Raw genomic sequence first — 72089 nt, forward strand, 5'->3', positions numbered from 1 at the left:
ATAATATGATATTACCATTTCATAAATGAATAAATGGGGGTATAGTCCCTCGATGTCAAAACTAGCTCATAATTAGATTTAAACTCAATTAACTTGTTTCAAAGTGCTTGGTGAATGACTCCTTCTTGAAGATTTATGCCTTGGCCTTCTTCTACTTTGACACATTTGAGAAATGCATGATGCTAGCATGTAATGCCTTTGTTCTCTTGATCTGAGTACAACAACAAGACCACCCTTCCTGAAACAGCCATCACTGCTGAGCTGATACCAGACTAGACAGGTTGACTTGAATTGGAGAAGGAAAAAATAAAATGAATAAAGTAAAAGCTTATATCTGTGGAAAGTCATATGCACAAAAATATGTAAAAGATGGAAGAAGGAAAGGGGATGGAGGGGATGGAAAAGGGGAAAAGGAGAAAGATAGTCAAAGGAAGTGGAAGGGAAAAGAGAGAAAAAAAATGAACCAACTTAGCATTAAATGATACATCATTTTTACATGTCTCATTAACTTCTTCACCCAAGGACTAGCACAACACTCCTTGGTTTGACTCTGTGATCCTCTGGCCATAGAAGGCTGTGTCTTCACTTTTTCGTGTGTGTGTGTGTGTGTGTGTGTGTGTGTGTGTGTGTGTGTGTGAAAGAGAGAGAGAGAGAGAGAGAGAGAGAGAGAGAGAGAGAGAGAGAGAGAGATGTGCATGTTTCCATGTGTAGGGGCACACATGTATGTCCAGGTACGCATGCGTCTGTGTGGAGGCCCAATGTTGATGTGAGATGGCTTCCTTGATCACTCTCCAAATAATATATTGAGGCAGAGACTCTCATTTGAACCCCAAACTCACCCACTCGGCTAGTCTAGCTAGTTAGCTTCCTCTGGGGCTCTTGTCTTGGCCTTTCCTGTGTCTGGGGTTACATGTGGGCCACCATGTCCACCATGCTTCTACTTGGAGGCTAAACTCTAATCCTCGGATCCTTGTGATTGCAGCAAGTACTTCACAGACTAAGCCATCAACTTGGACTCTCTCTTCACCTACTGTAGCACTTACATTGCTCTCTATGGAGTAGAGTTTATTAACTATGTTGAAAGTAATTGAATAGTTTTCTCAGAATTCTAAAAATATTTAGCAAAATGGGAAGTCTTTTGAATCTTTCTCTCTGCTTTGGAGTTTTACTTTGGTTTAGGAAAGTCATTACCTTATAAACACATCATCTCCCTGTGTGTATGAGATTTGTACCTTTGACAAAGGTCAAAAGAGCTACTTCGGAGTAGAATGTCTCTTATCCTATACACAGCACTCAGTGAGATGTCTCTGTAAACATCTTCTGTGTCTGTCTGTGATTATGGAGGTGCCACCAGAAGCAAACTGTGAAATCAGCAAACTGTAGGTTTAAATTCTAAGGGTGTTCTCCATCGGTTCAGTAGTTTGCTCACACCATTGCTATAAGCAAAAAAAAGAATAGTTTTTTTTTTAATTTTTTAAAGACTTTTTGTGTGCGTGCGTGCGTGCGTGCGTGTGTGTGTGTGTGTGTGTGTGTGTGTGTGTGTGTGTATTCTACATGTGTGATGAGGACTACAGAGGCTAGAAGTGAGCAGAAGATCCTCTAGGACTGAAATTACCAGATAGTTTTGGGATTCCCTGATGTGGGTGCTAGGAATAAACTAAGGTCCTCTGGAACCTTAAAGTAACTTAAGTAACTTAAAAGTAACAAGTACTTTTAAGCCCTGAGCCATCTCTCCAGCCCCTAGATTTTTTATTTATGTGTATATTTGTGTCTCTGTGTGTATGTATGTATGCCACAAGAGTGCAGGTGCCCAAAGAGGTCAGAAGAAGGTATTGGATCCCTTGGAGCTGGAATTACAAGTGGTTGTGATCTGCCCAACATGGGTGCTGGGAACTGAACTCAGGTCCTTTGGAGGAATAGCAAGTGATCTTAACCACTGAGCCATATGTCCTGCCATAACAAAGATTATTTATTATATTTCTCATGTATTCAAATTAACACTGAGCTTAAATCACCCTTTCCTCTCCTTGTTGTTTGGTTGGATTTTGGTTTTTATTTTGAGACAGGTCTCATGTCTCCCAGGCTGGCCTCAAAGCTCACTGTGTATCTATGAACAACCTTGAATTTGTGATTCTTGTATCTCAACTTCTGGAGTCCTGAGGTTGCACACGTAAGCCACACGTGTGGTTTTCTACAATGCTAGGGATTGAAATGGAAGGTTTCGTGCATGGTAGGCAAACCAACCAAGCTATAGCCCAGACCTTGATGGCTTCTGAGAACAATTCACACTGTACTGCTTTACCTACGGACTTGTGCTCTGAAGTATTTAATGTGTGATAGAAAACAGTAAACCTTGACCTCACTCAGGAAGTCTGGTGACAAGAAGTAAAGCAGATACTTAGAAAGAAGGAAAGAAACCTCTTCTGCCTCAAGATCTTATTAAGTAATTGATTTCATCTAAGTATAATGTTTCTAAAGTCCCAAATATTAATTAGACTTCTGGTCAGAAGGAGGTATTATTAACGTTTTTGTTTAAATGTTTGCTCTTTAAGCCATGGATTCTTGTATTTCTTCTTTTTGCTCTCTTTCTTCCTTTCCTTTTCTTTCATATATTCTCTCCATTATTTTTGGGGAAAATCATCTGAAATATTGTCTATCTTCCTATGCTAGAATATTAATTGCAAGAAAGCAGAGTTACAGGGCGTGGTGGCACATTCTTTTAATCCCAGCCTTTAGCAGGCAGATTTCTGTGACTTCATGGTCAATCTGGTCTCCATAGAAAATTTGAGGCCAGGGGCTGGAGAGATGACTCAGCAGTTAAGAGCACTGGCTGCTCTTCCAGAGGTCCTGAGTTCAATTCCCAGCTCCCTTATGGTGGCTCACAACCATCTATAGTGCGATCTGATGCCCTCTTCTGGCATAAAGGTGTACATGCAGATAGAGCATTCCTATACATAAAATAAATTAAGAAAAGAAAAGAAAATTCGAGGCCAACTAGAGAGATACATGGGGAGGCCCTGTCTTAAAAAACAAAAAAGAAACAACAAAAATAAATAAATAAATAAATAAATAAATAAATAAATAAATAAATAAATAAATAAACATATGGGAAAAAAACAGAATCGTTTGTAACAACTCAGATCCCTTTGTTCCGCGCCACCACCTTTGACCTGGATTCCCACACATGTGCACATACCACCCTTAAAAAATAATCTAATGCGGTGGTGGCACATGCCTTTAATCCCAGCACTCGGGAGGCAGAGCCAAGCAGATCTCTGTGAGTTCGAGGCCAGCCTGGTCTACAGAGTGAGATCCAGGAAAGGCGCAAAGCTACATAGAGAAACCCTGTCTCGAAAAACCAAAAATAATAATAATAATAATCATCATCATCATCATCATCTAATTGATTTCTTCTGCCTTCCCACTTAGGTCATTGTAGTCAAATGTGTAAGTGCATTTTCTATAACAATTCAAAGGGCTCTGGTCTGGTAAAATGCCGTTTGGCAACTAAGAGCCCTTCAGGGAGCCAGTTTCAAACCTTATTTACTTGTCACTGGATTTTTCTCGACCTTTTTTGTTCAATTGATCCTACGCACTTCATAATATCCCAAAGAACTGGTTGGGAGGCATTGAGGGGAAAAATGTGTGAGGGAGGCCAGTGAAATGGCTCAGCCATAGAGGTGCTTGCCGCCAAGCCTGATGACGTGAGTTCATTCTATCACAGGCCCCACATGCTGAACAGAGAGTCCATTCTTGCAAGCTCTCCTCTGACCTCCACCTGAATGCTGTGGCGAATGTGTGTCCCCGCCAACAACACACATACACAAAGATTAATTAATTAATTAATTAATTAACTACATCAAGATACTCTCCTAAGCTGTTGAAAGTTAAAACAAATATAAACATTCTTTTCACTACATTTTTCCATGAAAGATTTTCTACTAAGTTCACCTAAGGCCTAACCAAATGTGTGTGCCCATGCACTGGTCATGAAAATTCTAACTAGAAGAAAAGGATTGTCTGTCAACTAGAATAACAAAATTTCAAATTACTAAAAGGATACTGTGTTTTCTCCCCCAGTGTATGTTCTGAGAGTCCTACATCTGAAAATTGAAGACTTAGTTGACTCAAGGCCACCTTTAAAGAGAAAGAAAGAAACAAGGATAGTAAATAACATTGTATGTGTGTGTGGATGTACATACACACACAGTCTTGATTTCAGTTATTAGGAATGCATCTGAAGGACTATAAAGCAGAACATTGTGATGTCTGGAAGTTCTGACTAGAAGCTATGAACATTATTCCCACAAAGGACTGTTCTAATACTGCTTCTGGATCTTCCTGACGGCCCGCTGTTTCTCAACGACTGGTGTTAAGTGGATTGTTTTTCTTCCCTAAACAAAGAGCCCGAATGGCCTGTGCTTTGCTCTCTCTATTGTGCAGAAATCGACTGGACAAGCTGTGGGAAAGGCGTGTGGGTGTTGAATACAAAGAGGCAGCAGGTCCACGTGCGGTTAGTGGAAGAGAGAGGCTGTCTCCACACTCTGCATGGCATGGAACGAAATTGGGTTTTGTCCAAAATTAAAAAGCCGGACCTGCAGGTCCTTCAAGGAGAAAAGGATTTCCTGCAAAGGAGACATCGGGATTCTCTCCTTGCTTCTGCTGCCACTGTTTTTAGCCACTCTTCTCTAGATTCCCATGTCTTTGCCGCCGCTGTCAAATCCTGCCTTTTTGCCATGAATAGTTTGAAGAAGAGGGACGTTTATGATTTCCCAAGCTGATACAGTTATCTCATTTTCATAGGGTTTAAAGGTCCCTCTAGTTCTTCAAGAAACTTTAATAAGCATATAGAAACAGCCAGCTGGCTAATCCTGAGAATATCCCTTCTCCCTGTGCATGTCACAGAAAGATCCTGTGGTCAGGAAGTATAAAGCTTTCCATGCGCTGACCAGTTAGGATTATAGCCTCATATGGCCGAGTGTTCTCCTGCTGTCCTTTTTTGTGTATGTGTGTGTTAGCAATATCCAGCCATCCCTCTTAGGGGTGCTGAAGTCACCTTCACCCATCTCACCAGGGAGAACTCCAAGACTGGCTGTACTAATGAGGGAATCTGGAATTGAGACATTACATGCAAATCCATCAGTGTGATTAAACTGAACACCCACACTATGTGTGCTTGGTAGTTTCAAAGAGCCTGGCTGCTAAAATGACTTCATATTTTTATGCCTTTTGGCACCCTCATAAAACGACTGAAGGAAACAGAATTTCTCTTTCACGGCTGCAGACGAACTAAGGCAAATCTGTGTTGAGCAGCTATAAACTAATTTGAAGCATCTTAGGTTCACTGGTAAATCAACAGCTCTACAGAATATTTGTGAACATATAAAATATAGATTAATAAAATTGTGTACATGTGAAAAGGCAGATATAGGAAACAAAAACCAATTTAGTTGCAAATAAAGTAAAAGCTCATTAATTCTGACTCACTTAGACAAGAACTTCTGATCTTCCAAAGGTGTGGCTATAGTCTGGCTTTTCTATACCATTGCAGAAGACTTGCTGAACAAGTTATCAGTGTAAATGAAGAGTACAAGAAAAGGATGTAAACTTTAAGAAAACACATCACTTCTCATGCCCTCACACTTGAGAAGCACCCCATCACACACAGATATCTGAGGGTATACTTACAGAGTATTTTCATGTACAGATACTCTAAGAAACTCAAGTAGGGGTCCTTAGTTATTGAAATGCACTTTATACTTTGTACTTTAAAAAAGAAAGTTGCATCTTTTTCTAATACTCTGAAGTTTCATTTCTTCACAAATGAATGCATGTCTTTGTGTAGATAATACAGATTAATAAGATATTGAAATGTATATCATGCTACCATGTGTTAACATGTTCATCCTATGTTTGATATTCAAGGACTTTGAAAAAGCAATTTTTACATTTTTTAGTGATATGTATAGACATGTATTTACATCCAAAATATAAGTGCAGCAGCTTTGGACAGATTGTGGTAGCCCATGCCTTTAATCCCAGTTCTAGGGAGGCAGAGGCAAGTGGGTCTCTGAGCTCAAGGCTTGCCTGGTCTACAGAGCAAGTTCCAGGACAGCTAGGGCTACATAGAGAAACCCTGTCTTAAAAATACAACAACAACAAATAATAATAGGAAGAAGAGAAGGAGGAGGAGAAAGAGGAGGAGAAGGAGGAGGAGGAGGAGGAGGAAGGAGGAGGAGAAGAAGAAGAAGAAGAAGAAGAAGAAGAAGAAGAAGAAGAAGAAGAAGAAGAAGCAGCATGTCAGCTTAGAATTAAAAAAAAAAAGCTCTGCTACTACTTCACAAGTTGAAACAGGCTCAACCTTCAGATTTCCCCATCTATGAAATCAAGAGGAATACATTTATACTCATCTGGCATGTCATATTTGTTGTAAAAAATTAAAACCAGTTGATTTTGTAGGCTAATAAATGTTCTTTATTTTTTTAAGTGGAATTCCAATGCATTAGAATTATTTTCTCTTTGACTGATAATTATCCTTGGGAAGGAAATGTTGATGAAGCGTATCCAGGTACACATTTCAAGTTCATTATTAACTGAAAAAACGTACTGTGTCCTAGGAAACTAGAGTAAGTGAAATTGAAGAAACCTGTAAACACGTGTTCATTCTATTTACCATCTAGAGCACTGAGCTAGAAATGAAAACAATAACATATGCTAGAAATGTATAGACATATTATAGATTTCAGTGCTTTTGAGCTTTTATTTTTTAGCCACTAAGTAAAGTTTAAATAAAAATTTCACATCATGGCAGTGGCACATTCCTTTAATACCAGCACTCTGGAGGCAGAGGCAGGCAGATTTCTGTGAATTTGAGGACAGTCTGGTCTCCACAGAGAGTTCCAGGGCAGCCAACATGATGATGAGGCCCTATATCAACAACAACAACAAAATTCATCAAAGTTCAAGGTTTAGGAAACGTGGAATATCAAAATGCCCAAACTACACCTACAAACCCAGAAGGCAGTTACAATCTATCATGGTGGCAAAAAGATTGGAGGCACTCAATAGGAGTTCTATTTTGATGTCTTTTTTTGTTTGTTTTCTTTTGTTTTTTTGTTTTTTGTTTTCCAAGACAGGGTTTCTCTGTGTACCTTTGATGCCTTTCCTGGAACTCACTCTGTAAACCAGGCTGGCCTTGAACTCACAGAGATCCGCCTGCCTCTGCCTTCCCAGTGCTGGGATTGAATGCATGATGCCTTTTCTTGGGCTATCAGATAATCCTGACTAAAACCGCAAATACCGAGCCAGGTGGTGGTGGTGTGGTAGTGGTTGCACGATGGTTGTAGTGGTGGTGGTGCACGCCATTAATCCCAGCACTAAGGGGGTAGAGGCAGGATAGTGAGAGGTTAGCATGGTCTACAGAGCTAGTTCCAGGACACCAGGGCTACACAGAGAAACCTTCTCAAGAAAGCAAAAAAGAAAGGAAAGAAGGAAGGAAGGAAGGAAGGAAGGAAGGAAGGAAGGAAGGAAGGAAGGAAGGACTGCAAATACTGGATAGTAAAATACTTGTTTAGTAGTGTATGTCTCTGTTCCAGACTTTAGTGACTTCAAGAAATTGAAACAGATCAACTCTATTAAATAAACAAGTAATGAATCTATGCTATCTTTCATATAAACTAAGACATAATCTTTGTAATTCAAGTTTATAATGTGAAATGGTCATAGAGACAAACTTGTGTAGAATTCTAGAAACAGTGGGGTACATGGGTGTTAGAGAATAAAAGACTCTCAGAACATAGTGTTATTTTTGCTGTCTTAGTTGTTGAGGGGAATCACCTGAGAATTTTTTGAAGCAGTACTTGGGTCTCAGATCAATTAAGTCACAGGACAGGACCTGAACATTAGTATTTTTCAAAAGTCTCCCTAGGGGATTCTAATGTGTAGACAATGTTCAGATACTATAGGCAGAAAAGTTAAATAAATAACAACACCAGGAGGTAAAGAAGCTGGAAAAGAAATTTTTCTCAGATGAAACGATATTTACACAGAATCTATTTGCCCTTTGGAATCACTGAGACCTGAAAAGGTGCTCATTTTTTTTTCCTGCCAAGTTTTCCAAAGAGTGTCCCTTCTCCGAAGACTATGAGAAGCGGCTCTTTCCAACCTTGGAAGCTCTAAATTCCAAGAACTTCAAGTGGCATTCGAGACTCTTAGGAGTCTAGATCACACTGCACTTGGGGAAAAGATCGCATAGTTCAATCTGAAGCAAGGCTGAAAGTAAAGGAAGTCTCGGGCTTTGTGGTTCTCAAGCGAATGAGCTGCAGGACACTAGCTAATCTTCTGCAACTTGGGAATCCTTCTCATAGTCATACTCAGGAGTGCGGAGTATCAGGAGGGCTCATATGATCGAGAACTCAAGGTTGAAGTTTCTACCATATTCACAGTGTTATCATATCCTTACTTTTATTTGTAATAATAACTAAATAATAAAAATAAATTAAATAACCTATCACATTCGGGTGGGCAACAGTAGCGTTTTCATCTTATTATCCTGACCCTTCCAACCTCCACCAGGATGGAGAAATAGTTTTCATCCTCTTCTTCATAACACCCAAAATTGTGATGTTGATACTCTTGCTTTTTATCCTACAATGATTTTTGAGGTCAGCATTTTTAAAGTTTCATCATTTAAAAGTACTGAAATATGTGTAAAAGAATGACACATCCATCTAAACTATAATCCAAGCCTAAGGTCTGCTGTAGAGGAAGGAACTGTTCAGAACCAGTGACAATTAACACTGAATGTCAGCTAGACAGGATGTCGAATCAACTACGAGAGGAGTATCTGGGCATATCTCTAAGGGAATACCTGGGTTAATGATGTGGGAAGACCACATTAGTAGAGGGCTGAGGTCCTAACTAGATAAAAAGAAGAAAGCAAAATAAGTATTCACATCCCGACTGTGAATGCAATGTGACCAGCTGTCTTGAGTTCCCATCACTATGAGGTCCCCATCATGATGGAACTGAGAGTCACATCCTTCCTATGTTAAGTTATTTTTGTCAGTATTTTACACATCAAGGATACAAATAACTAATACAGAACCAAACTCTAATTGCAGTCCGGCCAGTGTAGTGGGCAGCTGTTCCAACTTTGACCTGGGAGTACTACCCCCATTGAGGCTTCGGTAACTGTCACGGCAGCTTTCTTGGTTCCTAGATCCTGGACACTGGAGGTAGATTGAGCAGAGTTTTCCAGAAAACACCACTGGACTGCACTACACCTTTCCCAGATCCTATAAACTATCCCTTTACTTGTAAGTTACCCCACAAAATAAACCTCCCTTTTAACTATGTGGAGTTGCCTTAATACTTCCACCAATATGTCAGGAGTAATGTGCATCCTTTCCCCATGTATATGTAAAACTAAGATGTCAGGCTGGCCTGTTGGTGGTGGCGCATGCCTTTAATCCAAGTGCTCTGGCAGATCTTTTGAGTTCAAGGTCAGCCTGGCTTACAAAGGGAATTCCAGGACAGCCAGGGTTACACAGAGAAACCATGTCTCAAAAAAAACAAACAAAAACAAAAACAAAACAAAAAGGTCAGACCAGTTAATATTAAGTAAATGCTTTCCATGGTAATCTTAAAGCCAAAATGTTAACAATAGTTCCAGATGCATTCAAAGCAAATAAGTGAACACCCTAGGCTAAGAAGTTGAGCATCTCCTTAGCATTTCCAAACTTTTGTTTATAAATACCAACATTTATCTTCACTTCAAATGGGGCTAGGTGCTAAAGTTCATGTGTGTGTCCTGCTGGGTTTGATTATCACCACAAAAAAAAAAAAAAGTAAATAAAAGGTATTTGAAGTTTGATCTGACTGCACTTCCCCTTTAGAAGGGCCTTTTATGTATCTATCTAACTTACCTTAGAAGTGACACCATTAACCTAGATACATTATGCTGAATCCTGGAAGATTATCGATATTTGACTTTGGACTTTTTAGTCCCCAGAAACTTTCTCCTACACTGCTATGGCTCATCTGAAAAATAAGAAAATAGTTACAGTTCATGTGTATTATTCTTCTTCCTGGATAAGCTACATGTGTATAAAAAGAACATGCTGCTAGGCAGTGGAAGGCCAAACAAAAGACATTGCTTACATTGCTGTTTTAGATTCGATTCTATACTCAAGTTTAATCAGTGGATTTAAAAAGACACCCAGATGAACAACAAGGAAAGTTCAACCTTAAAGACCACATAATTTCGAACTCCCCCTGAATGTGCCTCACAAGCATATTCAACCACACATCTGCAGGTTAGCCAAAGTCCAAGGGGATTCCGGCCCACACTTAACCTATGTAAACTCAGAAAAGGTACCACCGGGGGACTGTACACAGCTTCCTCCTTCCATGTATTTTCCCATAAGCCCTTCTCTAAGATTAATGAGATTTCAACAATTATCTCTGTCTTCCTAAATCCTTGTTATGTTCTTGGTATGACCAGATACCTTTGGCCCCAAAGAATTTTCAGGAAATTGAAAAGCAATATATAGCTTTTGATTGGCATTGTGAATTATTTTATTAAGCCAACCCAGGATATGGATGATGGCAGGTCCAAAAGAGAGTTAAAAATCATCCTCATCTTCCCCACAGCTGAAAGGGGCCACAGAGGACCTAACTGATTATAAGGTTAGAAATTATGTTTTCAAGTTCCCATCTGGAGGCATGTTTGTTTCTTGCTGTGAAGTTTGTTCCTGAGTTCTTCAATGGCCTGTTTTGAAAGGGTGCCATTGAAACAAATGCCTCCGTCTTAAGGATTTAAAAAAAAAAAATAATTGAAAACAATGTAGGGCTATAAATGTCTGTGCCCACAGCCAAGATAAAAAATGCAAAGTCTGGGCCACCTTGCCTTTAATTTTCTAACTGCTGTTTTGTAAGGCTGTGTCATGCTTCTCAGTTCAAACACGCTTTGGCTCTTTATTATTCATGGGCCTTTTTCTCAGTCAGTGGTGTTGAATAATAAAACAGCCCAGGATCAAATGGGCCAATTCTCCACGCCTGACACCAACTGCTACTGTTCACTGGGCTCTGCCAAGCGTTGCCTCTGATAATGAGTGGGATTTGGTTAAACAGTAAATTAATGAATAATGAAATATCCAGGTTGATCAGTTAGAGAGCACGCTTGCTTTGCCCTGGGCTAAACGCTTGGGGCAGAAATTACTCTCAAACGGCACTTGCCTGGCTGCTGGTCTGGATAACTATTTTACAGCCTATTGCTTGACAGAATGCTGGGGAGGGGGTAGTCAATGGGGAAGAGGAAAGGAAGGACAGAGTTATTAACAGAGATGGGGGAGGGAAGAGGAAGAATAACCTAGTTATCACCTTGTAGGCTTCTAAACTTCGTGTGTAAGAACAAAGTCACAAATATGATCTGGGGAAGCCAGAAGTCCAAAATTCCCAACACATGTTTAACATCAAGAGGAAATGATGAGTGAAAACAGCCTTCTTTGTGTGCTTATGCACATATGTGATTAGAAGTAGAACCATTCAACTATTCAACTGCAAATTCTTGTTTTTGTGTACACACTAGAGTGCTGACTGGCAGAGCAACCATCCAGGATCCAGGTGATAGGAAAAAAGGTACCACAATGCTCTGCTTCTTGGACACACCCACTTCACAAATTAAGTTGGCTTTTCTAAATCTCCTTCTTTAGGAAAGATGTCTCATTGCAACTGAGAGTCTAGAGATTTATAAAGACAGAGGTAAGTCTCAGCTACACCCATGAGTTTTGAACTATTAAGCAGTGGCGTGCTTGCCTAACGAAGCAGCTTGTTGTTGGCTCCATGAAGATCAGACTTGTGCCCTTTACAAGAAACAAGCTTTGAATCATCAAAAGATCACAGCTGAGTCCCATAAGGACAACGTGTCCTGAGAAAATGTAGGGCTTTTTCACTCTCAACATTTGTTTTGGACATAAATTTCTCTAATTGGTTATCTCTGGAATATCTCCTTCTTTCAGATCTCTGACCCTTTTCAGTTGGTCAAGATTAGTGGACTTTTTAGTTTTACATACTGAAGAGTTAAATACATTTCAATAAATCCATTAGCATGTAGTGGATGCTTATCTATTGTCCAGGTAGTTAGCATTGGTTTGGTTTGGGTTTGTGTTGACAGAGAAGAAAGAGATGTGTATATCACAAAGTTGTTGAGAAAGTGAGAACATCTTTGAGTGTTGATTGAGCAGCCCTCACAAGTGGAAGTTGGAAGAACCAACCAGGAAAGGGGTAGATGGTGTCTTCCTTCCCTGGTGTAAAAGTGACAAATGAATGTTGTTTAAAATAAATAAATGATCCACCAACTAATAAAAACAAGGAAAGGAGCAGCTTGTAGTTTCAGCAGATAACGACCTTCATTCCATTCCTGGGGCTGTGAAGGGGAAGGCTCAGTGGGTGATACTCCTCCAGATTCAGACTGCGGAGCAGTGGTATCCACAGGCATTTAACCTCTGCACCAGCACCCAACCCCCTTCCAAGAAAAAACAATATGCTCTAATTGTCTTTATTACTTTCAGACACTGGCCGCCGAACACAGATGTTCAGTATTGAGAATTCAAGGAAGGTCACAAGGTCACAAGGACCCTGATCAGTTTGATCCTTCTTTGGATCATGTAGCCCCATTGTCTTGACTGGCCCCTATCATTGAAAATGAAAAGAATATTTAGATAGACCAGAAAAGCCCATGACTCACCCAGTGAGCCCATTTTTGTTGGATGGGCTCATGCCTGTGGCTCCTTATCCTGCATCCCTAAAAACAGTGCAAGTATAAGGGGGTGGGGGGACTACCAGCAAAGTCAGTCTTGTATCTGCTTCAGACCTTCAAAGTTCCCTGTCTTTAGGAATCCATAGCCACAAGAATTCTATCCAGAAAGGAAGAGAGTTAAAGTATACGAAATTTAAACATGAAGTAGGCAGAGGCAGGTGGATCCCTCTGAGTTCCAGGCCAGCCTGGTCTACAGAGTGAGTTTCAGGACAGTCAAGGCTAAACAGAGAAAAACCTTGTCTCAAAAACTCAAAAAGAATAAATAAAAAAAGGAAAAGATTGAAGGGAGAGAGGGAGGGAGGGAGGAAGGAAGGAAGGAAGGAAGGAAGGAAGGAAGGAAGGAAGGAAGGAAGGAAGGAAAAAAATTTAAAAGGCAAAACAAAAACCAGAGCTTTAACACATGGCACTGTCAGGACAAAGAAAACTCACTTGGGTAAACACTGCTTTGTTGTGCCCACTCCGTGTTTACTCTGGATCTGCAGTTTCAAGACTGAGCTCATGTGTAGCATGTAGTTGCAGCCGAAAACAGCCTGCTCTCCAAGGCATGTCTCTCATCTGGTCACCTGGCACAACCATTTATCAGGGATAAAGTTTGTACTGAGTCCATTCTAGTCAGAGCTTGATACTCTGGTCTCCAAGTGAGGTCAGTCACAAAACGTTTCTGTATTTCTTTGATGAGGATCAGCTAAAGGAGGGTTGAAGTTAGGTTGTTTTTAAGCTTGTTTTCTTTGAGATGGCTAGGGTTCTCCCAATCCCGCCCCAGCTCCCAGACACATTAATTACACTTCTACCTGCAAAAAAAAGGGGCAATTTGCAAGTTTTTTTAAATCCATTGCTGTATATTCCATTTGCTTAGAAATTCTATTACAGTTTGCATTATGCGCACCTGAATAGCCATCAGCCCTTTCATTCACTGAGGTGGTAATTGAGGGTTAGGATGTCAGATTCCGGGAGTAGTGGGGGGGGGGGGGCGGGGTAGGGGGCTGAACCTCCAGGCTGGCAGGGCCTGATCACACCATCCAGTCTCTGTAGTAGACCCGTTGGGGAGCGTTTCCACCCTGGGAGAGTATTAGGATTCTCTCTTCAGTCCCAAAGAACACCGTGTCCCCACATCTCTGTACCCTACTGCTCACATGCCAGCTTGTTTTCGCCCAGATCACTTGGGACATTTGTCTGCTCAAGTGGAAAAAATTTGAAATACCACCACCACCACCACCACCACCACCACCACCACCACCACCACCACCTCCACCACATATTCTACACTTGTATGCCATGGCTATTTCCCCCTCCTTCTTAATCAACTGGCTAGTGAGCACGACTTAGCTAATGACATCTGACAACCACATCCTTGAAGTGTTTCCTAATATCTGAGAGCAGGCGCGCCTGGGACGTTAACTGGTAGGCCTGGGCAGGTCACGCTTTGGTAAGGCCATCAGCCATTATGTGGCTTTTCTAACATTTAAAGAGCATTTTTATGCAGAGGCCTTTCTGGGCAGCAGGTGTGACTGTTCCCTCCCACGACCTCCCCAAGCCTCTCGCTAGAGTGGCTCCAGACTGTGGCTGTAAGCCCTTCGGAGAGAATAAGCAGGAACCAATAGTCTCTCTGAACAAGTAGGTGATCTGCCTGGGACCAGCGTCAAATGCATTAAAGTTCTGTGACAAAACCACTCCCTCAATCTGTGCAGAAGAAACTTTGCGGGGAAGAAAACAAGGAAAAGAAAGGAAGTAGGGTGCTGCCCACGCTGCAGCAGCTCGCAGCAACGCCAGCGCCTATTGATGCCCAGGGCGCACAGGAGAAACCCTGGCAGAGGGACCCTGCCAGCCTGGCTGTGGCTGCTGGGGATCCGCCCTGGAGCGCTGCGGCGTCCGTGCGAGTGCGCGTGCGTGGGCGTCTGCGTCTGCGCATGCGCGCTCCTGACACCCTGGCTGACATCCCGGAGTGTTCGCAGCTGCCCCGCTGCGAGCGCCCAGTGCGCTGGCTCCACGCAGGCTGGGGCGTGCACACGCGGTGCACGCGCCTGCAGACGCTTCCTGAGACTCGCCACTTCTTCGGTACCGAGTCTCTAAATTGCAGTTCTCAGTGGCGTGCAGGAAACCCCGGGGGAAACGGCCAATGGGGCTGCACCAACCTGTGACCTTGGGGAGAGCCAGAGAGAGACCCAGGCTAAAAAAGTGGACTCCTGAAAGACATTTGACGGATCTCGTCTTGAGCGAGCCCTTCAGGTTATTTATGAGGCCTGATTTCAAAGTAGTGGCTGCCAGGGACGTGAAAAAAAGAGCTCACCCCAAGCTATGAGAGGAAATACAGTCGCAAGAATGCTGTTTATGACGATATAAATCAACATGAGGCTTGTGATGGGGAATATGGAGAGGGCTAGTTTGGAATAGGAACAAGGAAACAAAGTCACGGAGGAAGAATGAATTTCCCCCTCCCGGTTCTACCCTCCTCCGAGCCTGCACCTAACGCACTGAGGGATGGAGAGAGGAGAGGGAAGAGAGTACACACACCATTCTGGGTGGGGTCGGCGAGAGTCTTCCCTGAGTTTACAGGGGGATCATTAAAGGGCCAGGAAATACATGTAAATAAACAACTTGGAAGATTTATGGGAAAGACTTCAATTTTATAGGACCGTATTTATAGAGCTCCGCTGGCTCGGTTATAAATAGATTAATGGGAAGCTAAAATTAATGGACTTGTGAGCTGCACGTTTAATTTCTGAGTCTTCAACATGACAGCCAGCCATTGCCCAAAAAGGCAGCTAGGGAGTCTGGGAGCTGTATGGGCTTTCTGGAAAGAAGAGGACCCACAAGGGCTATCAACCGGCCTGGTGGTTTTACGGAGGGACTCAGCATCAGTTGTTTTCAAATAAAAAAAAGGAAAAGCATCTCGATTTTCTAAACTTCTACCTTAAGCTTCTCCCTTAATCAGGACCTTAAGCCGGTGGTGGGTTTCCGGGTGGGGATGGGAGTTTTGTGGCTGCTCTGATGAGCTCCAGGCAGAGGGGAGAGGCAGTGACTCACTCCACCTCTGGTGCCACTTAAGATTCACTTGCAGTGTTGGTCAAAGTTGTAAGAGCTCTACCTACAGCTCTTTTCCTTACTTCCTCTATGGTCTTGGACCACAGTGATGGTTTCATCTTCCAACCGCCCATCTGCCTCCCTCCCTCCCTCTCTCCCTCCTTCCCTCCTTCCCTCCCTTCCTCCATGTCTTTCTCCACAGTTATGGCCTCTATAGATCTGGAGTTTTGCTTATAAAGGTCATTGACTTCTTACCAAAAAGTGATTGGAGAGTCATGATGGTCCAGAGTTTACCTGTGCGATAATAAATTAGTTGTCTGTTTATCCGGGGCTGGTGTTCACCTGCTGTAGGAAAACTTGTCATAGGGTATGAAAATTGCCCACAACTCTCTTTATATAAGCCCAGTGCTAGCCAACCCCACCCTCTGTACAGCAAATGAAAAGGAAATTTAGTGTTAACACAACTGACCAGGAAATTAAGGCACAGTCACAAGTGTTTTTTTTTTTCCAATCTTTATAGATCACACACACTCATAATGACACTTCCTGTAGCATTCCTGTTTTGTTTTGCTTTGTTCTCATCCTTACTTCTTCCCTCTTCCCTTCTCCTTTTATTTCTTTTTTAGTCCATTGTTTACAGTTGTAGCCATGAAAACCCTCCTCCCTTTAAATTAATAAATACTACAAGAATTAGAAAGCCTATTGTACCATCTATTCTGTTTTTCTCTACAGGGAAATCCAAACGTACAAGACTGGTTCAAAAACTGGAAAACTTAACGAAAGGCATACTAGTTATTATTGAAACACCAACTATCTGTTAAACACTCTTATGTAATCTGAGCTCAGGATGGACCATTTCTGGATGTATGCATTGGCTGCTGTTTCTGCTTTTATGGTTAAGTTAGACAATAACAGTGTAGGAAAGGACAGATAAAGCCTGCGATGTCAAAGAGGCAGTGACTTGTGCAAACTGTAGAATATCTCGAATGACTTTGCTTTCCTGGCCTCCAGGAACATACCCCCCACCTTGGGACAAAATACAGATTGAGATGTTTAGTCGCTGAAGCTTATGGGGCTAAGCCAAAGTCCATTAACCCACGTGAGAAAAGCTGGCTGCTTCCAGGCAGCCTCAGAACCCAAGATAAGAAACAGCCTCCTAAGCCATGTACAACTCGAAGTCTTCGAAGCCAAGCGAGCTTTTTCATCATTTATTTGCAGAAGCTCTTATACTGATAAAGTGAGGAAGGGCTGCTATCCTGAAATTGACCACTCAACCCCTTTAGAGCCCAGGTCTCCAAGTGCAGGAGCCAGCACCCAGTTTTACAGTGTGCATCAGCACCCCCTGGGAACATCTAGCCCATTCAGCTTCCCACTGCAGCATCTTTGGCCTGGACTCACAATCTTTTAGAGACCCAGAGAGTAAATATAACACTCCTTCTCTTTTAAGGGTAAAATAAACAATAAGATGTAGTTAACATGAACTTTTATTACAAATATGATTGGGACTAGTATCCATTTGGAAATTTAAAAGTAAAGCACCTCCTACTGGAAACAAAAGTGTTCATTTTTTTCTGATAAGCATAATTTATTGTATTTCTGTTGTAACAAAAACACTGTATGTACTTCAGTGGGGGAGGACAACAGGAAGAAAGCTTTTTGCTCTATCTCTTTTCTGTCTGTAGAATGAAACAATATCCATGTTTAAGAAACTGAAGATGAGAACACAACAAAAACACAACAATCTTTTTATTTATGTAAATCAGATTAACACTGGACAATAAACCAATTTCTACCCAATACCATAACAGCTTGTCTATAAAGAACAGAAAAATTCAGATAGGAGTCTACCTAGGGTCAAGCGGTTTTTCTTTTTAACCACCCATTCACAGAGGTATAGATTCACAGATAAATAATCCCAAACTACTTGTTCATCATATTTACACATTCCCATTAAATTAAGCATAAATAAATATATACAAACTTAACACGGATACCCTCCAGAGTGCTCTCAAGAAGAGGCCGTTGGTATTTCTTGACTGGGTGGTAAAAATAATGTTAGTGAATTAGAGACCAACTCAAAAGGGGAATCAATTTTGACATTTAAAGAAGAAATGGTGTTCACTCCGTTTTTTTTTTCCTTAAAAAAAAATGAATGAATTTCAATACTTCTCTTTTCTTTCACCAATAATTTAATATACTTCAGCAAAAGAGGGAAACGCTGTGGAAGCTCTTGAGGCAGTGTTGAATGGTTTAAGGTCATCATTTCCTTTCCACATAAAGTATTGCAAGGACAGGATATCAAATGACTCAACTCTAACTAGGGATGAGTCTTTTACCCAAGGAAGAAGTATGTAGATAAGTTAGGGGTTTGGGGTTTTCCATTCGACCAAAGTTTTCATAGGGTATGAAATAATTGCTTAAGAGAAAGTGGTTTCCTTGGCCAATGAAAACAAACATGGGATCTTTGAAAGCCTCTTGGGCTCTTTATATGGGGGGGAGGGGGGGAGAAAGCTAGGGGTGAGGAGGTAGAGTAGATGGAAGAAAATGCAAGATACGTCGCGGTAAGAGAGAGAAGAAAAGTATTTCCTAGTTGGGGTGGAAGTTAACCGGTCCCTGGAGATGGAATCCTCACCTGGAAACAAACTCCATGAAACAGAGAATGCAAGTAGGAGAAGGCAGGATTCGCTAAGCAGGGCCTGGAAGAATCTCCAGGGAACTCCGCTGCAGGCTCCCTCTACAGTCTTTAGCTATTTTGGTTTGGAACCCCAGGACTTAGTAGGGCATAAAACTTACAGAGTGCAGGGGAGAGGAGGGCACTGCAAGTCACCTGTTTGGTTTGAAAACAAGACTCAAAGGGTCTGGTCTTAAACGTTTTCCTTGACTTAAAAGGCCAACTCTTGTGTTAATCCTACTGTTTATTGATTTATAAGCCCAAGGAAACCAAATCTTTTAATAACTCAATTACCAGATAAACGGAGCTGGCTTGGCTAAGGAAAGCAAGGGGTTGGAGGTCCGGTGTGAAAAAAAATGAAGAAAGGAAAAAGCAGAAACTGAGGACTCACCCCCGGAGGCGAGGTGGGGTTAGTGGGGAGGGCCAGCCGAGTTTATCTAGCTGCACCTTCCCGCTCTGCTCACACGGAGAGCTGGGCGCCTAAGAGAGCCTACCTTATTTCATGCCTACACTTCAAGAGAGTGAGGGTAGAGACAATTTCCTTCCTGGCAGAAAGAACACGTGGAAGTTTCAAATTCCATGGACTTTTCCAGGCCACAATGTCTCTGACTGCTAGCGGCCAAAGGACTTTACAGAGCTCTGGGACCCCTCCCCCCAAGCAGCCAGTGGGGCACCGCCCCTTTACCTACTCGGGAACTGGCCTTTCTCGGTGGCCTTAGCCCTTAGGGTGAGACCCAGAGCAGGAAGGGCCCGCGCGGCTCGCGACCCCAGCAGCTGCTGATTCTATGTCCTCAACACCACTGGGCTCCAGTGGCCCCCATGTTCCCAGGACCTGCACAGTAAGAGCAAGGCGCATCCATCGCGTCTCTCGATGTCACACGCGTGGGGCGCGTTGCCCTGCAAGGAAAGGAGACGATGTTTTTCAGTGTGTTTTCTGCTGGCCTTGTGCAATCAGAATTCAACTAATGCAAGCGTCAGGCCCTCGGACAAAAGGGGCGGGTTTCTAAACCGAGGAAAGGTGCGAGTCTATAGTTCACGCAACGTCTGTTTTCTGCCCTTTGTACTCGTTTCAGCTTGGCTAGGGCTGTGTCCTGAAAACCCACAGGCCTCAGAAGCAGCTAGAGCTAGGAGATGGGATGTTGCCTGACCTCAATTGTTGCTTACAACCTCCAGTGACCTAAAACTCACTGTGAGATTTCCCTTTCCCTCAAATAAAACCCTCCAAGCAAAGCCCTCAGAGGGTCCCTAAAGCTTTAACACCCTTCCCTTGCTTTAAGGTGGACTAGAGAAAGATGGGGAAACTGAGGGTCCAGATCATTTAGGGTGGGGAGAGCTATCTGTAAACCACAGAAAACATCTGAATTTTTATCCCAATGGATTTTGCAAAGATTCCACCTGGGTTGTTGAAAAGAAACAAGTGTACCCACACTACATGAGTCTACTTATCTCATCAACCAAATACTCAGAGGATCTCACAGTTCTTGCTAAAGGTGCAGGGCTCTTAATTCATGGTAATGCTAAGATAGAGTATGAGTAAAAAGTTGGGGTGAGAGAAGTGAGATACATTAAATGTACGGAACCTCATCCACTGGGAATATTCCCAATATATCCAGACAGAAATTCAAATCTGAAATACAAGCCCTTTCACTTTGCTTGGTGGTGGTGGTGGTGGTGGTGGTGGTGGTGGTGGTGGTGGTGGTGTGTGGGTGTGTGTTAACCATTTTGTGCCAAAATAAGTCTATGTTTAAGAGGGGAAACTGCTTCATTCATAAAGCTGTCTTCCCCAATTACAACGGCAAGGCTGCTTCTTTCTCCATTAGAACAACAATCCCCAAAGAGCCCAAGAAAATGCAATTCATTTTTCAGTGAGGACAACACTATTAGAATATAGGTTCCCAAGAAGCCTTACTCCCTTAAAAGGCATTTTACAGTGCCCCACCCCTGCGGAAATCCCCATGTTGAGGTGCAAGAACATTCAAAGCTGTCCCCCCCACCCACCCCCATACTGGCCACTTCCTAAATGATTCCCTTTGAGCTTCTTTAAAGAAGTGAACCTGCTGAATTCTGACACACAGGCTTTGACTTTAAAGGAATCGGATTTTTTTTTCTCAGTACCTTATAGATTGTGTAGGAAGCCCAAGTCTTCTTTGAAGAAGCTCATAAACCATGCGGGTAAAGCTTTGGGAAACAGAAGAAAATGAAATGGTACATACCCCTCCGAAGGAATTACATACTAATCAAAGTATTCGTGTTTTGTTTTCTTTCTTTTTTTTTTAAACTATACTTCTAGTTGACACAAGTATAACGAATATAATATTCTCTGTGAACAGGTGCTGGCAAGTCTGGGAACTAGTAACATTTTCTGAAAGGAACCATGATGAATCAACTTATCGGCCTGGGTTTCCTCTGCCGCGGGAACCTCGGCTCTCAAGACCAGATCAAACGCTAGAGCCTCTCCTCACCCCCTTCCCCCTCCACGCCTCCCTAATTAAACACACCGTGGGGAGTTGGGCACCGGGGAGTTGGGAACAAGGCGAGGTCTGGACACCAAAGGGACAAACGCAACGCCAATGAACTAATCACACTGGGGATCACCCGGCAGATTCCCGGAACCGTGTGAGGAGGGGGGAAAGGGAAGCAGCGGAGAGAAGGGTGAGGAGAAATGGAGCGCGCGGACTGCGAGAGTTTCCTTTAAAAAAAAAATTAAATTTAAAAGTTCGTGCGTCTCAGTCAACCAGCTCTCAAAGCATTGACACCAACGTTTCTCCAATTTTCTTCCAATAAGTTAGCGTGTTCTCATGTTTCGTCTCATGTTTATTTTCCAAAAGGGGGTTTCATAGTTTTCTTTTATTATCTGTATTACTAAGCTCGAAAGAACCGAAGTGGAAAATCCGGACGGTTGTCTCCATGTGTATCTTGAAATAGACACCGAGAGCCGGTTTGTTGCTCCGTTGTATGCCTCAGTTTATTTTTTTAAAAGTTATTTAGCTTTCTTTTTTTAAATTTTGATTGTATGTGTATTCTACCTAATATAATTCTTCCAAAGCCAATCCAATATGTTAAAGCTAAAATTATTTTTTTTCTGTTTTCCTTTTGTATTTAAAACATTTTCCTTCTCTTTAATTTTTTTTTTTTTTTCATTTCCTGTGTTTCTCCTCCTTGTCGCCAGTTTTACTACCTGGGCCTTCCCCAGACGTGTGCCTGTTAGTGGTGTTGTTCAAGAACATCTTGTCCATGCCTTTGAGCGCCTCGGTGAGATAGTTCTGCAGGGCCGTGAGCGCAGCGCAAATGGCCGGGGCGCCGAAGCCGTGCGTGATGAGACTGAAATGCGTGAGGCAGCTTTGGATGCCGGGCTCCAGGATGGGGCTGGGCCGGCTGTTGCCGATCGGGGTCCTGTCCTGCGCCAGCAGATCCGTAAATTCTTTACAAAGTTGCCTGTGGATGGTGAGGGAGGAAGAGAAAAGCGCCCTCAGAGTCCTGGTCACTCGCCTTGGAACCCAGACAAACTCACACAAGCCCAGAGGCGTTGGGTCTCTGGACAGCGATGCTAACTTAGGCGATTCTGCTGTGTCTTCCCCTCGAGCGCTCCCTCACCCAGCAGCTGGGTCTGGAAGGGACTTAGCGAGAGGAATGCACCCTCTCCACCCTCACGCCTTTCACTTTCCCTCTTCCTTCCCTGACCACCTGTATTCTGCTTTAGGACATTCACTAGGCATTTTGGTTTTTGATTTTGAATAGCCAGTAATTTTTAGCTGTTTCTTTAATTATTTCCCCTTCTCGCCTTCCCTACCTCTCTCTCTCTCTCTCTCTCTCTCTCTCTCTCTCTCTCTCTCTCTCTCTCTCTCTCATACACACACACACACACACACACACACACACACATACACACACAATCTGAAAGATTTAAACCCCTCAGCCACAAGCCTGTCCCTGGCACAGAAGCAGATTGCTAGAGCCTTGAATGGCCCAGGGCAAAAACCTGTTTATTCTAGGAAAGAATGCTGATTCCATTCAAAGCAAAACCCGTTTACCTGCAGCATTTTGGAAGAGAAATATCTCTTCCTTTCTTTAAAAAAAAAAAAAAGCCTCCCTTTTTGCAAATGTGAACTACTAAAAATCTTTGTATAACAGGATTGTTGTCAATATAAAAAGATTTCTGCATAGTTTAAATAAAACTTAAAGGTAGATGGTTAAAACACTGGGGAGGATAGATTTTATTTGTTGAAGGTTTTTATTTCCTCGAGGCACCTACAATTTAGAGAAATCTCCTAGCCTTAGGAATCCTGTGTGTCTAACTATGGATTGAGCTTATTTGAGAAATTTTTAATATAGGAAATTAACGGGAGGGGCTTAGCCCTGAAGGTCAAATGGCTTGGCTCTGCTGGCAAGCTGAGGCATGGCATCCCAGAGGCCACAGACTTTCTCAGATTGGCACGCTTCTCCAAACCACCTGCCTTCACCCACCCTGTGGTTCTGTGGGATTTCAAGAGAAGCATACTGGACTAAGATGGGTGAGAAATGGCTGAAAGAAGAGATAGCAACTAACACCTGGCATAACTCTCAGGTAAACCGGGTAGATTTCTGGGTTTGAAAGACCCTTAGGGCACCCCTCCCCAGGGTGCTGCTGCGTTGCCCAGGGCTAGTAATAACCCTACTAGGGAATCTCTTTTCCACCCACTGACAGCAACTGAAAGATTGGCATTCCTAAGGCCGGTGGATGCAGAGCCCTGGTGGACAGACCCTGCCTACCCTCTCAGGTCTCCATTCATAATATATCCATACATCCCCACAGTAAGTGACTATGCTCACCCAATGGCCTCAGGGAGGTTCACATGCGCACTCCAGGCTCTGACTCACCTCCCGTTCCATCTGTTCCAGACACAAGTATAGTGGGAAAGCCCCCAAGGTGATTCTGATACCCTAGGCTAAAAAGCAGTGGCCTTAAAAGTCCTAAGGCTTCCTTGGGGCCGGTGGTGTCAAATCACCCTTTTAGGAAACAAGGGGGTTTTGTGGATCTTTTTACCTGCTTTAGGCAAGTTAGGTTTTTGTTGTTGTTGTTGTTGTTGTTTTTCCCTGAAGCTCCCTGTTTCGTTTAGAAAATACAACTGGTCCTTACTATCAGATCCCAGAGCAAGAGGGTAAGAGTGTAACTCACCAACAAAAATAATTCATATCGCTAGATGGTACATTAGCGGAAATCCTTCTAAAACGAGGCTGGATGCCAGGTTTTGATCGTTGGGAAAGATGATTAAAGTCTTTCCTTAAGTTTGTACTCATTTCCAAAGTGCCAAAAAAGGAAATTTTGTAGTGCAGAGAACAAATGTTTTAAGAGTCAAGCATTTAAAATCTACACAGCCCAAACCAGGCTCTGTAAGCAATTAAACTTCTGGGACATTAATATTTTTTGACCCTGCGGAAAGGGGCAATCAAATTCCAATCACGTCTCAAAAACATCTGGACAAATTTGAGCAAATGATTTTTCAGCCTTCCATATATTTCTTTAAATTATGCTGTCAGCGGAGCAAACCGCGTCCTGGAACACTAAATAAATGAGCGCTGCTGTTTAGGCCGCGCCTGCGAGAGAGAAACGTCCTGATGCACGCAGCGCCGCCCACTGCAGGCCTGAGCTGGTCATAAAACACCAACAATATGACCCTGAAGCCAAAGACAGGAGTAAATCAAATAAATAGAAAACCCACTGTAAATGTTCAAATGAGCTCTAGACCTAAATTTAGCGGGAGATTTACTGTTTTCCCCTCTGGAGTTGTAGTAAATTTTACAAGTCCGTGGAAGATGACAAACAGCAACGTTGGAAATGGAGTAATTAGAGCTGTGGGTAGAGATGGGCACACGTGGGTGACATATAGACACCCTGAGCGAACACACATGACTGTCCTCCTGATGGCAAGGGAGACCACTGCAAAGCCCAGACAGAAATAGTCACCTGGGGGTCTGGGGAGGGATGTGGGGAAAAATCTACCAGACACCCCAGAACTGTAGAGAAAAACTGTTAAAAGCCTGCGTTCTCTCTGTAAACCGAGAAGGGGACTGGGACAGCGGCCCTCAGGTCTACGTCATCACCACACTCACAGCCTTGAGAAGCCAGCTAGCTTCACGGCCTGCTTTGCTGTTGCATTCGACAAGGGACTTGGAACCCACACCAGAGAAGCGGCACAGCTCCAGTTTGCTAAGTGGAGTTGGTTCAGGGCGGAAGTCCCCGATCAGGGCCCAGGGTCTTTGGGAACTCACTTGGTGGCCAGCAGCATATTCTTTCTGGAATGCAGGTCACTGGGGTCCGTGTGCTGTCTGTTCAAATACTCAGACACGGCTTTAGCAGGAAACTCTGTTTCGCAAATATACCCAAAATCCCGAGCTAAGTGAACAGCTTCCCCTGTAAGCAGAGCAACAGAGAATCAACACCCAGGTAAGGGACACCTGAGGCCAGATAAGGACCAGACTCAAACCTGAGACAGATACCCAAAGTAAAGATGAATTTCATAATTAAAGAGAACAGGACAAGCCTTACTCAGCCAGCATCTACCCTAAGCCAGGCTCTAGACAGACAAGGGACACAAACACTTTCCAAGGGATGCAGAGCATCCTGCAAAACACTCACTTTGGCTTAAGGAGAAAGTGGCCATAGATTCAAGAGCCACCTTCTAAGTGAATCTAGACATTTGGTGGGATATGCTGGCCAGACTCCTCACTTCTATTTAAAGTACCAGTTATACCTGCTTGAAATAAAATTTAAAAGTGGCACCATCTTCCTATAATTCTATTAGGCAAACAGTCTCATGCATAAACAAATCCACATGTGTAAATGTTGTTGAATATTGATAACTACATGTAACATGAATATGAAAAGAGTATTTCTATTCGGCAGCAAAATAATTGTTCCTGCTTTCAGGTTTTTCTCTTTCAGAGCTTTCTGTCATTATCCTACTTAAAGATGTTCTACTGCACAAATCTGTAACTGCAGACACCAGGACACACTAGGCATTCCTGAGCTTAGGAGGAAGATCCTTCTGAATAAAGCATTATTACCTTTTAAAGCACAGCCTTGGGGGGCTGAGGAAAGATCACAAACAGGGAAAAAGAAGGATGTTGAATTATCTCACAGATACATTATTTTGACTTGGGAATGTGACTTGCTTTTAATGATATCATAATAACATAAAACTTAAAGCACAGTGCTTACAAGGATTCATAATACTTGTAAAAAACTGCCCACCAAATATTGTCATTTTGGTGTTATTTCCAGTTTCTTCCCTTCTCTACGAAAATCTCGGTCTCGTGATAAGATTCCCTTGACTGTTTTGAAAATGAGTATTGTGATATTAATGACTCCCTAAAAGCAGAACAGAATGTCCACAGGCAAAGAAGAGTCAACCACTAACAAGTGGGATTTGGAAATGTGGTGATTTAAGGCCTCAGGTGGGTGAGTTTGAGCCAAAAAACTTTGCCTTAAAGATGATAAAATGCAGGGCAAGCAACTCTTTGATATCTTTATGGCCATCATTTAGACAACATGAGATGCTGTCTTTCAAGGACCAATTCCCTACAAGAGTCATAATATCACATCTATTAAAATATGGAAGAGAAACAAACAAAAACAGGACACAGGAAGATTCCAGAGAAAATTCTCCACCATCTTCCAGGTGTACCACCTGGCTGTGTTTCCTCTTGGCCCCTCCCTACACATTCAACTGCAGACACTCTTCTTCTAGACCACATAGATAATCTCAATTATTACAGGCCATGGATTTCAACTGAAAACCCAAACTGACAAGCAAATTAGAAGTTTCTTAGTAAAATTATGGCCATTTAATTCACCACCAATGAATTTGCCTTGAAGATTCAACTTGCCTCTCCATACTTTTTCATAAGCCCCCCTCACCCATGGTTTTCTCTTAAGCATCGCTGGACTTACTAAGGTATCAATAATTCATTAAGTCCCACGAGGTAGGAGACAGAACTCTGAGACAGTCACGAGTTTTAAAAATAACTGTTAAGACTCATGAACACTAGATGTTTTCTTATGCCTTTTGAATTTTATTACAATTATTGGGGGATAAGTGTGTAGAGGTGGGAAGAAAACCAGGACAGACCTCTCCTACCATCTTGTGGGACCTGGAGGTGGATGTCAGGTGGTCAGGCTTGGAAGCAAGTGCTTTTACCCTCACCAGCCCCACCTGCTTTTCCCTAGTAACCCTTCTGCAGCTTGCACAGAAGGTATCCCAGGAGATCAAGCAGAGGATGCTCCAGCCACTGTGGCCAGGGAAGTGACCCCCCCTCCTCTGAGTTGGGAGATTGGGCCTGACTCCTGTTTGGAGCCTAGAAACATTTAGATACCTTGTTTTGGCTCCCTTGCAACTGCAAGCTCCCTCTAAGTAAAAAGACCTCTGTTCTTCTCTCCTGCAGTCCCTTGACATCCAACTCATGAGGGTACAACCATCCCAATGATTTCCAGTTAATCATGAAGCATGTAAAATGTCAGCCTCCAGCTGACAGTTAAGCTCAGCTACTTCGGGAAATGGCCACAAGTCTTGCTTACCTTCCACCAGGGAGGTGAGTAACGTGACATTTGCTGCTTTGCGCCTGCCCGCGGGTAAATTCAAACCGATTTTTTCTAGCCTTTCTCTCAAGGATCTCCCCCCATTTTTCGATTTGGCTCTGCAATTGCAAGAATTAACATTCTGATTAACCTCAGAGTGTTGCTGAAACAAAGTTTAGACTTAGCAATCTAGAGCCCAGTGGAGCTTGAAGAGGTTTTAACTTGAGGTTAGCACTCCAGCACCCCTTCCTTTCAGTTATTTGCTGAGAGTTTGCTGAGGTTTGCTTAATTTCTGCAATACAGAGCATAAAAAGTAAGTCTTATTTTTAAAATCGTGTGTGTGGGTGTGTGTTTGAGGGTGGGGGGGAGAACGATACCAGATGGGAATAATTGGAATGTAGGGTAGCGGGTGCAGAAAAAGTAATAATGCTCATGTACATGCACAGGTTCACTCCTCGCCATGGGGCCAGTGAGGAGAGCAGAATCCAGGCAAGCTTTAAAAACAAAAAGAAGAAGAGAAAAGGAAAAGGGCTAGTTTCCAGAAACGGTAGGTTTCTAAAGGAGAAACCAAAAAAAAAAAAAAAAATAACTACAAAATGGAGAAGTTTTAGAAGGGGAGAGAAGACCTGACATTTGTAATCAATGATGTTTGTCATGATAACAGTACTAGTGTTTTTGTATTACCATTTGCTGTGTTTAATATGATAAACACTTTGTATTCACTATCTCAGTCCATAAATTGTATACACTCATGTTCAGGAATTGAATTAACAGACCCCTACTCTGGAAGCTGGAGTGGGCTGGTGCACACATTTAATCCCAGCACTTGGGAGGCAGAGGCAGGCAGATCTCTGAGTTTCAGGCCAGCCTGGTTGACAAAGTGAGTTCCAGGACTGCCAGGGCTACACAGAGAAACCTTGTTTCAAAAATCAATAATAATAGCAGAAGTAGTAACAATAATAACAATAGTAACAATAACAACATCCTGACTCTGAAGCTCAAAAGGCTCACTTGAAAACTAAACAATCCTCTTAGTGGAAGAAGCTTCAAACTAAGAATGTCTGTGGGTTGCACCAACACCCTTAGTTTCCCTCTAGGCTCCCCAGGTCCTCAAAGGGCTGGGTAAAACAAAAGGAAAGCGCTCATCACGCATGGGACCTCTTACTGTACTTTTCAGCCAGCCACTTTTAGGCAAAGAAAGGGATAGGGAACATCTAAAATGGGTTAACTCCAGAAAGTTTTGTCTCATACAAAGTCACTCACTTAGCAAGGACAGTGCCAAGGGTCCAGATATCGTCAAGAACTGTTGCAGAGAAAAGATAATAGCCATTTCTTTCTCCACTTTTACCAGGAGTCTTTCCGTGGGTTGCAATGTTGGAAATCAACTACCTAGCCCCAGAAAATGACTACTAATAGTTACAAAGTACTATTGATGTTGTGAGATGCGATACTATCGAAGGAAGGTCACTGAGGTAGAAAAGGGTCTTTTCACAATGGGAAGCACAGCATAAGAGTGCATTGATCATGAGACCAACTTAGCTACTCTCCATCTGGGTTTTTAAACTAGTAAAATGGAGAGTAGAAAGAAGGCATGATGGAAAACAGCCTTTTCAGTTTCAAATGAGCGTGTGTGGTGGGGAGGAGAGGTTCTGGGTTGAACTGAAACTAATGCCCCAGATATGAGATCACGTAGTAGCTGGGATCCTTGCGAAGGCAAGAAAGTGAAAGGTTTCTAACGCGGAAGTAACTAGAAGGGCTGCGCATGCGCAATGAAGTCTGGGATGGGTGGGGCTTGGGTTCGAGATCTTAGATCTTGAGTGCTATATACCCCGCTAGTAGCTTCGACAGCCTTCCTGAGGCATCACAGAGAACTGCGCTTAGTTAGACTCCAGGTTGCTAGGCAACTGCGTCCAGACTTTCTGCCCAGTCTCCGCAGGACCCTCCTCCACTAATAGAATCGTGTGTGTGTGTGTGTGTGTGTGTGTGTGTGTGTGTGTGTGTGTAGTTTTTATTGTTGTTTGTTTTATTTTATTTTACCTTCTGAGGACGCCGCCAAGGAGAGACGCATTGAGGCATTCAGGGGGCGAGAGCCGTCTCTGAACTTCTCCCACAGTCACTTTGTATTTTGAAGTTGAACTGAGTAGAGATAAACGGCCTGGGACTGAGCAAAATACCTCGCCGGTGTTGACTGACATTCCTCCCAAGAAGCCATCTTTATTCATCATTAGAGAAGTCACAGATTTGGGAGGGACAGGAACTAGGGAGAGAGGGAGAGAAGGGGAAAATGTTGCCATAAAGGTGACCGAGCTTCAACCCGACTGACGGTTGATCGGACCCGGCATCTGGGAAAGCCACGGGGCAGCCACCAGGTGGAAATTGTAGGGGGAGGTAGCTACTCCGGTGGTTCCCAGCTGCATTGCCTTCCCAGCCCTGTGAACCGACCCACATGTCACCATTCCTCTGGAAACTTACCCCAAGTGAGAGGACATATGAGTGTTGCTTGCCTTAGCCCTGCTCACCACACAGAGCAGGGAAACACTCAACCTAGACCCTGGATCATGGATCACGCTGTGAATCTAGGCAAACCCTATTTGGTCCCCTGATTCTAGTGTGACCTCCGACCCCTTGCAGATTCCTAATCTTGTTCCTCCTCCAGCCTCCCCAGAATAACACTGTCTTATTAGGTACTTGAGAGTGAAGATAAATATCACTGTTCTCTGAGATAATATGTTGATGCCAATGATCTTTATTGAAATTCCTCCCCTCTGACTGGACCCAAACCTGTGGCCATCACTAAAGGTGGGAGTCGGGGGAAAGTGCTGCTTTTTGCTTATGATGAAACCTATCCCCACCCCCACCCCCGACATAAAAACAGCAGTGAGATTCATTTAGAAATGTACCCAAATGCTCCATCTCCAGTGAGAGCAATTCAGCAGTGACAAGAATTTTGTTTACAAATTAAAGCACCGGCTCGTGATTGTCTGAACAGTTATGATTTACAACAGGTGCCCTGATCAATCAACCAATCACTGTAATTCATATGAGCGGTGGCGGTCTTGCCTTGCCCCAGTTGTTCCATTTCAGCAAGTAATTGATAACAAACCACACTCAAGGTATGTTTTATGCAGAAGCTAATAAGAGCTGACAGCTGGTTGCCACTGCTACCCTGGTGCATTCAGCCTCTCCAGCCTGTATTTCTGTTTAATTGTGTTTCTGTGTCATCTGCATGTCAGGAAGGGGCTGAGGTAGGTGGAAGGCTGGGGATTGAGAACCGGTGAACACTGTCCTGGAAGTCGTGCCCTTTGGACTTCTGAGTTGTCCTATTTCTTTCATGTTAATTTCTTCCATGGAAAATTCGCTGAAATATATATCTAGTGTAGGAAAAAAAAAAGAAACTTGCTCCACCTTTCTAATAACATCCATGTCTCACCCTATGGATCTGGCAGGGAAAGAAACATGCACCCTACCACATGAGGTCCAGAATTTTAGGAGAAGAGATGTCTAACTTCTCTTCTACAGGACAGATGAACAGAATGCAGTGTTTCTCTGTCAGTTTACTCTCTACACCACAGATTTCAGCATTCAGACCCCATGGTCGTTCAGAGAGTTCCCAAAGTTAGGTGTTTATTAATTTAATGTGGTGTTTCCCAAAACCTTGTGAAAGGAGCTTCCTTAAGGGAATAGGTTTAGACACGAAAGCATTCCCTTTGACCACTTCTTGATAAACATATTGGAATTTCAAGACCTATTGTTGATGCCCAAGACCTGGTCTAGTTGGAATTGTGTTAGGGAACAGAGTGCATCTTCTGCATCATCATACAGTAGGGACAAGGTACAAGGGGGATTTTGATTTTCTGAACAACCCTCCATATTTTCTCTAGGGACTGCTTCCCATTTGAGAGTAAAGTAGCAGAATTTCAAAGGTTTTCATCAGACATGAGTAACCTTTGGAGTTCATAAGTCTCTTTGTAAGTGGATATTGGGATGGAGCAATCCTGCCACTTGATTTTTGTGCACAGTATCCACATATACTTTAATCTCCTATTTTCATAACATTTCTGATACCTATATTTCAGATTCATATTCGAGTCATTATATACAGTGTATACTGATGGGGGTGGTATGATATCAGTTTGGGAGAGAGTTACCCTAAAAGTGGATAGCCCTTTGCAATTTTAACAAGAAGACTGTAGCAATAAATTATGTTAAAGGTCTCACCTTTGATACTTGGCAACATTCTTATCTTTAACATTGAATAGCAAAACAAGCCCAGTAAACGGACAGTTACTGTTATGCCTAATAACCAGTATCTCTTACACAGTAGTTGTCCTGGTTTTCTGTTTCCCAGATGCCAAGTTTTTTGAAAACCCATGCCTTCAGAAAGACATTATACCCTGTTCTTTCACTGTCCTATTGTTGATTGTCTGATTCAGCTGGTAGGAGTTGTTTCCTTTAAAGAAAGTGATGCCTTCCCATGGACTGTACCTCTCTGCATATACATATACACATTCATGCATCTGCTCATGTGGCACACTCCCATCTTAGGAAGGTCACCTCCTCCCCCCTAAAAAAAAAAAGAACTCACAAGGTGAACAGAAGTGTTGTCAATTTTATTTCCATTTATATCAATATCATTCTTTTACATTCTATCCTCAGGTTCTTACCCCTGGCTCAGCATGGACTTCTCTAGACCAGACCTTACATATTTCTCTCCCTGGCTTTGCTTCCTGATAGCTTCTTGATCATCTCCCCTTCCCCTTCCCCTTCACACCTGCTTAGCTCAGCTGATTAACCCCGTATTTTATTCCCTTCATCTTTCCCCTTCTGCTTTCCTCTAGCTTATCAATAAACCCAGAAAGCAACAGGGCCCAGTTGATTTGTTAGTAATTATGAGCACACTGTTCCTGCTCACGGAACCCAGAGATGTCTGAGATAGGTTTAAAGCGACAGGCGGAAATGCTAAGGAAATGGAGCATAGCAAGACTCAGCGTGAAGCTTTAGGTTCTTTACATGTTTACAATTTTCCGTGCATATATTAAAAAGTGGGTTTTCCCCCCTCTTCGGTTCTTAGTTGGATGGTAAAACCAACTTCTAGATGTAACATACACACGCACACACACACACACAAAAGAACACCACTCACTTCCTTCCTTTTCCCATGAATTAGTCCAGAAAAGAAGAAAAATCATAAATATATTAGTATTTCCTTGCAGTGAGTGAACTTTTTTAAAAAAAGCAAGAAAAATTAGAGAAAATGTTGTTCAATGGTAGACTATATAGAGATTAATGGGCTAGTACTTTATTCCTCTTTTAAAAACAACTTTAGGGTGAAATTACAAATTGGAGAAACTGTATTTGAGAAGACGTGTATTAGAAAGAGGGGAAGAAATGAAGTTGCCTCACACATTAAAGGGGTGAGTCCCCCTGGAAGAAACCAACAACTATGAGCTTTACATTGGGAAGTGACTAAGAGATTTACCATCCTAAAAGTAAAATCACTTCTCATCATCAGGGAAGCTGTTCCTCAAATTTGCATTCTTTTAGGTCTACTTCTTATCTAAATTTTATTCCACATGTTCAGCGTGTACATACATGTGTACACTAAATTGTGATAAGAAACACACACACACACACACAATGTATACATATATCTCCCAATATCCAATGTTGGCATTATTTAATGACAGAATCTGAGAACCTGAAACTTGAATGGAGTTTCATCATGTTCTTAGTGTGTCATCTGACCTTGAGAAAGTCATTTATCTTCTCCAGACTCTGCTCTTGCAGAATCCCACACTTGGGGCAATGGAAAGGACTATCTGACCTTTCCAGTTTTGAAATTCTATGGCTTCTGACCATCCCTGGTCTCTCTCTGTCTCTCTGTCTCTGTCTCTCTCTGTCTCTCTGTCTCCTCTCTCTCTCTCTCTCTCTCTCTCTCTCTCTCTCTCTCTCTCTCTCTCTCTCTCTGTCTCCCTCTCCCTCATTCCTTCCCCCTCCCTCCCCTCCCTTTTCCTCCCTCCCTCCTCCTTTCTCTCTCTCTCTCTCTCTCTCTCTCTGCTTCTCACTCTGTCTCTCTGTCTCTCTGTCTCTCTGTCTCTCTGTCTCTCTGTCTCTCTCTGGAAAGGCAAAGTTCTTGAGAGGAAACACACAACTTTACGGGGCTCTGACATGCTCAGACTCTTGGTGCGATATTCCTTCTAGGCAATAAGGAAGACTCTCAAAGAGACCTGCTAGAATTGAGATTTGGCAATTTCATATTCCTCCTCTCCAAGAAAACCCACACCAAAGTGTTTGTGTGGGGAAGGGGCCAGAACTAACGGAGAAAACATGGGAGAGAATGGAGGTTGAACTGAAACTAACCCAACAGGATATCCCTAAGACCAACAAAAATGCCCCACAGTCACAGCATTTGAACCTTGGACTCCAGCCTCAATAACCTTTCCAAGAAATTCTGACATGTTTTCTGCTGTGTAATGTGTCAAACAGACTGCATATTGGTCACTGATTCCAAACCCCCTTTCTTCAAACCCAGGTAAGTCTTTAAAGTTAGGCTCTAGGAAGATGGCAACTGATCATTTATGTTAGCTGGGCACTCCCCCCACCCCCACCCCACCCAGATTCCTAATCTTAATGGAACTGAGAGTTAAGAATGATTTTTTAATGTCTCGTTGGATTTTTAGACTGTTAATGTACCGAGTCCTTCTCATTATTACTTTATTGATTGCTCATTGACCAGCCCCCTTCAAATCGTATTAACCACCCTCTGCCGGTTTAGATTAGGAGAGTTTAAAAAGCACCTTTCATTACTCCCCCCTCCCCAACTCCTGCCATAGAGTTGAGACTAGGCAGCTTAATGGGAGCTCTAATGGGGCAGCTAAGAAAAGAGGGGCCACGGTCCCTGCCGATTGCATTAATAGCTCAAAGGGGGCCAATACAGAAAATTAGCCGTAAACGAGCTCTGGAGATCTTCAAATGAAAGAGCCATTTATCACGCTGGCTACCTTCACTCCGCTCGTTCGCTCTCTCTACTGGGAACAACTCATTTCCTCTTAACTAAATTACTTCAGAAATGTCAGCTAAGCCCACATAGCAAACATAACAAGAGAAGGAGTCTATAATGTATGGGGTGATGTCAACAGGGAAGAAAAATTAGATGGGTTAAATGTTAGGAGTGGCCATGACACAGCTGGACAGAAAGACACAAAGATAGATAGATACATCTTTTATGTTCAGGTTGTTAGACTTCATAAACATAGGAGCAGAGACGTGTAGATGTAGACTAGTTGCCGGCCTTTTCCTAATGAAGTATAATTTTCTAAAAACTGTCTAAATGCCCATTAGAAAACAAATTAAGCAACCAAGTCCCCTGCTAGTTGCTGAAATTTAGAATATTCAGTTCAGGAAACTTTCTCACCTCTCTACAGAATTAATCTCACAGAAGCATCCCTCATGGGGATGAGACTATGCAAAGATGGGAGAGGAGAGGCTGGGAAGGAGCTAATGAACCCATAACTTTATTTTAAGTGGTTCCTGGTGAGTTAGAAAAATAAATCAAACATTTGTTCATCTTTTGCCTGTGGCTTTTAAAAGATAAAAATGTGATATTAGGATCTCTTGTTCATATAATAAAGCAAATATTTCAAGTATCAAATAATAGAACTGACCTAACATTCATATTCATACTACTCACCCCAAATCAATTAACATGAGGAGGGTGTTATTTTAGTGTTTTAAGTCGTACATGCTTTTTAAAAGCTTTGGGGGGAAAACATGTGGCATTCTCGGAAAAACACAACCAGCAACTTTAGTCAACACTGTCCTTTATCTCTGGAAACAACCTCATGCATAAATATTCATGTTTCTCTGGCAAACATATTCAAATACTGCAACCAATGCTTCCCACATCTAAGAAAATCATGAACCCCATTTTGCTAAGGCAAGCTAAGTTCCAAATATTTTTATTGGCCTGACCATTAATAACATTTCTGATTGGTCATCTGCTGGGCATGTCCCTCTGCCAGCCAATTGATGTTGCTAGGATACCAAACCCTGAGCTAAGCTGTTCAGGCTTTTCACAAAAAGGGAGGGGGGAATTAAAACAACAACGACAATGGGGAACAGCAAAGCTCCTCCCTCACCCCACCCCAATCAACCAGCAATTAACCAAAAGAGAAGACTCAAGAGGAACCGGTGAAAGTGAGCAGTCAGCAGGGCGGGCTGGCAGCCTGAGCACACACCCTGAGTAGACCAGCGGAAGAGAGTATTATCTAAAGAAGAGAGGGGGAAATACCAGGCAACATTTTTAAACCCATTTAAAAAAAATCATTCCGTAACCAAAAGGCATCATTCAGCTACTGTTTTCCCTGTTTACCTCACAAAGCTACCGGATTTCTAATAGGAGAGAATTCAGCATACATTTAATCCCTTTGGAATCCTTATTCCACAAGCTGCCTACTACTGTCCCAATTTGAGGCTGGATGGATTGCTTTCTAAATTATCTTTTTCTTTAATTATTTTTGTGAATGTTAAGTGGCTCAAGTGAATCACAAATGACTGAAGCTGGGGACTGTTGACTCCAAACAGAAGGACCATCTTCCTCTAGCCTCAATAAGAAAGGGCTATAGTCGTTAAAACTGAGTTTTCCAGTACCAATCCATGTGATAATTAAAGATTGCACTGTGTACACATTCCCACTTTTAAATTTGTGGCATGTGAGTGACATTCAGGCCTTGAAGCAGCTACTCTAATCACCAGACATTCTCTCAGTGACTGTCAGCGAAGAGGAGAAAAAAAAAATTAAGCAGCTGCAATACGCCTGAAATGAGTTATTGTAATTACATTTAATTAGTTTAATTAGTTAATTATTTTGCTTACAGCTGTACAAGAGACTGCAAACATTTGTTAATATCACATGCCCTTTAACAGTATGGGGTGATTCCACAGTCACAGTAAATCATGAGCGCATATGCAGGAAGATTTAGATGCGAGCGTAGTCTGTCTCAGCCTCTCAGGGTGAGCATATTTAGCAAAGCATTTGGCACAATTAAAAATAATAATAAAAAGAAACAACTCATAAGACACAGAGAACTGGTACCACAATTACCACCACCACCACCAAAAAAAAAAAAAAAAAAAAAAAAAAAAAAAAAAAAAAAAAAGAATCAAACCAAAAACAAGGGGGAAAAAGCTATCTCCATGACACAGACTTTAACACCATCTAATCCAGTTATCAACAAAGTAATAATAACACGTTTTTGAAACCAGTGGTTCCCAACTGTTTCTGCACATCATAATGGCTCAGTCATATAAGATGCATTTGGAATGGCTACCTTATGTATTATGAGAAAAATGGCAATCGTCAGTCAGTGTAGCTCTGTTTCCCCAATCCTGGTTTCTGACTGAGTTTCCATTCCCTTGGTCCCATTTCTTTTTTCCCAGCATGCCCTTTTACTTAGTCTGATAGCCATTGAACTGATTTACAACAAACATTTTTTGGTAATATAAAATAATGAATTCCCCCAAAGTGAAAGCTAATCATAAGGACATTGAAATCATTGCTTACTTTAGGAAGAAACAGTCCATACCTTTTTTAATGACTGACTGGTCCAATAGGTTCATGCCGCTGTTATTGGCATCTTCAACTGACTGTGAATATAAAAACATCACCATTCAAATTGACTGGATATTAAAGAATTGCATACATAAATCATGTCATTCTAAACGGGATTTTCTATTATTTCCATTTATATTAATTCACAAAGGGAGGTTTTATTATTATCCTTATTATCTCCAAATCGACATAGAAATGAAATTCACTGAAATGGCAAATTCTCCCAATAGAAGAAAAAGAAAATAGAACGTATGAGAGACATCTAGGATGCAGTATTGGCTTTGTTATTATCTGAAACACAGATATTACACGGGCATATAAACTTTTATATTTCTTGCGCACATGAATTGTGAAAAGTTGGCAACAGCTGAAAGATTTTTCCACCAATATTAGTTAAGAGCGATTTCGGTTTTTCCTTCTATACCAGTGCATTTAACCCCAGAGCCATTTTTACAAATACATAATAGTTTACATTATGGGATTTTAATTAAAGTCTGAGCAATTTGAAGTGGAATGCAAACAGCAATATAGAAGCCTTCAGGACCTCACACCCACTGCAGTCCACACACATCCCTGTGAGCTATGTGCTTCTTGCTGTAAGGTGACAGTCCCTGCAGGAACCTGTGCAGTGTCCATACACCCCCTCCCACCATGCTGATGCTGCTGCCCAGTGAGGTACACACCTGTTAGGAAGGCAGTTAACTACAGATACAGGCACACAGATAATGGTACACACACAGACAAAGGACTAGATCCTCCCAGTCAGCACCTTAGTAATCACAAGGAATATCCACCTTCAGTTTCATCCCACAGAGGGGGGAAGTTTCAGCTCAGAACTGGCAGCACTTCTAAGAGAATGGTTGTTGGAGGAGTTCCTAGCTGTCAGGATGCATGCATGGGAACTGGCCTTCTAGCTGTGCATTGCAGGGTGTCAAAAAGCAGATTCCCTTGCCCCTGTCCCACTCCCAAAGAAAATACCCACTTTCTTTTTGAATACTACAACTGCTTCCCTTGATCCCTTGGAACTTAAGTCTAGACCAATTTGTCACCCACTCTATAAAGAAGTGTACAAAGAATGTTTGGGGATTGATGTGTTTCCCTAGCACTTCCTACCCATTCAGGATGAATCCTTGAACAGGGTGTATGTCCATCACAAGGGGAAAAAAAAAACTACCATAAACAAGCAAGTGTGGCTTGAGAAATGAGATGTTCTAACCATCAGGAGGTACGCTCATTTGTTTCTTTCCATTTTTACTAGACACTCTGCTGCTCTTAGAAAGCTGAGGGTGGGGTGTTTCTCCATTTGAATAGTTTTCTCTGTAGTAGACCACCATACACATCTTAATAGTGAAGAAGTATCTTAAAAATATTTCATGAAACTTGTCCATAAGTTTTCAGGGGACCCTGTGACACACACAGGCATGGTCACAGTCACTTCACCCTTTTCTAAACTCGTGTGTCCTTTGGCAATGGCTAAGGGTCCAGTCAGGACAGAAATATTTGTCTGTGTTTGTGGGAGCAAAACCCATCACATACGGTCCTGGACCCATGAACCCCCCACACCTCACACTCATGTTGGTGCGCAAATATGTATCTACGCCTCATCAGCGACGTGGGGTAGTTGTGGTAGTTAATGAGAAGGCTCTTGTCTGATTTTCTATCTAATTACGGCCGCCTGCTGGGTTTTTGTACAGGATATTCACGCAGCATGCTGGCGCTTAATCGTCACAGGGAGGATCGTAAAGATTTAATTAGGACTGCATGCGGAAGCGCAGAAAAACAACTCAGACTCATAATTACTAGACTTCTTTAGTTAAAAGTGATACCAGGGGTTGCTTTGAGACACAAGGGTGTGTTTGAGTGTAGTGTAGTGTGTGTGTGTGTGTGTGTGTGTGTGTGTGTGTGTGTGTGTGTGTGTGCGTGTGTGTAAGGTTCACTTAAAAGCTTTATATGTTGACACTCATGGGTGGTAGAGGTGATGGGAGGTTAGAGAGCCAAGCTATAAAGAACAAGATGCCTACTCGGGCAACTAAACAAATCCACAACTAGGTGTCCCCTCACTCTTTTTCTGTAGCCATTTCCCCCTGAGTTTTTAAACACTGCCCCCCTCCCCAATGGGTGAAATGTAGCATACCCGGAACCCAGACAGCGATCTGCTAGTTTAATAGCCCCTGTGAGTAAATTGAAATAGAAATTGACAGGGTTTTATAGTTTCATTTAAAAAATATTAGAAGCATTTGGTTAATTAGCTCTCCTTCTTTTCTCTCACAGGGCGGCGGCCTCATCAATGTGCCTCTAGGTCACATGAAATCCCCCCAATTCTGGACCCATACATAGGGCCTATGTAGCACCCTCTGGCTCTGTCTGGTCCCTGGCTTCCAGTGTCCTGAATGCACATAAATCAGAGCCCTGGAATAGAATAAATGACTTTGGGGTCCAGGCAAAACCCCTCTGATGTCACTTCTAGAGACCAGAAGGGGTGCAGTTACCCCGGTGAGTCTATTGCTTGGTGTCAGCAATCCATAACTTTAACCCCTGCACTCTAGATCGGGAACTTGCCAGTGGACCCTTAGAGGGGAGCTGATCAGCTGCATTTCTGGATCCAAAGCACATACCTTCTCATTCCTTCCCTTTGCTATCTCAGCCTTGCCCTCGCCTCAGGAGGCCTGTCACCAGGACCACACTGGACCAGGACCACCGAGCTTGCTGAGGCTGGCAAGGCTGTATTTCCCCCATACTCTTCACACTTAGGGTTGCTGGAGAAGACCCCACAGGCCTCTCCACGGTTGTCAGGCTATCAGCTGAAGGAAGGAGAGGGAAGCAGAGAGCACTTTCTATCTCCAGCGTCTCTGAGCAAACTGCACCAGCTCAGACAGGCACAGGCTGCACTTAAAGACGTTAAATGCATCCAGTTGCTTTATGTTCTTCTCCCCAAAGCACTTCCCTGGCTTGTTTTGTCCTCTCCCTTTGCAGTCTGCCAAATACTCAAAACCCCTTAAAGTATGGACTTAAAGAAAACATTCTAAAACCGAAGAAATTTGTTCCCTATTTTAGAGAGATATTCCAGGGTTCAGTTGTTGTCTGAGTCTCTTGGCCTGCAGGGTGGAGGTAGTGGTAGCGGGGGATGTTCATACCCCCAGTTACGGTAGGTAATGGGGATGTATAGTGTAGTGGGTGACATTAGCATCCCCAGGGTAATGGGGGTGTGAGGTTGATCTACCTTCATTATCCAATACTTTGAACCATACTTAAAAAGGTTAATTTAAAAACTTCCCCCCAGCTGCATATTACTCCAATGCATTAAAAAAAAAACCTTCAATATTTCTTTTCTTGTATGGTATTCTGAAATGAGCACTACCTCCTGACAGGCACAGCTCAGTAAAATCAACAAAACCATAACTCGTGGTACTGTGGGTGAATCCAGCCACAGATCAGGTGGGTTCTTCCTTTGTAATAACAAGTTTTCTCTAAAACAACGAACTATCACAGACTTCACAGAGATGGTATTTGATGCTGTCACCACATTTTGACTGTTCTTAAATATATATACATACATATTCACAGCAAAATGAAGAGGAAGGGCTTGACTATCTTCTCTTGCCCATTTCTTTTTTCTTCGCTTCAGAGATAAGTCATAACAAATTCAACTACACCAATGAGATCCAAGTGTCAATTAAATAAATGCCTACGACAATATTTATCTTTTGGGGAGACTCTTTAAATTGGGGAAGGGTGTGTGTGAAGCAGAACTGCTCAGACTCAGCCTGACAGTATTTAGGAATCTTTTCTTTGATGTTTCTTTGTTTAGTTTAACCGAGTGTTCTCATCCAAGCCTGCCTCTATTGTGTTGGTTGCAGATGGGACACTGGGTGCTATGGGGCATACTAGGGGCTATGTTTTGAACCTTTTGTTTTAAGAAATAAACACGTGATGCCTCTTCAGAGGGGATAGTAACATTGAGGAGGGGTGAAAACTGTAGGAGGAGAGGACTGACTGAAGGGGAAGCTGGGGAACACTGCTTTACAGCCAGTTAAGTGGCCTTCAGAGGAGATTTCCAAAAATGCTATCTGTCCTCAAGGACTCTAGAACCCAGTCGCAACTGTCTGGGTTTGTCCCCAGCAAAGATCCCGTCGTCAGGTGACGACTCTAGAATTCTGCTTGAGAAAAGGGCTCCGCAGCTTTTGGAAATCCAAAGCAAAGGAGTCTTAAACAAACACGGTTAATGACTCTCTTGCAGAGTGCATTGTCATTCTTAGCACTGCTTTGCAAACGAGAGAGAACACCTGGGGCCTTCAGGGGCCCCTGTGCCTTCTTGCTTAGAGCTCTGTTCTCTAGACAGCCAGCACTTCGCCTACCAAGCCACCGGGACAGGCTCACTATGGTGTGATCCTGGTGCCAACTTCTTCACACAAAGCAATAGAGAATGCACAAGTCCAGCAGCTGAGTCAAGATGAAAACATTAGCCTTGATGGCAATGACTGTAAACTACCACGAACGTATTTCCTCCTTCAAGATTTCATTTCCAGCCGTCCTGTCATTCACAAATGGATCTCTAGAAACTGCCACCTTGTAGCCACACACTCAAACACACCCTTTTGTCCTGTCCTGTCGGTTCGGTTCGAAAGATGACAACCCCCAAACCCCAGAAGACTAGGCCTCCTCTACCCCCTCCCCTGTATTCTCCTTTTATTATCTTTTATGATTATTTTTGTTTGTTCAGAATTACCTGCACATCTTCCATGCCGGGATGCCCAAGACCGTGCAACGAGAGGCTGTCGCCCATGCCGGCGTCCAGGCCGTGGTGTGCCGAATGTAGCAGCACGTCCGGCCGGCGGACAGAGTGGTAGTCCCTTCGGGGGTCAAGGCCCGAGAGCTGGGGCAAGGCCGCCCGGGGCTGGGGCAGGAGAGAGCCGGCTTCTGAACCTACTTCTTGGCGCTGTCGTTGTCCCCAGGGGTGCTGCTGGGGTTGATGCAAAGGGTTCAGGGAGTAGGGGTCGTTCACGTGGGAGTAGGGGTCTTGACTCTGGTGGTAGGGTAGCGGCTGGTAGGGGGGCGGGAAGTAGGGTGGCTGGAAGTCCGATGATGGTGTGTGGGACAGCGGCGGGGCGCTCGAGTAGGGTCCTTGGGACACAGAGCCCAGCTGAGACAGTCTGGAGCTATGGCTTGGGACGCCATCGTGCCGGTCCTGGGAGTAAAGAGGAGAGAAGGAGGAGAAGCAGGAGAAGGAGAGAAGGAGAGGGAGAGAGAGAGAGAGAGAGAGAGAGAGAGAGAGAGAGAGAGAGAGAGAGAGAGAGAGAGAGAGAGAGAAAGTTCGGCTTCTGTACAACTTTCCCGGGATAAGAAAAGCAAGAGGCTAAACCTTAGACCCCAAGCTGACTCAGGGCCACATGGTAAAAATGTCAAGAGTCCCACCCGGGAAGCTTCAGGGGACCTAAATACAACAGAAATAGGAAGCTTACCCACTACCCGGCCTAGGAGCCATCTTTCCAGAGTGCGAAGCAGGCAAAAAGGGAGAGGCAAAGAAGGAACTGTGTGGACGGAGATAGCTCAAAGCCTTGATTTAAGAATGTAGGGACCCAAGGGTAGTGTTTGCTCTTCGAAGTGTTTCTTGCCTCTACCTCTTCAAGAGATCCAAAGTACACCAAGTGAACCTTGCTAATAGCTGTAGCACTGCTCTGGTTGGGGGAAAAAAAAAACCCACTGGTGCCTTCACTGGCAGGTAGCTGGCTGGCCCCGGGGCTCACACAAGCAGGAGATTCCCAGAGCAGGGAGGCTTCTGCCTGATCTGAGCTTCCAGCCACCCCTCCCTCCCCAAGAGGAATTAAATAACTTAGTGTTTGATTGAAACGGATCTCCTCTGCAATCACACCCTAAGCCCATGGTAAATTGAGTTGTGGTTTGCAGGAGTTTCTGAGCTTGCTTTCCATATCGCATGCTATTAGACTCAGGGTGTTAAAAGAAGGAACTGAAGTTGGGAGGTGAAGAGATAACCCCCACATCTCTTTTCCCTCCTCTCCGGAGTATAAGCCAAGGGAAGGGAGAAGGGGGAAGTGATGGACACTTTTTAACTTTCTCCCCATCCTTTGTGGAAATGGCGAGGGGTAAAGTCCCCCCAGGTTCTTTCTGTAGAAACAGCCACCTAAATTTCCAAACTGCAACGACAAAAGTTTTTTCGGTTCAGCCTCACCCCCCCCTCCCAGCTGACTCTCGGGGAGCTCAGACAGGGAACACACAATGCAGAGAGAAGCAGCTGCAGCCCTCGTCCAATTATGGTGCTAAATTACCAAGCCAAAGGCACTCAGAGGAAGACAGAGAGACAGACACACGCACACACAGAGATGCAGAGACGGAGAGACAGTGAGAGGAGAAGGCATGCACTTCTGGTACAACGGGAATCCGAACTCACCATGGATGAATAGGTGTGGACTAACATCTGGAAAAAAAAGCCTGGTTACTGCTCAAAATCAAACAATGAATTTTCAAAAAATCAAAAAGTCCAGCAGAGAAGCAAGCTGGACACAAGAGCTGAGCTTGAAGTGTTTCCAGGACAAGCCATCAAAAAAAAAAAAAAAAAAAAAATCCCCCTCCAAGAAGATTGGAGGTGCCTATCACAGACAGGCAGAACTGTTCATCTGTCTCACCCGTCTTTTTGGCCTCTTTTCTTCGCCGGGTTCTTTGGGGGCTCCAGATACAGACCAGATACAGACCTCTTCCACCCGAAGCTGGGCTCAGACTGCTCGGGCGCCCCTTCCTCCCTCCGCTTGCCTACACCGCCTCATAATAATTGATATTCATGACTATTAATATTACACGAGCACTTTAAAGGGAGAATGGAGGGCAAATGGAGCGTGAAGCGGCGGCGAGCTCAGAGCTCCTCCACTATTGTAAATGACGTTCATTCAGTGGAGAATTACTAGATGTAATCAGACGAGGGGGCTGGCGGAGGCAGACTGGGGGAAAAGTTTAGCAGGAAAGAGGCAGAACTTCAATTAACTGAACTGGGACGCCCGCTCTCGCTCTGTAAGGCAGCCTCTGCTCTTTGGATTCGGCAGTGTGGGGGAGCAGTGTGGGGGCTCCCAGAGATCGTAGGTGTTCTTGTGTGTAGAGAGAGACTTTCCCAACGGGGAGGAGGTGGTTGCCCTGGGTGCTTGGTGTGCATATTAAAACCCAAACTAGAAAGACACTGCCTGGTCATCTGGAGGGGAGAGAAAAAGTAAATGGGTGGCCTGTTTGTTTACTGGGAGCTACACGGACTTTTTCTGAATGCAGAAGATCTAGCCTTTTCTTTTCTCTTTCTTTCTCTTTCTTTCTTTCTTTCTTTCTTTCTTTCTTTCTTTCTTTCTTTCTTTCTTTCTTTCTTTCTTTCTTACTTTTAGGACCTAGGAGAGATTTTTTTCCTTAACATAGTACAGCCTTTTCCTCTTCGGTGCTTACAGCCTGCAATTTTTTTTTTTAAACTGAGATTTAAAATATATGCATTCGATCTTCAAAGTACACTAAAGGTATCCTTTCCAGGCAAAGCCAGGGGCAACAGAAAATCTTTTGGGATGTTTCAGGAACCCGTTCAACTGGCCTGACTGCCAGTTTAACTTCTGTTAAACTTCAACCGTAGCCCAGACTGAAGCAGGCTCCTTCCACCGCGCTGTGTGCGGGTCCTCCTGGCTTCTCAGCTGAAAATTTGGGCAGCCTGGAGTAATTCGCTCTTCCCCTCCCTCTGCTCAGCTTTCTCTCCTCTCCTCCGTCTCCAACCCCCTCTTTCCCTCCTTCTGTCGCCCTCCCTCCTTCCCTCTCCCGCACCCCCTCTCCTCTCTTCTCTCCCTCCCCTCTCTCTCTTCTTCCTTCCCACTTTTACTCTCCCCCACTCCTTCCCCACACCCCCCTCCTCTCCCATTTAGCCGTTTATTTTTCCTAAGCAAAGAACCAGCATCCCTCTGATTACTTTAATCCCTCTATGCATACCCAGAGCTATCTCCACCACAGCCCCAGCTCCGCCAGGGTCGCGTTTGCTATGGGTGGTGATGTGTTCTTTAGGCTAGTTTAACGCCCCGGACTTGAACATAATCCCGCCTGTTAGGAAAAGAAAGGGAAGCCGGAGCGAAACAAACCCCGCCAGGCGGGGCAGACACGGTCCCCTCAGTACAGTCAGTCCACAACCACAGAGGAGGACGGAACCCGGAGTCACCCCGAAAGAAGAAAATCACTCTTCTCTCTCTCTCTCTCTCTCTCTCTCTCTCTCTCTCTCTCTCTCTCTCTCTCTCTCTCTCCTTCCTCCTCCCATCTTCTTCTGGACTTCCTTTCCTCTTTCTTTTCTCCTTCACTTTCTCATTTACCTCCCAATGAGGTCTTCGGAACGGCGGGGCTGGGGGACACCGGGCACTGGCTGGAGGAACTCTTGCCAGGCACCACCCTAAGGAGTCGCGGTCACTCGGGTGGACCGGGCCAGCGGGGTGGGGTGGGGAAAAGCTGGCCACAGCCTCCAGACTCCCCTTCGTTGGACCAGGCGAACCACCGCCGAGCGGTCGCCCCTAGTCCCTACAGAGCTCCCGGCTCAGGGCTCCCGTTTCTTTCCCGGCCGGTTCGCGAGCCTGAGATGCCCACCTCGGTCCGGTGGTCCAGCCCAGTGCCGGGGGCCCGGGTCTCATCGTCTCAGCCTTCTGCTCTCCAACTTTTTCTGGTCGCCTCTGCCTCCCCGCTTCGCTAACTCCCTTTCGCTTTCTTTCGGATCTCGAAAGCTTTCCCCGGAGCTTCAGAGCCATTCTTCCCTCCCTCGACGTCCCTTCTGAGCCTTGCTTCCTTTCCTCTCGAGCTCAACTGGGGGTCTCCCCAGCTCCGGGACTGTGGTGCGGGTTTCCGCATCCGTCCCCGGCCCGGGACTCCTCGCCTCGCCCGCCAGCGAGCTGCAGGGGCACCCGGCAATGCCGCAGCCTCGCTCGACGCGGACTCCGGAAGCGACCGGTGGAGTCCCGGGAGGCGGAGGGCAAAGCCCGGGAGGGACGCACTCTCCTGGGTGCAGTTGGCCTGGTGCACGAAGTGTGGGCAGATTTCGTTAAAAATGCCCACACGCTGGCGGCTGCCATCTGTGCTCGGACCCACTGACCCGCAAAGAAGCAAAACACAAGAAAATAAAAATAACAAGCCGCACCCTCTCCCCATACTACAAACTCTATCTGTTCATACACTGGTCCTTTCCTCTCTCTCGCCCTCCACCTGGATCCGCTAGTTACCGATTTCACAAAATTTATTAAAAGTACAAAAAAATAAAAATTAAAAAAATCCAAAGCCCGAGTCGAAGTGAAGCTTGAAAACCCGATTCTCTCCCGAACTCAAAATGAGGAGAGAATGTTTTTCTCTGACTGTCTACCTAAATTCAGTGGCGCCACGTTCCCCGTTAGAGCCTACAAGGAGGGGGAGGAGAGAGCCGGAGAGAAAGAAAGAGAAGAAAAGAAAAATAGTTCCTAAATTAAAGTTGCCAGATTCCAACCTTAAAAGTCCCCCTTCAGGAGAGCGAAGTCTCCTAGAGCCAGACTCAGAAAACTTAAAGAAACCTCAGAAACCCGAACGGAAATCTACGAGCAAATAGCTTAAAAATATGTCAACTGGGGTGCCAAGAAGCCCCACTTTTCTATGTACAAAGCTCAAAAATGCATCTGGGGGTGTCCGCTCACCTCATAGATGTCTTCGTACTTGACATTCTCCACGAGTTTCCAGAGCATGATGGCAGCCTGGTTTCTAGGAGGTGAGTGCATTCATGTGAGGAGCAGATGTCTGGCTTCTCAGGACTCCGCTGTCTGTAATGATCCATCTATAATTGGAAGTGGGGGATACACACCAAATCCGACGCTCCTCTCCCATCGCAACTTATATCTGTTGTCTCAAACAATAGGCTGGGGAAGTAAGCCTCAGCAGACAGAAAAACATTATTGCACACAGGACTTAGATACAACGCGCGCGCACACACACCACACACACACACACACACACACACACACGCACACACACACGCACATATATATTATAAAAAATCATAAACGCGAATTTACGCGCAGATACCCACATTTAGTTACATAAACACCTCTGGGTCACAGAATCCACAAACTAAACGTGCATTTAAAAGGGAACATAGTTGTTCAAAACGAGTAATATAGATAGATACACTAAAAAAAAAAAAAACTCTATTTGGAAAATAGTGAATCATTGAAGCTAGTAACTAGAGTCTTTTAACAACTGATAACGAGAAACTGGGGACATCAGCCTCTAATTTTCTACAGAGTTTTTAAAAGGGAGACCATTATTGAGATTTTAAAACACAAATTTCCTATTCCTGTATTTCAGGAGAGTATTTATAAAACAAACAAACAACTAGATTCTGTGATTTTTAAGAGCTATTTTTCCATATTGATAGCTGTTCAAATTTTAAAAATCACGGTATCATTGTATATCAATAACATCAAAAAACTATTTACCGCTATGATTTCTGATATTTTTGTCCATTTTTCCTAACACATTTGGCAACTTGAATATGTTGTGGATCCTACAGTCTATATTGCTTGTTGCTTTGGAGTGGTTGTGTATTTTCAGTGGATCCTATGTGTCTTTCTGTTTGCCTGGAGTCTCCATTTTATCAAGTTTTTTGTTTTGTTTTGTTTTGTGTTTTGTTTTTCTCCACAGGCTGGAAGCAACAAAGCCCACGACATTGATTTTGAGACTTTTAACAAAAGTATAGGACATTTCATATTTGTGTTTGTTGTGTGCAATTTTTTATTTTAACCTGGTAGATTCAAAAAACGCACAGCAGAATCTATGGGAAGGTTTAAGCCTTATGCTCTTTAAGGAGATAGTTTGAAATGTACAAGAGATCATTTTGTCTGGTCAGGTTGGTTTGGGGGTAGATTTTCTTTTGAATCTGTAATTTGTGTAGTTGTTTAGTTTTTTTTTTAAGCATAAATAATAGTAAGGACAAAGTTAAGCTAGCCTCAAATGGGTGCCTTGTAAGACACAGGGTTTTATTTTATTTTGTTTTTGTTTTTAATTTCACCAGAAATTCTATATTGACTCGCTCTCCCTCGTCCCAGCTTTCTCACACCCTCTGTTTTTCTCCAACTCTCTTTCTGGGTGCGGAAGGTTCCCTGGAGCCAGAAGGGAGGCATTGAAGAAGATCTTGGCCCCTAGGGCAGAAAATAAATGACAGAAGGGAATGAGGAGGGTTGGGGTAATTTGGGGTGGAAGTTATTAAACCTGATGAGAGTGAATCTGTAAAGGGCGATTGTCTTTAGACCCAGGACTCCTCGTGCACTTCAGGGCTCCAGCAGGGTCGGAAGCTCCGCAAGCAGAGGGCTCTGTTCAGCCCAGGAAGACAGCGGTTTCCTAAGAGACTGAGGACTCCTACCTCGCCCAAGGAACAGTTCTGCAAATCTATTATTGTTGTTGCTGTTCCTATCACCGTTTTTAATTTACCGTAAGCCGAATGAAGGGAACGCTGGGTGCTTCAGACAGAACTTGAGGAACTCGTCCTTTCTCTATTCCCTGCTGGATTTCTTTTCGCCTTCTTCCCACCCTTGCGTCCCTTCCCCCTTCTCTCCCCCCCTTTTCCTTCTTTCTCTTTCGCTCTTTCCTTTTATTCCTCCTTCCTTCCCCTTCTCCTTCTTTCCTCTCCGTCTTCCTTCACCTTCAAAAAATTAGCATCTTAAACCACAAAACCAGGCTAGTACTCCAGCGTCAGCAGACATGTCCCCTTTCCCCACCAGAGCAGGTTAGGAGACAGGAAATCATCCTTCTTGATGTCATCGTGTGGAAGGACTTAACGTGGGTCCCACACCCCCCTGTAGAACTGAATACGGCCCTTGGTTGGTACTTTGAAAGATAGGTATTATAGATTTGGAAATTAAAATCCTCAAGACACGAACTCATAAACGAGAATAATTCTCATCTCCCTTTCAAAACATTCAAACTGCTAGCTCTTAATTATAGATAACCTCAACTCCCCCCCCCCAAAAAAAACACTTAGAAAAACTTATTTTTTTTCTCTAAATGTGTTTATGCTTTACATCACTTTTGGACATATCATTGATTAATATGAAATAAACCCGAAGGTTTAATAAAACCCAAATCAAACCGAAGGTATAATTTTACATGTGAAACTATTTAAACAGATAGTACAGTGTGCTAGTTTGATTATTTTGTAGCCTCATCTATGTAGAATCTCAAATTTTCATTTTTGTTTTATTTTATTCTAATATTAGATTTTTTAAAGCAGGAATGTACTTGGCGTTTGTTAAAAATTATCTGAGTTCTTTACAGAACATTACAAATAAGTCTGGTTTTATTAAGAATAAAACAAACCTGAAGTATTTGCACACATACATACATACATGATAACTACCCGAAAAAATGTATAATGCTAATAGAAACCCTTGTTAATTCTGAGATGTGCCATTTTGCTTAAAAAAAAAAAAAAAAAAAAAAAAAAAAAAAAAAATCCCAGCTATTTCTCGACAAACCTTTCCGGGGGAGCATTCCCTCTTTCATTGAACGGGCAACAGCGCCCTCTGTAGGAATTTTGGAGACGCAAACGCCGACTAGCCCTTCAATTTCTTTTTTTTAGTAAATTTCCCCGTTCTTGGTTCTTGAAAACAGGTTATCGATAAGAACATTTTGAAAATCCAACTCTTAGCACATCCATTAACTTTAGAAATACTCTAAAAAGTTTAAGCATTTCAAATATGTACAAATTAAAAACTAAACCTCTGAGGAAAAAGAATTCATAAATGGAGAAACCTTCCTCTTTTCCACATTCTATTAATTTCGCGTCAACGCCTATTCATACCTCTTACAGAAATATTCTCTCACAAATTCAGCCAAATTCAGATGCAAAGGCGAGGCAGGGTTTTGAATCTCTAAGGGGAATTGAGTAAAATAGGCATTTTCATCATGATACATATTTGTCTGGGCACACGCGTTCAGCTGGGTAGGAGCGCTCTGGAGACAGCCTGCATGGGCGCACCTACACCTTCCCCCTTACGCATATTTAGTGCAATTTATTACTGTCAAGAGGTGCGTTATTAACCCCACCCCTTTTCAGCCGCAGATAAAGGGAATGTTGTCCAATAAACGTCAAGAACCAGGGCAGCAACGCAAACTCACCTAGCATGGCGACCTCTGCTGGCAGGTTTTAGAATAGGTTTGTGATTTTTAAAAAAAGGTATGTTAAATCATTCATTACCAACTTTTAACACTCGCCTTCCTTTTTTTTTTTCTTCTACAAATCTAATTACTATGTATCTGAGTCCCTTTAACTCCAACCATTCCTTACACTGGCTCCTTTGCAGGATGCCTCCTGGACCTTTTTACTTTCTTTCTTATTGGGTTTCTCTTTCTCATCTTCCCCAAATACAAAAACAGTAAAAGAAGAAAATCTAACACTTTAGTTCTAGGATAATTGTACTAAGATTCAGCCCTGACATCTCTCATTCCAGAATGAATCATACTTAACATCCTGAAGCCTCATGTGACTTGGGGATGGTTGTAGTTCAATTAATGCTTGTTGATGAATAATGACATAATTTACCTGTAAACAACTTTGCACACAACTTAATTTCTTGTTGTAGTCTTAAGATACTGACCTGAGTCTTGGGAGAGTGCAGGTTCCTATCCATTTGGTGCAGTGGAAATGGGGGTTTTCCCAGCACCTCCTTAACACACTCCCCACAGCCTCGTGCTTAATTTCTCCTGGAATCTGAAAGAGAGTCGTCTTGAGTTCTTTAAGTTTTCCAGGATTATTTTTCCTTGGATATATAAATTCAAAAAGGAACACAGTACAAAACAAAAAAAGAAAGAGGTGGAGTGGGGAGGAAGGAAGAAAATAAAAGAAAAGAAAAAGAGAAAAGAAAAGAAGAAAAGAAAAGAGGCAAGCAGACATCTATGAGTTTGAGTCCAGCCTGGTCTACATACAAGACAGTTAGGGAGACAGAGAGAGACCCTCTGTCAAGGAGAGAGACAGACAGACAGACAGACAGACAGACACACACACAACCACAAACACACACACACACACACACACACACAGAGAGAGAGAGAGAGAGAGAGAGAGAGAGAGAGAGAGAGAGAGAGAGAGAGAGAGAGAGAGAAGCTTTTTCATGAGTCAACACTGTCCAATCCCGATGGACCATTTTACTTACCACAAACTTTATTGTTCATGGAACCTTAAATAAGACAGGATGGACAGGATGACGCATTGTTTTTCTGTGATGGTATGACTCCTTATTGTTCTATCATGATTCTATCATGAAATCTTTAATGATCACATCTTTTGGATGATCTTTATCACATATTTTAAAAATCAATTTTGGAAAATTACTGTTGAGGAAATACCATTCAAGCACCTGTCCTAAGTTCCACAGGACTTTGATATCACATTGCTTTCTGTGATTTGGGTACGAGGAAGCAGAATGGGATGGAAATATTTGTACAAGATTGTAGCTGGAGAAATTCTCTCCAGCTCCCACCAAGCCCCGGCAGTACAGCAGTTCACTTACAAAATAAACACACAGACGCTTAGATTATTTAAACTGTTTGGCCTAATGGCTCAGGCTTTTAGCTATCTAGTTCTCACATCTTAAATTAACCCATTTCTATAAATCTATACCTTGTCACATGGCTCGTGGCTTACCAGTATCTTACATGTTGGTACTCGTGGTGGCGGCTGGCAGGGCGATATCCACAACACAAGATTGTTTCTAAAAACTAAATTTTGTTCATGGGGAGACCAGGCCAGCCAGGGTTATATGATGAGACCTTTTCTCAATAAAATATAAAATACAAATTGGGTGGAATTATCTCTAGGTTGATATTTTATAGTTATACAGATGGAGGCAAACATTGTAAAGAAAATATTTCTTACTTTACCCATAATACTTAACCAATACTTCCTTTGTGTACTTTTTTTTTTCCAAGACAGGTTTTAGTTACATAGTCCATGCTTGCCTTGAAATTGAAATCCTACTACCCCAGCCTTCTGAGAGTTGGAATCCCTAGGTGTATGCCACCAGACCAAGCACATCTGTGGAGTTTTAAATAAATATTTGCTAGAAATCTTTGTAAAATTAAAATAGGTGTCACTAAAAATCCATCCTTTCTTTGGACCTTCAAGGAGTAACAGCGACTTTATTAAACATTTCAGAGACTTTAGAATCCTGGCTAACTGTGGGGTTTGCACACTAGTCAGTGGAATAGTTCTCAGGTTCCTGTCTCCAGAGATATAGGGCCTAAGGAATATAAATGGGAGGCTGAAATAAGTGATGCAAACGGACATAGAGCTAAGGTGGATGGTGCCAATGATATTTCACGTAAAATGTGAGCAGATGTCCCCTCTGCCATCACTAATGCAGAAGGACGGACAGGTGCTTCCTCCATCATGGATATTTTCCATACTATTGCTTTAAAAAGGAGCGGTCTTGAAGGGTAAGAACACCAAACAATTTTGTTTCAAAATGCAACCAATAGACCAATACATATCTGTGAGGAAAAAAATTTGCAAATAAAGACTAGGAAAGATGTAGAGCAGAAATATAACCTTTAAAGCATGAATAAACACATACAATGAATAACGTCAAGGCTGAAGTGCCTCATAAGTACAAGAGCCATTTGGGAGAAATTAATGTTACATGGGAAGCATATTCTAAAATTCACATTTATGAATTTTGATAAAAACAGAGAAGGATGATGATGCTGTGACTTTCATTTTGTTTTGTTTTTTATTTATTTCTCTCTTTTTTTTATTTTGCAATACAGTTCAGTTCTATATATCAGCCACGGATTCCCTTGTTCTCCCCCCTCCCTCCCCCCTCACCTTCTCCCCAGCCCACCCCCTATTCCCACCTCCTCCAGGGCAAAGCCTCCCCCACGGACTGAGATCAACCTGGTAGACTCAGTCCAGGCAGGTCCAGTCCCCTCCTCCCAGGCCGAGCCAAGCGACCCCATAGGCCCCAAGTTTCAAACAGCCAACTCATGCAATGAGCACAGGACCCAGTCACACTGCCTGGATGTCTCCCAAACAGATCAAGCCAATCAACTGTCTCACCCATTCAGAGGGCCTGATGGTCGAGAGACAGCCCGAACTGACCTACTCTGGTGATGGAATGGCCAAACACCCTAATTGTCATGCTAGAAACCTCATCCAACTACTGAGGGATCTGGATGCAGAGATCCGTGGCTAGGCCCCAGATGGAGCTCTGGGAGTCCAATTAGCGAGAAAGAGGAAGGTTTATATGAGTGAGAATTGTTGAGACCAAGGTTGGATAAAGCACAGGGACAAATAGCGAAATGAATGGAAACACATGAACTATGAACCAATGGCTGAGGTGTCACCAACTGGATCAGGCCTTCATTTTGTTTTTATTGAAAATAACTTTTATACAACATATTCTGATCAAAGTCCCCCCTCCCTATCTCCCCATCCTTTCAACTATCTCTCTCTTTAGAAAACAAATAGACAAGTAAAAAAAAAAACAAAACAGAATAAAACAAAACAAACAAGCAAATAAAAATCAAATAAAACCACACAAATAAAACCCATAAAAACACAACTATGAAATAGATGAAAAGACCAGTGAGGTTAAAAAAAAATGCCCAAACCAAGTAATATAAGACAAAAAAATCTCCAGAAATATCTTTGGATTTATTTTGTGTTGGCCATGTACTGCTAGGCATGGGGCCTGCCCTTAAGTGTGGTTTGTATGTGAAGGGAGACTACACTGGAGAAAACGAAGCTTTCCTTTGCAGCTGTTGATTGGAGACAGATTCTTGGTTAGAGATTGGGGCTTATGTTCCTTTCCCCTCTAGGCACTTGGACCCCAGCTAGCTTGGATCTATGCAGGCCCTGTGCATGTAAATCAGTTTCTGTGAGTTCATACATGCATCAGTTCTGTTGTGTCTGAAGGACACTGTTTCCTTGGTGTCTTCTACCCCTCTGGCTCTTATAATCTTTCTGCCTCCTCTTCTGCATAGTTTCCTGAACCCTGAGGGAAGGGGTTTGATGAAGCCATCCCATGGATTGAATTCATGCCTGACACTACTAGGGTGGTCAAGTCCTAGACTAGATAGGCCATGGACCTAGGGAAAAACTGAATACTACTGTTTTGCTAAAGGACCATGGCAATAAACATGTCTCTGAAGGACATTTTGCTATACTCACAGATCAATGGCTTGCTCAGCCACCATCAGAGAAGCTTCCTCCTGCTGTAGATGGGAATACAGAGACCCACAGCTGGACAATGCACAATGAAAGGCCTTGGGGCATTGAGTCTTAAATGGGGTGAGGTGTGCTTTTTTTTGCATCATAAAGTATTTCTTTTCTTTTTTCTTTCTGCCTCTTTCTCATTTATAAGCGATGTTCCCTTAGGTAAGTCCTTTGACCTTTCTGGGTATCAGTTTTCTTGCCTATAAGATTAGGATTTACTGGGTAGTTTCCAAGCTTCTTCCTTAGAAAATAGACTTTCATGAGTGTTTATTTATAAATGACACTTAGGAAAGTTTCAAATAGTTCTTCATAAGAAAAATTGTAAATGCAAGTGTTCATTTCTAGGCATATGGTAATAAAATCTCAGCTCTTTGAGGCATGGAGGAGGAGTTTAAAAGATCCAGCCTCAAAATCAATTAAACAGGTGACGGATCATGCTGGCTATGAGGTAGAGTAGGGAAGACTCATTCATTGTGGGTGGGAGAGCAAACTTATACAGCCACTATGGAAATCAGTGTGACAGTTTCTCAGGAAGATGAGAATCAACCTTGATCAAGATCCAGCTATACCACTCCACTCTTGGGCATATACCCAAAAGCCACTTAACCCTACCACAGAGACACTTGCTCAACCATGTTCATTGCTGCTCTACTCATAATAACCAGAAATTGGAAACAACCTTGATGTTCACAAGCAGATAAATGAATTAAAAAAGAAAATAGTACATTTACACAGTGGAGTATTACTCAGCCTTTAAGAAAAATGACATCATTGCCACTAAATGGATGGAACTAGAAAAAAACATCCTGAGTGAGATAAACCAGACCCAGAAAGACAAATATGGTATGTATATGCTTATTTGAGGATATTAGGTGTTAAGTCAGTGATAACAAAGCCACGATCAGTAGAACCACAGAGGTTATGTGTAGAGTAAGGGATTGGGGAGACACTCAGATCTCCCTAGGAAAGGAACATAAAATAGATGGTTATGGGTAGATGGGAGGCTGGAATGAGAGGAGCAAGCAGGGAGGAGGAGGGGAGAGGGAGACATGGAAGAGAATAAGGGGAGAGACAGCTAAAATTAAGGGCCATTAGAAGGGTAGTATGGAAACCTAATATAGTAGAAGCTTTATAAATTATATACATATATGAAGATGATCTAAATGAAATCACCAAGTAATGGGGCAAGACAGAGTCCCACCTGGAAATCTCTTGTCACCATATGAAGCTTCCAAACTATACAAAGTCCCAGAAGCCAGGCTAAAGGACAAAAAAGTCAACAAAAATGAGACGTACACTTGAGGCTATAAATGCTGTCTTCTAAATGCTGAAAGATGGTCTTGCAACAGGAAGCTAGATGAGAAATGTTGATATTGGTCTTGCTCAATGCTGTATTGCCAGTATATAGTGAAGTGAATGGCATGGATATGTTAAAATTATTTTTTGATGAAACAATTATCTTTTTATTTAAAGACAGACACTGGGATCAAGACAGAGATGTGTCCAGGAGGCAAATTTAACTCACTGTGAGAAAAATAATGTAAAAATCTGAAAAACTAGAAAAGCAAAGTTGATTGTGACAATCTTTGAGTCCTTATAGGATATAAGCAGAGAATGGGTAGTTTCCCATGATGAAGGGGCCAGTGCTGAGCAGGAAGTCCACTTACAGAGCACCTGACAGGTGGTCCTTTGCCACACTAAGGCTTTGGGATTCTACTTCGAGAGCTTAGTGTGGTTTTGCATATGAATTTATCAGATTGGCATAGTACCAAGAGACCCATGTGGAAGACTCTCCATTATGACTGCATCTGAAAGTGTATCTGATTAGGAAATGGTACACATCCAGTACATCCATGTTTCCATGTAATACATGTATTTCATGTTATCTGATTTCTATTATTGGTAAAAATCATAGTAACTACACTCAGCAGCTCTTTTGGTCTATTACTCTCTGACTGTTTTGCTTCTATATTATTACTTTTTTCAAATTTAACATAACTTCTGTGGGTACCTTTTCACTTATAAAAATACAAAAAAGGGACATTTATTTGCTTGGACTGTAGATGAAGAAGCTTCAAGATTTTCACATGCAGCTATTCTTGAGGGATATTTTTTGATACCTGGGGGAAAAAGTAAATCTTTTACAGCAGATTTATCCAACAATCATACTCAGAATCAGACTTCTTTTGAGAGAGTTTCAATAATCATTATGTGACTTCAGTAAGGACACACCTAACAGAGAAGCAATGTGAGGTGGTTTGAATGAAAATGGCCCCCTTAGGCCATAGACACTATTAGGAGATATAGCCTTGTTGGAGTAGTTGTGGCCTTGTTGGAGGAAGTATGTCACTGGGGGTGGGCTTTGAGGTTTCAGAAGCTCAAGACAGGCCCAGTCTCTCTCTCTCTTCTTACTGCCTGCAGATCCAGATGTTGAACTCTCAGCTCCTGTCCAGCACCTTGTCAGCCTGCATGATGCCATGCTTCCCACCATGATGATAATAGACTAAACCTCTGAACATGTAAGCCAGCCCCAATTAAATGTTTTACTTTATAAGAGTGGCTGTGGTCATGGTGTCTCTTCACAGCAATAGCAACTCTAGCTTAGACACAATCCTTTCCGGGTTTTCTTTCCCTGTAGATGGATGTAAAGCTTCCTTACACAACTTTTAGTAATATTCGTAAAGAAATTGTGAAGAATGTTATCTTCCTCCCGTGTTGAAATAATTTTTTCTAATCCTATTATCATGGCAAAATCAAAAAAGTGTAAAATACTGTAGCACCCGACTAAGAATAGAGAGACAGTTTTTGATGCCCTCATTCTGGCATTCTTGAGACTCTTTGAAACTAAATGAAATATGAAGTTTTCAGAAAGCAAGCTGTATGAGAGGAAAATGATGAAATCAGAGCTTGAGTTAGGTCACACTTCCAGCTTCTAATGTCTAATTGAGATCCACTCTTTGAATAAGCATTTCTCAAGTGTCTTTTTTTTTGTAATGAATGGTCCATCATGTAAAGATAAATCAGAGAAAGACTGCTCAAACTATTCCCAAGTATTAGAATACAATATTCACATATTCATATTTGTGAGTTTACATTCCACCTTTCTCTGCACTCTTTCCTGGCATAGCTCCCAGGACACACACACACACACACACACACACACACACACACACACACACACACGTGTGAATGTGAATATGCTTGTGCACCCACCTGTGTGCAGGAGTGTGGAGGCCAGAAACAATGTTAGAGTCCTGCCCTATCACTCTCAGCCATATTCCCTGAACCTGCTAGGTTGGTGGCTAGCAAGCTCCATTGTCTTCCTGTTACCACCACTTATAGTGCTGGAGTTACAGGTGCAAGCAGCCATACCCACCTCTTATGTGGATGCTGAGGATTTTAAGACAGGTTCCCGTGTTTGCTCAGCAAATACTATTACCTGGTGAGCCAACACACCGAAATCAGGACTTTCTTTAATTTGATTATTTTCTTTTGGAAACCTTTGTTCTTGTGATATTCACTTCAACAAGGCACCCTGAGTGATCAAAAGAAAGATTGTAAGTGGTAAATGAAATGAAGCATCACACAACAAGAAGAGAATTTGCTTCAGGTAACATTGCAGTCCTTTTGGTTATGAGCCTAGCCTTTAAAGGTGGAGCCAGCTCCCCAACCCTTTTAGTGACATTCTGTGTTGGGCTTAGAAGTTCTAAATCTGAAAAAATTGTTTTTTCTCTTGGCTTATGAGTTGCTGTTTTCTTAAATAAAAATTGATGTTGCCAATTAGTAAATTACTAATTTATTATGCATTTACTAGTACAACACTATTATTAGTTTATCATGTTATTTGCAAATTATCAAGAATTATGAATTTGTCCATGCAACAGATTATCTAGGTTAAGCTCTAGATTAAGCTCAAGCATTGCAAAGTCTGCATTTTGAGGGGATTTATGCACCCCTGTTACTCAAGTTTTTCTGCAAGTCTCACCTTGATTGTGTTGAAGTCTTGAAGTATGCACTTACTATTTGTGGGTTGACTATGAAATTCTACCACAAGCACAAGTATTTGAACCCTTGGTCCCCAGCTGGTGGCACTCTTTTGGGTTGGGGAACATGAGGAGCTTTGCTGGAGGAAGTGGATCTCCAGGCCTTAAGTGACAGCACAGCTCCATTTCTTACCTCTGTTCTGCTTCTTGACTTGCAGACCCACCCTGACCAGCCACCTCATCCTCCTGCCTCCCGGCTTCTTTTAACACAAGGTACTGAATCCCCTTATACTGTTTATATAAAAAAAATAAAAATAAAAAAAATTCTCCTTTAAGTTGCTTCTTGCCAGGTGTTTGGTCACAGCAACAACCAAGCAGCTAACAGAATGGTGCATGCATAGCACCAATGCCACATCCTTAGCTTTGGGATTTTGATCTAAAGAAATCCGAGTGCACTGGGTTTTAAACTGATCAGAAGGCCAAGCACTGTGGATTCAAATGTGGAAGGCCTGGATTCAAATGGGTTGGTCCTTTTAGCATCTTGATTCTTGAATTCCAGGAACCTTCCCCTTCCTTTCTCTCCTTCCTCTCCTTCCTCTCCTTCCTTTCCTTCCTTTCCTCCCTCCCTCCCCCTCTCTCCCTCCCTCCCTCCCCCTCCCTCCCTCCCTCCCCCTTTCTTCCTTTCTTGTAATAATTCTTGTGCTAGCACACTCCAGTTCCATCAATTTATATCTGAAAATACACACACTTGTTTACATGTGAAATGGTTACAATGTAGCACTTTAATTAAATCAGCAGTGTGTGAATTTAAATGGGTAGAATGATGTGAAGAAATGCTGTCTACAGCTCTGTCTTTTATTCTATATTCACTTTCTTTTAAAATTTTTATTATTGTTTTTGAGCTTTTCATACATTGTACTACATTTAAATCATTTCCTCCTCCTCCCTCACCCCCTGTAATCTGTCTCATGTCTCCCCTACTCCCTTTCAACTTCCTGACATCTTCATTTTTCTGTCTGTCTGTCTGTCTGTCTGTCTCTCTCTCTCATACACACACACACACACACACACACACACACACACACACACACACACACACAGAGAGAGAGAGAGAGAGAGAGAGAGAGAGAGACAGACAGACAGACAGACAGACAGACAGACAAATACAAATACAACCCACTGAGTCCATTTAGTTCTGCTCATATGTATATGTGTTTAGTGCTGACCACTTGGGAACAGATAACCTATCAAGACACCCATCTCAGGAGAAGACTGATTCCTTCAGAGGCCATTAACTGTCTCTATCTCTTCATGGAGGGGTGGGGGCCGGGGCTTATCAGATTTCTCCCATCCAAATTGGCATGCTAACTGGTGTTGGCATAGTTACTTTCTCTAGGCTGATTAGACCACTTGCTTTATGTAGCAGAGAATGACTTTGAACTTGCAGTTCATCTACCTTCACCTCTGGCGTGCTGGGACTCCAGGCATGTTCCACCTCTTCCCGCTTATGTGGTGCTCGGTGAATGTGTGTAGCCTGACCTAACTACATCCCTGGCCCATCTATCTGCTTGTCATTGTCACTGAGCAGTGACAATGCTTTCAAAGGAGCCGTTTATTTCTTTTTTTTTCTTTCTTTTTTTTTTTTTTTTAGATTTATTTATTTATTATATGTACAGTGTTCTGCCTGCGTGTATCCCTGCAGGCCAGAAGAGGGCACCAGATCTCATTACAGATGGTTGTGAGCCATCATGTGGTTGCTGGGAATTGAACTCAGGACTTTTGGAAGAGCAGCCAGTACTCTTAACTGCTGAGCCATCTCTCCAGCCCCAAAAAAGGCTCATTTCCTTTCTTTCTTTCTTTCTTTCTTTCTTTCTTTCTTTCTTTCTTTCTTTCTTTCTTTCTTTCTTTCCTTCCTTCCTTCCTTCCTTCTTTCTTTCCTTCCTTCCTTCCTTCCTTCCTTCCTTCCTTCTTTCTTCCTTCTTTCTTTCTTTCTTTCTTTCTTTCTTTCTTTCTTTCTTTCTTTCTTTCTTTCTTTCTTTCTTTCTTTCTTTCTTTCTTTCTTTTTCCTGAGACAGGGTTTCTCTGTGTAGTTTTGGTGCATGTCCTGGATCGTACTCTGTAAACCAGGCTGGCCTTGAACTCACAGAGATCCGCCTGGTTCTGCCTCCCAAGAGCTGGGATTAAAGTCATGCGCCACCAGTGCCCGGCACATTTATTTCTTTGTGACATGGAAGCCCACAGGTCAGCACTAAAGGAAGTGGATGGCAAATCTTTTCCATGAAGTCTTCAAATGTCAGGTTCTGCCAGCTGGTCATTGCTCTGCTCCTGAGTTGTCCAAGATGAAAGCTGCACCTCCGGCTATCAGAGCCACATTCAGGCAGCAAGAAGGTCACGGTGGGTGAGAAAATAGAGGCATATAATGTATGCCAATTTGCTTTAAGGAAGATTTCTTTTTTTTGCAATTTATTTTAATGACTCCTTTTTATTTTTTATGTACATTGGTGGTTTGCTTGCATGTATGTCTGTGGGAGGGTGTCGGGTTCCCTGGAACTGGAGTTACAGACAGTTGTGAGCTGCCATGTAGATGCTGGGAATTGAACCAGGGTCCTCTGGAAGAGGAGCCAGTGCTCTTAACCACTGAGCCATCTCTCCCAGCCCCTTAAGGGGAATTTCTTGAAGTTGTGTGACAAATTCCTTTATGTCTAACCACTAATACTGAAAGGTGGCATCAGACGCTGGGGACAAGAGCAGTTTTCCAGTCTCATCCATATTTTAGTTTTTAACATGGACTCATCTGTTCTTTATTATGATTACAATATAGTGTCTTTATTTCTAGTAACCTAACAGCATTAGACAGTAACTATCATCTTTTGATATTGTATCCTGGAACCAAAGCTAACATTAAAGATTTTAGCTCATGTTTTGATTTGTATGTGTGGAGTTGGAGGCTGGAATCAACCCAAAGTTTGATATGTGCTAAGTATGTAGTTTCCCCGTGAGCTACATCTCATTTCTAATCTTAATAAATTGTTTTCTTTTCTGTTTTTTTTTTTTTTTTTGATACAGGGTTCCTCTTTGTAGCCCTGGCTGTCCTGGATCGTACTCTGTAGACTAGACTAGCCTTGAACTTACAGAGATCCGCCTGCCTCTGCCTCCCAAATGCTGGGATTAAAGGCATGTGCCAACACTGCCCGGCTCCTTAACAAATTCTTAATACCCTCCATGAAACAAACAACATCCCATCTTATGTAATTACTGTAGCATAAATCTTAGAGAGTCTTATTAATAAAATCAAACCCGGGGCCAGTTGTTGGGGTGAAATGCTGAATGGTCAGAGAGACAGAACAAGCCACAGCTATCTCAACTTGCCAATTCCTCAGCTGGTCCTGTTTCCTCAGACTGGAAGCCTCTGAGTCCTCATCCAGAATGAATCTCAGCTGAACTGTGTTGCTCCAAAGCCTGAATGCTTAACCAGGCCAAATGCTTAACCAGCCAAATGCTTAATCAGCCATATGCTGCTAGTTTCTGGTCCTCACGCCTTATAAACCTTTCTGCTTTCTACCACCACTCCCTGGGATTAAAGGCTGCTTTCTGGGATTAAAGGGATGAGTCACCATGCCTAGCTGTTTCCAATGCGGCCTTGAACTCATAGAGACCCAGAGGGATTTCTGTCTCAGGAATGCTAGGATTAAAGGCATGTGCTAACATTTTCTAGCCTAAGTACCTTGTGGCTTTTCTGTTCTCTGACCCCAGATAAGTTTATTAAGGTACACAATATTTTGGGGAACACAATACCACCACAAATTACTTCAGTTTTTCAGATGAGACAATGAAGTTTCAAATAAATTAAGCAAATTTTACAAGTTGTCCTGGAACTGGTAACGGCAGAAATGTGATCTCAGCCCAATTTGACTTTACTCTATCTTCTCACCAAGCTAGTTTCTCTAATTCCCATGGGTGAGTGGTTTGGACAGTGTCAACACTAACTGACAGTAGTAGAGATAGGAAAAAAAACTGGAATATAAAAGAGGGAATAAAAACAGGTTGAAGAAGCCAGGCATGGCAGCACACGCCTTTAATCCCAGCACTGGGGAGGCAGAGGCTGGCGGATCTCTGTGAGTTCAAGATCAGCCTGGTCTACAAATCGAGTTCCAGGACAGCCAGAGCTATTACACAGAGAAACCCTCTCAAACGCCCCCCACACCCCAAAAAAAACAGATTGAAGAAAAAGAAAGAGAGATTAAGGGGAAGATAATATGTTAAAAAAGGGAAAGAATATTATATGTAGAACATAGGATAATCTGTTAACTCCAGTGGTCTTCAATATGGGGGGTGTTGATCACTAGAGGATATTGGGAAATATCTGTGTGTTATGTGTATGCATGTGGCACCGGGAATCAAACACAGGATCCCATGCATGGGATCCAAGTACTAGTGCAAACTGAGCTGCATCCCTAGCCCCTCCTGAAGATGTTTTCAGCTGTCACATCAAGGAAGAGGTAGCAGTGGTCCTGGAAAGTAGAGACCTAGAAAGTTGACACATCTCAAGAAATGTCTAAGATTACCAGCTGCAACAAAGAACTGTCAGCATGTCAACAGTGCTGAGTTTGGGAAAGCCTTGTCCAGCCTTCCCTGAACCATCATCAGTCACAAAGAGGAGCATTCAGGGTAACTCCATAATCATCTAAGGGATCTTATTAAATTGTAACCCTCAAATAAATCCAGAGTACACAAGAACAGGAGGGAAGACTTAGTACTCTTAAAATCCCTTTCCCTCTACAATTCTACAATGCCCGAGAGTAAATGTGAAAAAGAAACATAGTTCTTGGATGTAAATTACAACTCAAGTTATTTCAATCAACTCAACCTGGAATGATAAGAATGTCTAACTCTTCTGTGTGAGGGTTTCAGAAACCCAGTACTAAAAGGAAAGCATAGGGCTGGAGAGTTGGCTCAGTGGTTAAGAGCATTGGCTGTTCTTGCAGGGAACCTAGGTTCAAGTCCCAGCACCCTCATGGTGCCTCACAGTTGTCTGTAACATCAGTCCCAGGGGATCTAAAGACCTCTTCTGATTTTCTAGGGCATCAAGCACATATGTAGAACACAGACACACATGCAGGCTGAACACTTATACACATTGAAAATTAGTAAAATAAATAAAACTGAAAACTTCAGGCATATAAACAAGCATTTACCAACCCCATGGTTTTATGGAGAAGGGAGGAAGGTCATGAGACGATGTGACCAGAGTCATTTGCTGGCTGAGCTTTCACACTCAATTCTTCAATCTTCTAAGTTTTAGATTTCCCTCCACCAAATTTACTTCCACAAATTATCACCAACCATCACCATCAAGAATGATTTAGATATATTTCTCTTAATTTCTAAGGTCTATCAATTAAGAAGCACACAGACACCTACACATGTCCTCATCCACAGACATTAAATTTATTGGGTCAAGCCCGCCACAATGGCTCATGTCTGCAGTCCCAGCACGAGAAAGGCTGAAGTAAGCTTAGTTGTCTGAGAACAATTTTGGAAACATTGTGTTACCCCATATGGAGTTTTTAAAAGTCTCTTAAAAAGCTTTGTAATTAGGGCTGGGAGATGTAGTTCAATGGCAGAGTGCTTATGTAGTATGTGTGGGGTTTATACTTGACACTTCAGGGAAAAATAAAATTTTGTGATGATTGATAAAATACTAATGCCATGACATTGAATGGTATTGAGTAGCATGTTTTATTGACCCAGCTTGTAGTTTTGTATGACGTTAGTTTGTGAGTTTTTTTTTTTGTTGTTGTTGTTAATGATTTGTTTTTACTTTACATGCATTGGTGTTTGGCCTGCATGTATGTCTGTGTGAAAGCGTCAAATCCTCTGGAACTGTAGTTACAGACCGTTGTGAGCTGCTATGTGGGTGCTGGGAACTGAACCCTGATTCTCTGGAAGAGCAGTCAGTGTTCATAACCACTGAGCCATCGTTCCAGCCATAGTTGGTGAGTTTTTATAAAGTATAATAGAAGCAGTACTCCATATTATGTTCCTTTTTGTTTAATACTTTTTCATATACATCTCACTCTCTCGTTGGTGTAACTAAAACATAATGGGAGTCTGATATCAGCATTGAAATCAAATACATGAATGAATTGTGCATCAACACATTTACTAAATGTCCATTGTATATATTAAGCACTGTTGGTCATGACAGTAATGACTGAGAGTTATTATCTGTGCCAGGCACTGGTTAAGTGTATGTGTTCCATTAACTCCTACATTGCACTAGCCACACTGGGACCAGGAGATGGGAATAATCAAAGTATATCCCTTCATTGTTTGGAGCATTTATTAATTGAAGAAGCTGAATACAGAGATGAAACCTAGTTGCATGTGGTAATACCAGATCTATTCTTAAAGAGGATGAGAAAATGCCAAGACTCACTAGAATGTGTTCAAGGAATGGCTGTGAAGCCAAGACTTCTCAAGGCACATCCAGAGCTCCTGCATCTGGAGTCTGAGGGCTGAGATGGGATGGCCCAAGCTCTGGGGGGAAGAGTAAATGGGAAGACTTGGGCAGGTGCAGCTTCCAAACTCTGGACAGCTTCCGGGCTCTGACTCACCCTTTCCACAAAGTCCTAGGTAGCTGGAAGGCACAGATCTTCTGAGTCATCACAACAGTCTTTGGAGTTCCTGGTCCCATCCACATGTGTTTCTCTCTCCCTTCCTGTTGGATCTGGACTCCCTCTCTCTGTGATTGGGTGGGATCCTTGGGATTATCTGCATATACCACCACCTGCTCCACTGGTGGACCAGGTCACCAGCATTGGGGCTGCTACCTCAAGAGCACTCTCCTGCTCAGGAAAGGCTGCAGCCCACTTTGTTCCAGCAATTGTTTCTAGACGTCTGTTTTAGAGACTGTTTCTAGAAGAAAGTAGATTTAAAAGTGAAAAGAAACAGAGAAAACACAAGAAGAGACAGAGTGAAGTTGGGTGTTGGCTGCTGAGAATATCACCCTCCCAGCTGTCATGGAGAAATCATGTTATTGCAATGTGTATTTGACTTACAAATTCTTTTCTGTGGTTATATTTAACATTAAAAGTCTAAAAATAATTAAACGATTCAAGGTGAAATGAATGTAACTTGACTCAACACAGAACCTGAAACCTTTGTATACAAAGACTTTGGATCTTTGTGGATATGGAAATAAATGTGACTTTTTCTCCCAGGGTAGTTCTAAGGAGTGAGTCCATACAACTGATGTATACCTAGCAGACGTTTTTCTTCTGTCCACCAATAATCTCATTCACTGTGCAGTTAAAACCTGAAAAATATGGCCAACAGCATTAGTCATTTTTTTCTTGTTGATGTGACAAAATACCCCACAAAAATACTTAGGAAAGGAAAAGTTCTCTTTGGCTCATGAAGTGTGAGACAGTTGGCCACTTCCTATAATAAGGAAATGGAGAGAGATGAAGGTTCTCTGCTCACTTTTTTCTTTTATTTTCATCTGGGACTCCAGCCCAGGGGATGATGTTACCGACCATCAGGGTGAATCTTCCCTCTTCAGTTCCTCTTCAGTTCAACCCTCAGAAACACTGGCAGGTCCAGAAATGTGTCTCCTCAGTGACTCCAAACCCAGCCAACTGGACCACGAAGAGTAACCATCACACAAGTGATTATTATTTTTATATATGTCTAAGAATATATTTATATATATGATGTCTATACATTTATAGACATAATCAAATATTTTGGCGCATATATGTAACTCAAAAATCAAGCATAAAGATGATGAAAATCCAGCAATAACATCACTTTAGATTTAACAATACTAACATTAAAATAATATTTTAGAGGAATCAGCATAAAACTATAATAATAACTTTTACGGGAATACATATAATTGAATTAATACATGAAAGACCTATTCCTTCCCCATTCTCTCTCTGTGTTTGTTATGTGTCTGGTGTTAGGAATCGATCTGGGGCACAGTACTCAAGTATTCTAAAAATTGAATTGCACGGCCCAGTCCTTGTTTTTTTTGAAGTAGGCCCTTGCTATATAGCTCAGTCTGGCCTTGAGCTCACGACACCATTGCCTTTGCCTCTAGAGTAGTTGGAAGTGCAGAGGTTTGCCACTTTAACAGGCTTAGATATCATCTTCAAGTAGAGAAAAGGGAAGAATGATGTGGTAAGAGACTATCTTAGGCCTGAGCAGTAAAGGAGGGTCATTTGGGGTTAGCCTACTTGTTTGACCTACATGGGAAGAGCCTGCATTTTAAAAAAGAAGGAAAGAAAAGAAAGGACTACACACAGTAGTTTTGTCTTTCCCAATTTCAGATGGTCATAGAATTCTATCACCAATGAACTATAAACGTGAGGAAGTATGTTCAATGGGAGTATGTACAGCGGAATATATCTCAGCTGAAAGAGCCATTGCCTCTTTCCTTTCCCTCATTTCTGTTCTACGCATGGTGGGCATCATGCAGCCCTCCTTGACCCTGTGCTAACCCTTAATCATGAAAGGCAAATCTCTAATGGAGAGCTGAAGGACAGAGTCACACCCCACCACTGATGAATGGAGTCACTATGTCAACTCTTGAATATCTTTTACATTACAGGAATGATTTTTTTCCTCATGTAAAATATTGATATGTTGAGTCTTTTGTTAATGTCCTTCTAACATGAATGACTACATTACCCTGAGAGCTGTAGTCGACTTTCCAGAAACTTAACTATATCAATAAGAACCCGGTCTTTCAACTGTGGCTTGCCTGATGCTAAAGTTACGCGGTAGACATTGATATCTCGAGAAAGGAAAGTTGTATTAAAAGTGTTGCTTCCTTTTTGAGTTCTCCAAGACAGGAGGCTGCTGATTTTTGGAAGAGACAAACAGTGATAGCACATGTTCATTCCGAAGAGAAATGTATAGAAAAGATTGGCATCCCATGCTAACTCAGGGCTCACCCTGTCGTCAGCAGCTCAGCTCCCAGCTGGAGACCTCTGCTGGCAGCTGTTACATCAAACCTGTCTGGAAGTCAGGCTTCCATGTGCTTATCTGATCATTGTACCAATCCCTTATTAAACAATTCTCATCGTTGTAACATTTTGATTGATTCCCATCTTTAGGCTTTTCTTACTCTGCCATGTTTTTTTCTCTGGCAGTAGTAGGGATTGATCCTAGGGCACTCCACTTCTGAGCTACATTCCAACCTCATTTTACTTCTTCATTTATATCCTCATTCATTTATTTCACATGTATGCATGTGTACCTGAGTGTTAGTATGTGCACTGTGGGCATGCAGTACCTGTGGAGGGCAGAAGAGGGTGTTGGACTCACTGGAATTGGAGTTACAGGTACTTGTGAGCCACCAGATGTAGGTGAGTGGAACCAAACATAGGTCCTTTGGAAGAGCAGTAAATGTTCTTAACTGTTGAGCCATCTCTTCAGCCCTTATTTATTTACTATCTTGGGGATTGACCCTAAGGCCCTGTGCTTACTAGGCAAACACAATACCGCTTAACTGGATCCTTCACCCTTTTCACATTTTCTTTTGAGACACAGCTGTTCTTGCTCTCCTTCTATAGCCCAGTATTCCTTCAGATTGATGTCCTGCCTTGGGAGCTAGGATTGCAGGCGTGAGCCAGCCAGCCTGGCCACTCTCTCTAATCTTGACATTACTTTACCTTCTCCAGGAACTGTCACCTAGTTAGACAGGGGGTGCTCACTGATTTCTCTAGACTAGTTGGAGTAAACCACACTTGGTTAGGAGCTCATCATTGCTGCACGTTTCAAGGCCCAGCCGTCTCTTGAATGATTAACTCATTCTTGAGACCTATCCCTCAATATATACCACAGTTGTGTCCTAATTTTCTTTTGTGTACATGATTTTCTGTGCCCATGCTATTTTATTAAATTTCAAAGTACTAGGATTAGGTAGATAAAAGGCTCACAAAAATTGTAAAGCAGGGAAGTTGGGCTATGAAGCCAACACGGATGAAGTAGGTAAGAGAGCAGAAAATGAAGAGTAGAATCTGAGTCTTGCTTCCTATGTCTTCCCCCTGCTGATAGTACAGGTTACAATGGATGCTTGGTATGGGCAGCGACATTCAGAGTTTAAAATTAAAAAATGAGTGTATGTCTATTGATGTTTGGCTTGCATCTATGTCTGTGTGCCCTGTGCATGCCTTATTTATGAAGAGGCCAGTAGAGGGCATCAGAACTCCTGGAACTGAAGTTGCAGATAGTTTTGAGCTGCCACCTGGGTACTGCAAATTGAATCCAGGTCCACTGAAAAAGTAGCCAGTATGTCTTTAATCCCAGCACTCAGGAGGCAGAAGCAGGCAGATCTCTGTGAGTTCAAGGCCTGTCTAGGCTACAGAGTGAACTCCAGGAAAGGCGCAAAGCTACACTGAGAAACCCTGTCTCAAAAAACAACAAACAAAAAAGGTATCCAGTGCTCTTAACCATTGAGCCACCTGTCCAGCCCCATTGAGTGAGTGTGTGTGAGTGCATGCGTGTGTGTGTGTGTGTGTGTGTGTGTGTTTTAAATTTAATTTTCATTATATCGCCATTGCCTATAAAAGTACATGGGTCTTAGTTGATTTTCAATTAATATTTGTTGAATAAGTGAATGGGGAATGTTGGCTTTCTATAATAGTTTCTGAATCTAGAAAACAAGTTATTGCTGCTGATTAAAGAAGACTATAATACACTAACTTACTTTCGCATATCTTCAAAGTTTCAGAAGGAATCGGTTCCATTTTATTATGGGAAATACACACAAAAGGTGCTTGTAGTGTTGAAGAAATGACCCAGCAGTTAAGAGCTCATGCTGCTCTTGTAGATGACCGGAGTTTGGTTCTCAGCACCCACGTCAAATGGCTCACAATCACCTCTAACTCCAGCTCTAGGGGATCCGATGCCCGCTTCCAGGGCATCTGCACTCACAGCACGTGTCCATATACATACACATGTAATTAAAAATAAAATAAAGTCTGTAAAAATATTTTTTGCAACACAGAAAAAAACATATATAAGCATTTAAAATTTATTTGTTCTTAATGTACAATAGCAAGTTTCTTTTTAAGACAGAGTTTCTTTGTGTAACTGCCCTGGCTGTCCATATACATGTACATATAAATATACATACATATAAAAACTGAATCCCAGTGGAGGCATGCAATACTGTCTTTGTGAGTCACCTTACTTAATAAAATATTTTCCAAACCCATTCATTTTCCTGCAGATTTAATTATCTTTATGATTGAATAAAGATTCTACTGTGTATATATACACACCACATTTTTATTACCCATTGATCTGTTGATGAACATGTAGGTTGTTTCCATTTCCTTGTTAATTTGAATACTGTAGTAAAAAATGTAGATATGCAGGTATCTCTATGCTATCTCTATGCTAGGATGAAGAGTTTTTTTTTTTTTTTTTTTTTTTTTTGTGGGGAGGGATATGCCCAACAGTGATGTAGCTGGGTCATGGTAGTTCAATTTTATTTTTGTTTTTCAAAATAGGGATTCTCTGTGTAACCTGGTTGTCCTGGAACTTGCTTTGTAGACCAGGCTGGCCTCAAACTCACAGAGATTTGCCTGCCTCTGAGTCCAGAGTGCTGGCAATTTTGGATTTTAAAAGAAATGTCCTTGCTGATTTCCACAGTGATTGTACCAGTTTACAGTCCCATCATCAGTGAACAGTGTTCTTCTCCCAGTCCTCACCAGCATTTGCAACTATTTGGTTTTGTGATGATCGCTATCCTGACTGAATGATTCCTTCATATTCTTAGCAGACAGAGTGGTCCTTCAAGAAACCAGTTAATAAAATTGCTATTTTCTTCTTATGAAATAGTTTTTACTTTAATACACTATAATGTTATGCCCAGATCGTGACCCCAAAGAGACCACCAAAGACCATAGGTGTTCAGAATGCATCAGCAAGGTTTCTTCTATAGATACAAGTCTAGACAGGAACTCGTTCCTACACCCAATAGAGTGAGGCAGGGAGGAGTTGCTCTTTCTTTGTGTGGCTAGCTTTTTAAAGGTAAAAACCACAAGCCCTTCAGGGGGGTTGGGGGGGTTTGCATGGGTGCAACTCGGATTGGTTTATTTTTATCTCTGTTCTCTTTTAATTGGGTGAGGTTATGTAACCTTTGAATATACTGGTTGGTGGTTACAATTATCACTTTGGGGGCAGTCCAGCATAAGTCCCAGGCTTTGCCCTTGAGCCGCCATGGGGGCTGCCTGGCCAAGCACATACTGACTGTGGGGGCTGGCTCAGTGGTCTAGGCTCTGTCCTTGACTCATGCATATAACTCTAAGTTGGTGAGGGGTCCCAGACAGTAAACATCTGGCTGAACTTTGAGCAGTCAGAGTACATGCAGAAAGGGAGCTACTTCAAGGACTATGTCTTTTGTTCATGGCCCTCCCAGAAACTGCTTGCTCAAGTATCAGGAAACTGAAATTGAGGCCTGATGTCTGAGAGAAGACTGAGCAGCCTGTTATGGCATCTGCTTGGTCCTTTCAATAACACTTCTTTTAAAAAAAAGGAAGACTGATTGACTTGAGAAATTAAGACTTTTCTATAACATAACCCTACTCCTATCTGAATTTTGACATGACTACTTTAAAAAAATTATCAGAGTTTGGGGATCAGATTCTTTGACCCTTGACCTTTCTACAATCACTTTCCCCATATTAGTAATTCATCATGATGGGCAAATTGTGAAACTCCCATCTAGAGATATTCATAGGGATAAGAATAAAATGTTCTTATGAAAACAAATTAAGATATCCAATGTTGGCTGATGAGCACCATGGGAGCAGACCCAACCTGGGAATCCCCTCAAAATTTCCAAGTTAGAGTCTCAAAACTCTATTACCTCAGAGTTTACAAATGAAGCATGTAATTCAATGGCTTACAACTAATGTGTGGAAAGGACTATTTCCCATATACATGGTGAAGAATTGTATACACAGAGTGGAACACTGGACAGATAAGAACTGGCTGGAGAATAACATTTGATCTTCTGGAAGAACCAGGTCCAGTAGTTGAATAGATCCAAGGTATAAGTGCCCTAAACTGGAGAGAGCATTATGGACAGGCCAGTCTGATGGAGGCAGTTCCTCAGTTCTCAACTGAAATTCTTTCTTCCCAGTAATATTAACATTTGTTCCAAGCTGACAAAAAGTAACCAGCACAGAGAATGGTGGAGAGGAAGAAAGAGAGAAAGAAGAGAGACTGGGGGGGAGGGGGAATCACAGGCAGAGAACTGGTTGAGAAAGAAGGGAAAAAAAGAGTTAATAGACAAGAAAAAAAAAAGTCAAGGAACCAAAACAGACAAGTCAAAGCAGACAAATGCAGACCTGGGAATGTAGGCTTTCAAATTTGAAAATACTTCAGCAGTGAATATGAATTTAGTACCATTTTTCAACTTTACCACCGTAAGTATTGATTCAGTTAATATGGTAAATTGGAAGTAGAGCCATACATTTTTCATTAAGTAAAGCTTCCAGCAACCTTTAAACATGTTTTAAACAAACTTTAAACTTGGGAAGCACAGTTTAGGGTGCATGCTTTTGGAATGGATGTGACCCTCCTGGAGTCTAAGGAGAAGGAAATGCTATGTAGCAAAGAAAGGATGAATATATATACAATGGAGTACTACTCAGTAAGATGGGCTGAATGTGCCATTTGTAGGGAAATGAATGGAAAGTGGAGATAATCCTCTTAAACACAAGAGGCCGACCCAGAAAGGTAACAGATTTTCTCTCACATGTGGAATATAGATTTCAAAAAAGAGATTTGTTAAAGTCACGAGGATGCTGTTTGGGAAGAGCAGGAGACAGGTGGGAGAGGAACAAGAGAGGATAAGAGATGAATATGATCCAATTTCTTTTTATGAACATATAAAAATGTCATGAGGGAACCCATTATTTTGTACAATCAGGATGTGCTGATAAGAAGTCAAACAATGAAAAGGCAACTTGGGATTCCTCATATTTCAGGAGATAATAATTGTAGCTGGCCACAAGAATATATTATAGAGATTCAGCTGTGTATTAAAGCTGAACTTTGACTGGCCAAGGATATGTCAAAAGGCAAGCCATTTATTATGAGTATTTGTTGTTATCCAGCCTTTAATATTTCAGCTGTCTTCTGCTACGAAATCCTTGTGTGCCCAAATATT

The 72089-nt window shown here is 42.5% G+C and overlaps 1 protein-coding gene across 3 annotated transcripts; it reads right to left on the reverse strand.

Moving 5' to 3' along the window:
* Nucleotides 1-17570: 17570 nt before the first annotated feature.
* Nucleotides 17571-46556, reverse strand: Tfap2b (transcription factor AP-2 beta). 3 transcript variants are annotated; one of them, XR_009383528.1, is made up of 8 exons: nt 46342-46556; nt 41403-41861; nt 36651-36711; nt 29104-29323; nt 27067-27185; nt 24762-24903; nt 20628-21947; nt 17571-19409 (listed from the first exon to the last, which is right to left on the reverse strand). XR_009383528.1 is itself a non-coding variant. In XM_059282177.1 (7 exons), the coding sequence occupies exons 1-7, from the start codon at nt 46420-46422 to the stop codon at nt 21650-21652; spliced, it is 1380 nt and encodes a 459-aa protein (XP_059138160.1). In that variant the 5' UTR covers nt 46423-46556; the 3' UTR covers nt 20514-21649. The 3 variants fall into 3 exon arrangements, 2 of the variants coding, with proteins under 2 accessions (XP_059138160.1, XP_059138161.1); XM_059282177.1 differs by lacking the exon at nt 17571-19409 and having other exon boundaries at nt 20514-21947; XM_059282178.1 differs by lacking the exons at nt 17571-19409; nt 46342-46556 and adding an exon at nt 43083-43217 and having other exon boundaries at nt 20514-21947.
* Between the last annotated feature and the right edge of the window lie 25533 nt (nt 46557-72089).

Source organism: Peromyscus eremicus, chromosome 16_21, assembly GCF_949786415.1.
Source record: "Peromyscus eremicus chromosome 16_21, PerEre_H2_v1, whole genome shotgun sequence".
Classification (NCBI taxonomy): domain Eukaryota; kingdom Metazoa; phylum Chordata; class Mammalia; order Rodentia; family Cricetidae; genus Peromyscus; species Peromyscus eremicus.

Coding starts and splice junctions, on each gene's coding strand:
- Tfap2b (XM_059282177.1), bottom strand. CDS start 46,422: ATGCACTCACCTCCTAGAAACCAGGCTGCCATCATGCTCTGGAAACTC. Junction 41,862..46,341: donor AGTACGAAGACATCTATGAG/GTGAGCGGACAC, acceptor CTTTACTCCCAG/GACCGGCACGATGGCGTCCC. Junction 29,324..36,650: donor CCAGTCAGTCATTAAAAAAG/GTATGGACTGTT, acceptor CTCTCTCCCTAG/TTCCTGTCCCTCCCAAATCT.